The sequence below is a fragment of the Labrus bergylta genome, chromosome 6, assembly GCF_963930695.1.
Source record: "Labrus bergylta chromosome 6, fLabBer1.1, whole genome shotgun sequence".
Classification (NCBI taxonomy): domain Eukaryota; kingdom Metazoa; phylum Chordata; class Actinopteri; order Labriformes; family Labridae; genus Labrus; species Labrus bergylta.
Window position 1 is genome coordinate 30,615,269 of NC_089200.1, and position 72,089 is coordinate 30,687,357.

Below are 72,089 nucleotides of genomic sequence, written 5' to 3' on the forward strand. Positions count from 1 at the left end.
TGCTATAAAGACTTAATCCCTCATGAACACTTTAGAAAAGCGGCTTAATGATTATGTTGGTTGAGACCCACATTGAACCCAGGATGCTCCGCTTTGAGGACTATAGCCCCTGTACATGGGGCCCAACCTGACCACTAAGCTGTCTGCACCCCAGAGACCCACATATTCTTGGATTGTACACCCGTTCCCTTCTAATAAGCATCTTTGTTATGTCTGAAACAAACGGATTAGCATTCCTGTCTGCACACAAACATGGTGCCCTCAATAACCTCACGTAATGCTGCTTCTTTGGCCAAATGAAACGATTTCATAAGATAAGTAAAACACTGTATGAAATAGTTATATTAATCACTTACCTGGTTTGTTCTTCTAAAACCTGAACTAGTTACCTGTTTACCAGGGATGCAGCTATACCATGTCAATACGATAATATAACGATAACAAGTCCTCGGTTCAATATTTATCAAGATATTGCCAAAAAAAAGAAAAGAAAATGAAGACTTGGAAAAAAAATGTATTTCTTAAACAATGATTGGACACTGAAACTGAGAATGAGATTAAAAAACGTGGAAGCTTATCACTAGTGCCTACTGTTCATAAGTTGCAAAAGTTGTCCTACAACACCTGTGACCATTAAGTCTCTTTTAAAAGCTCTGTATGCTTAATATGTGCTTTTTACCTAGAAAACATAAAAACAATGAAATGGAGCCGTGTCCTGAAATAAACAAACACTATAAAAAGTCTGGGTCCATGAGGTAAACCACAGGGATATCTTTGTCGTCTGCCAATGTTGTTGTCAAAGTAGATATTGGAAGCCCCGCCCCTTGGTGATTTTGATTGGTTGGTGAGGCAGTAACTACATTGATGAATGTTCCAGTGTAACAAAAGTTGATCTATTTTCATGTGAGAGCACAGGGACAAAAAACTACCGTTCTTACCCCAACTCCCTGTTTCTATTTTTCCTCTTTGTCGCGTGCGTAGACGGACGAGGAATGAGGGCGCTCTACAAGGCACTGACACTCGCTTGTCTCACTCAACAGAGCTTGTTCGCTTGTTGTACAAAGGGGAGAAAACATTGCATAAATCTGAGAATCTGTGATTAAATAATGAGCTTTGACGTGTGTCAACAACACAATCTATCTTCAATACAACAGCACTAGATATCATATATGTTTGCAAGAGGAAACTGAAACTCACAGTGCAAAGAATTCAATATTTAACGGATGCAGTGTACACAGCCAGCGTGCGATCATGCATGGTGAGACGGGATATATAACGCGTGTGTGCTGTTAGGACACGGTGAAACACTGAGGGCGTTTTTGGGCCTACAACAGTGAGCACTGAAATCGCTGAACTACATTGGTTTCATACCAAATATAGGCGCTGCCAGCGGACTCAGTGCTGTTGTGTTTGATTGGAATTGGAGTCAGCAATGTCACTGACCAATCAGCTCACTACAAAAATCGGACTTTGACATAAATCATCATAAGTGATGAGTTAAAAATAATTAATAATATTTTTTTATAGATCAGAGGAGTCGTTTTAGGTGTCCACTCTGAAGCCTCTGACAAACAGAGGGACGGTCTCCAGCTCTATAAATAGATCATAACAGATGTATTTTAATTGTCTTTACGCTCTCGGTCCATCAGTGCTGCTCAGAATAACATGAAGTGACTTTGTGATTACATTTGGAAAACAAAGCTCACTCGATGCTTTTATTCTTCTCTCCTTTTTTCTTGGGAAACAGAAACGATCTTACATAACTCTAAATTCTTTAATGTGCATCATTTATTCATCATAGTTTATTAATCATCAAAAATGAATTATTTATATTGACTTTTTCATCATTTGTTGTTTTTTGTTATTTACATTAAACTCAGAGACTTTATATGAACATGGATGAAGCTTCAGGGACGTCACCAATGGTTACTAAAGGGTGGCTTTTGAAGCCTGTTCTTGGAAGTCCCCATACAAGTCCCCCAAATGCTGACCCTAACAAGTTATTCTGGTCAACCTAACTACAGGCTAAGAGCTGGAGCTGAGGCATTGATTCATCTCTTTTCATATTCAGTTTTACATCTGCGGCTCTGATGATGATGCTTTTAGATTACATTTCCATTTTTATAAAGAAATCCCTCATAGCCCGATATCAGTTATTCAGAATCATAAATGTTAAGATTAGTGGAGCAGGAAAGCTTAAGAGAATCAGTCTCAGTTTAACTTGCTGCTCCTGATCATTTCATTAGTCACAGTTTATAAAGCCCTGTGTTCCCTCTCCTCATATGCCAGAGTCATTTCATTGTTTGCGATCTTCAGTTTTGACTCTCACATGTTTTACTGGATTTGTGCTCATTCCTTCTTTGGGTTTTTTTGCTGTTGAAGTGACTTTGTGTTTGTGACGACCTTTCTGTCTTGTGTCCTGAGTCTCAGAGTGTGAGGTACCTTAATATATTCTCAAGTACTGCACTGATGACAAATCTGTAAATCACCTGAATGAAGTTCTCAAACAAAAAGTGCTGGGGTGGATCATGTAAAAGAAAAAACCAGGCCCAGGTTCTCAAAGTGTTCTCAGAGTGTTCCCATCAGTGTGATCTTGTCTGTAACATTTAAAGAAACAGTGTCAGTGACAAGTCCTTGTATTTAGTCTTTTCTATATTTGGAGAACATATTTAGAGGAGGACAGGTGTTTATAATACTGTGCACTACCTGTTAGACACATGGCACCATGGGATTTGTCAGAGTAAACAATGAGGTTACATTAGCAGAATCTACATATTAATTGGCTGTAATGTAATGAATGTGAGGGCTGATTCATGATCTGAAGGGTGATTATCATAGAGTGAAATATGACATGTGAACAGGTGAGGAGAGGGAAAGGGGGAGACAGAAAAAAGAAAATAGGTTGTGTAACAGGAGCTGAAAAGCTGCTGCGTCTCTGTTGTTAACTTTGGATACTTTTCTGTGCTTTAATTCTCATTGAGTTATTTCAGGAGTAAAAAGTTAATAATGCAAAACATAACTGTCCTTCAAAGAGAATCGAACACACACTGTAAGATTAAGGTAGAATATGCCTTAATATGCCTCAACATTTTAAGATTTATTACTGGGCATTGTGTGCCTTTATTGGACAGATAGAACAGTGTATAGAGTCAGAAATCAGGGAGAAAGAAAGAGAGTGGGGAATGACATGTGGGAAAGGAGCCCGGAGGGCTACAGCCTCCATACATGGGGCTCAAACCACTGTGCCACCAGCGTCCCCATATGCCTCAAAATATGTTTTTAAAAAACACATATTGTAAAATAAACATCCTACAATTTGCCTTGGGTGATTTTGTAGGCACGGTTACATTTTACATTATTGATCAAGTTTACTTTTTAACCGTTCAATAACTCCTTCACAAGATTCATTCAGGTTGCATTTTTTTGCCTGAAAAAAATCTGATTAAAATGATTTGAGAGGATTGAGACTTATGTTTACAGACATTGGACTTATTAATGAGTATGACCTTCCACTGGGCACAGTTGTGTTTCTTTTAGAGACCACTTCTTCCACCACACTGGAGCTGAAGTTACAGCATCTCTGCTCCACAAGTCATTCCACCTTGAATTGTATCCCTCCACTCACAGCAGCTATTTATCTATTTATTTCTGTGGATATTACTCTCATGTTAATTGTGTCAATCACAGACTGTGTTTCATATCCGCAGTGTGGCTGCTGGGTGTTTGAGTAAAACGACTGCAGAGAGGGACCGGACATAATTACACTGCGCTCAGGCTCATGGCATTATGAATCGTGTGACTGTGCCGCCCTGACAGGCCCCGACTATACTGATGAATAAAACCATAGACTAAAATATGAAAACAAATCCTGAGGCTGCTGTGCTATAATTTACTCTCTCTCTAACACTGTCTCCTCGGGAACTATTTGTCTGTGTTCCTGGTGTTATATGAGCTGGTTGTTTCTGTGTTGAAGCTAATGGCTCATAGCGATGAACAAATGTGGGCCCTGGGTCCTAATCCCAGCTGCTAACCGAGGAGCTGTCTCCAAATATTGAATATATTTAGCTTCTTTGTACTTGCAACATCTCTGCCCCTTAAGGCTCTCTCTCTCTGTGTGTTCTGTGGAGCGACTCAATGGTTGTAATTACTGCAGCCATGTGTGAGCTGTTTGTGGAGCAGCTCAGTATCTGCACTTTTCCTGTGAACTATTTTCTTTTTTAAGCAACAGAAACTGAACTGGGATGTATCTTAAAGGTCAGGTTGATTATTCTAAACCTGCAAATCTGCAAGATGTGCCAAGTTCAGGGGGTGTTAGAGAGAGCAAGACAGCTGAAGATTTGATGACAAACATCCTACAGCATCTGTTTTACCTGTTTTCTCTTGGGTCTTAGTTGACTCTTTTTATGTAACTGGAGATAAAGTTTTTTTTTGTGTAGTTCTGTTTATTGAGAAGTGGCAAAATGCTCAAGTTTCTCTATAAAACAAGTTCAGGAGCAAGAACCAACAATGTTGTTTTCTCTTGGAAAAGCGAGAAAAAAAATCGACATCAATTATGTAACATTATTTAGATGTTCCGGCGACAGGGGAGAGTTACTTCTATAATCCACAAGAAGCAGAAGGAGCAGAGGTGACAAGGTCGAGTTTGTTTTTACCTAACTTATGAACTAAAGCAGGGTTCACATCATATTCAGCAACTCACAAAGAAGTGAAAGTTGCTGCTGGGTTTTCAATTCAGAAATGTCTTATTTTTTCTTTTGCTGCAAATAAACAACTTGTTTCTGCCACTTGTATGCCTCTGAGCAATTTACGGTGATGTTTTATCGATGCATGCATCATCTCAAAGCCTTTAATCTTTGGATGTGGTGTATCATGTAGTAATGAGGTTTATAACAAAACTTTTTCTTGTTATCTGTCCCCAAAGCGCGTCGTCAAGTACGCTGCTCCTGCAACTTGAATTATGCTGCAGGAGGATTTGGGTCTAGGGGAGCTGGTCCCTTTAAATCTTTGTGAAAGCAGATGCTTTGACTGATGACTTTCTGCTCTGTGACTCAGTATGTGTTGATCTGTGTAATTGCTCTGAATGAAGTCCGGTGGACTCAGGTGCGATTCAGGAGTGGAGTTGTAGCATTTCTGCATTTTTCATTTGGTTTGGTTTCACACTGCACTTTGTCAAACGTTGTGCACCATAGACACCCATCACTAGTTTAGGCTGTAGCTCCGGTCAGTGGCTACTGTCATCCAGCCTAATGCTGCACTATGATTGGAAAGTAAACAACAAGACCGTGGTAATGGCCTCCTTTACCGTGGCACAGTTTGTCAAAATGGCGATAAAGTAAAATGTAAGCTGTGTCATTAGGTTAAACTGTAACCACACTTAGCACAGGCATGTGAATGTTAACATGCAAGGAGGACCAAAACCCGGTGATGTTAGCAATGCTAACGTTAGCCACGCGTTGCAAACCTATTTGACATCGTTAACAGATAGCCAAATTCGACCCACAATGCACTGCATTTTGGTTTACTTCCCTTGTTTGTTCGGAATGTGTTCTCACCATACGGCAAAACAAACTTTAGTGCACTTGGAAGTGAACTGAGATCCCTGTTTTTAAGCGGAGCAGTCTTCAGTTCTTTGGTCGGCACCAGAGTTCGTTTGAGTATTCACTCCACCCAACACCAAACACACTATCCAACAAAGCACATTAGAGTTTGGTGTGAATGCACCCTATGTCCTTCTAAAGATGCTACCACTGAAATGAGACACAGAGTGACTCATAATAGTGGGTGATTTCAGAAACAGCTAATGTTACATGCAACCAGCTTTGAAGGTCACACTCTAATAGACTACATCCTTCAAAGATGGCAGCCACTGAAATGAGTTACAGTGCATCTTATACTTTTAAACATGGACTCGTTTAAATAGAGGATTTCTTGGCACTTTCCTTTGACACCTTTAGTTAGTTGAATATAAAATTAGCTTTCTTTTGTTCCTAATATTTAATTGTTCAATGTAGTTTTGGCATGTCCACTGTCTGATAGGTAACTTTCCCTCTGTTTATCGAGGACAGCAGCTTTCTCTGTAAAGCCTTTCTGTCCTCTCAGGGTCAGTCAGTCTGAGTGGAAGGGTTTGAGATGTCCTCGAGCTTTATATCCACTGAGAAATAGTTACAATATTTTTCTCTGATAGTCGCTTTGTGCACCAGAGAAAACCTTCACCAGGTTACTTTGACAACAGGCGATCTGGAGGTGCTGTCACTTTCTTTTTCTGGTTTGGTTACTTAATATTAAATGTAGTAAATGTAGATGTGGTCTTGTGCTTTCATTCAGGGAAATGTTATTGAAACTGTACAGTCAAATGTTAGTAATATATTTTTTACCTTTAACTTTGGACTGTCCTTCAACTCAACAGTGTGCAGAAGCTTCAGTTGGAACTATATTTCTTCGTAGGTGTTTGATTCTCTGTGTGTGTGTCTGTGTGTGTGTGTCTGTGTGTGTGTCTGTGCGTGTGTGTGTGTGTGTGTGTGCGTGTGTGTGCGTGTGTGTGTGTGTGTGTGTGTGTGCGCGCGTGTGTGTGCGTGTGCGTGTGTGTGTAGAGGTGAGAGATGGTTTGAAGAGCTCTGGTCTGGATAATAGATGTCTTTAGCTGAGAGGATGCTGCAGCATGTCTGTTTGTCTTTAATGTAAAGGTCTCTCTGTGCCACTGGTGTTGGACTCTTTGTTACTCAGAGTCTGGGCCTTGAGGGGGGTCTGCAGAGGCTCAGCAGGCAAAAAGAAGGCCCCGTGGTCCCTTGAATTCTGACTTATCTCAGTCCCAGCGGAGAGAAAAGAAAAAGGCAGCAGTATCATTCCTGTGGGGGCCAATGCACACTCTGCCTCCTTCTGTATTAACTTTGAATTAAAAATTCATCCAGTTTCAAGACACACACACACAATGCATTTTGGGTATTTTTCAGCTGGATGGAGCAACAGAGACACAGGGAGGCAACAAAGCGAGGACACAAGCACCGCAGTTTAGAGAGGAACAGTGAAGGGAAAGACGACAGGGAGAGGAGGAGGCACGGAGACGAGCAGGCAGCATCATCACACAGGTCTCACTCTCACACACACACACACACGCACACACACACACACACACACACACACGCACGCACACACACACACACACACGAATAATGAAAAAGATTAAAAGACGACGACAGAGGTATCATTTCAGTGTGATCTATGTTTTAGCAGCAGCAGCAGGAGGAGCAGGAGTAGGAAGGAGGAGAAGAGAAGCCACAAACAAAAAGTCCCAAAAAAAAAAAGAAAAAAAAAAAGGAGACAGCAAGACGATCTGCGCTGACCGAGGGAGGAAATTAAAGTCTGACTGACTCTGATCCACTTAATGAGCAGTGCTGCCCTGTGGCATCTCACTGAAATGTGGCTTTATGAGAGACGATTAAAATGATTTTGATGTTTTTATTGCATCAGACATGTTTCAGCAGCTTTAATCTGTGTTTTTTAAAAACAGGAGTGCTCTCACACAAGTCTCTTTTTTTCCAATGACTTTATTGATCATTTAACCAAATGTACCATCAGGTATACTACACAGGCCGAAGCGTGACAGACAGAACCAGACCGCCCACACACAAACCAAGTCAGTTTTTTTTTCTTCTTAAAAGTAAGAAAATGAGTAAGGCCTCCACAATTCACCTAATTAAATATACTTGTTTTTTAACATCTTATGAACACACTGATCCTTTATTTTCTTTTAAATATAATTTTTATTGCCAGTGGTTTGATAATTTAGTCATAGCCTCTGAAATCAGAGAAAACAAAAACCTCAACACAGACTACTACTTGGCAATGTGTCGTCAGGTTAACGCATGAAGATGACAACCACTGTCAGTACAAACAGGATGGAAGCCTACATTTGAAGGCCGAACCACAAACAAACAGAAGAAACGTATCACAAGTGCTTGGATCAGAACTTTTTTTTTTTTTTAGACACCCAACATTTACAGTAAAGAAATGTGAGTCCAACGCATACCATAATATTTAACTACTGGTAATTGGCAACGTGTTGTGTCTCCTCTCGATCCGCCCACCCCCACCTCTGGGTGCTGTGCCAGAGAATGAAGTGTCCTCTACACATCTGAGTTTGAAGTGGCTCAGTCCTGGATCCTCCCTGTTTCTGTGTTCATTCTCGGAGGGGCGGGGTTAATCTCTGGTTAAAAAAAAAAATCCAGTCTCAAGTTTGTCCCTCTCCAAACTCAGCAAAAAGTCTGGGCTGTCCATCAGAAGGGAGAAATCCAAATCTCTAATCTTAAGCTCCTCCCACACAACAGGGCTGGGGGGGGGGCCAGCCAGTCTGAAGCTCCGCCTCCCACATTTGTTGGTCCATGCTGTGTAAAAAAAAAAAAGCAGCGCTGGAGGGTTTCGGAGCTACATCAGGCTGCCCGGCCACGACACGACGGTGAGAGTGATTCTGCCCCGCAGCTCCTTCAGAAGGCGGACCAGCGCTGTGTGGGTCATCCCCCATGTGCTCTTCCCATTCACCTCCAGTAAAATGTCCCCACACCTGCAGAGTGAAATCACAAAAGATGCTTAAAACAGGAGAATATTTGACAGCGTTACATTTTCGTAAAATTCTCAATACAAGAACTACTGGTGTGTTGGGGCGCGCTGGTGGCGCAATGGTTAGGGCGCGCGTCCCATGTATTGAGACTCTCATCTCGAGCGGCAGGCCCAGGTTCACCTCCACCCGTGGCCCCTTTCCACATGTCATTCCCCGCTCTCTCCCCCTGGTTTCCGACTCTATCCACTGTCCTCTCTCTACATTAAAGGCACGAAAAGCCCAAAATAAATCTTGAAAAAAAAAAGAACTACTGGTGTGTAAAACACAGTCTGTGAAGCTCTTTCAGTACCATCTGTTTGTAACATGTGGAATTATGGTTGTTGAGCTCTCAGCCTAAGTGATTGATACCATACAGATTGCTTTTACATTTATTTATGAAAAGTAACAAAGGTGGGTCGACCCTCCCAATGTGCAGAAACTTTAGACTTTGCTGCAGCAGCTCCGGCCATTTTCTATGTGTAGACTCCGACTCTCCAGCCGGAATCAGGACGTCTCCTGTCTCTCTTCAGCTGGCCTGATCAATCTCTCAATCCAAAATTAAGAGTGACACAAAGTGAAGGCTGAAACTAATGATCACTTAACGCAATCAATGAGTTCCACTGAGTATTTTTACAGTTATTAGATCAATCATTCAGAAAGCTGCAAAACATGTTTATCACAATTTTTGCAGTGGAGGACAAAAAAGTGGTTTCTATTTTTTTGTCAAATCATAAATTTTAAAATACATTTAATAAACAAAATGACAAAATGCACAAACCCTTTCATTTTGGAAACTTTAACCACCAAGTGTTTGTCATAATTACATAAAAAGATGAATTGTCTTTCTTAATTAAATCATTTAAAGATTATGAAAAAAAAGGCAGCCACTGAAATGGGAAACAGTTACAGTTGATCCCAACCTTTAAACACGCCCCCCTTCAGTGATCATTTTCTGTCACTTCCACATGACATCTTTGGTTAAAGTGACTTAAAGTTTACTTAAAGTTAAAGTTTAGCTTAACTTAAAGTTTTGACTTAAAGTTTTTTATCCTCATATCCGTTGTCCTTTGCATCTAACAGAAAACTTCCCGTCTGCATTTGCCAAGGACAGTATCTTTCATTTGAGGTCCCACTGTAGCTCTTCCTGTCTGCACAGGATCAGCTCAACTGTTTAAAAAGTACTGAGATGTCCTCCAGCTTTAATTCCTCTGAGAAATACTCACATTTTTTTTAGTCACTTTGCGCATCATAAAAACGCATTGTTTAAAATCACATCGTTTAAAACACATCGTTCTATACAACACAACATGATCAGCAAATCATTTGATTTCAGAAACTTTAACCAGCAAATGTTTGTCATTCATCATTGACCACAAAAATATCAAATAAGATTTTGACTCCTGTCCTTGCAGCACTGATAAATGATTTTAGGATATTAAAAAAGGATCTTTCTGCCTCACATCTCTCTCCTCTGCAGCATTCAGAGATAAACACAGTCTGTATACCTTATCCTGCCGTCGTTGTAGGCCGGCGTCCCCTCCACGATGGAGCGGATAAAGAAGGATTGATTGCAGTTGACCTCCTCTTGACCTCCCACGATGCTGAAGCCCAGGCTGCCCGAGGTGCTCCGCCGCAGGACGATGTCTTTGCAACAGTACAGATGCCTGCATGTGCCAAAAAAAGAGAGAGATTAGAAACGCTAATCTCTCCACTGCAACTCTTAAGTTATATATATACACTGTGCTGTACTGAAAGCAGCCACCGCTCTGGAGACAATGGCCGAGCTAATCTTTTGAACGAAGAGGTGACTTTCCCTCCCAGGAGGTAAAGAAACAAAGAAAGTCTGACTTCCATATCGCTCTCATAGAGATAGCCCAGAGTGAGAATTATATTCAAATCCTTTATGTTGGACTTGACTGCATTCCCATGGTGGATCAGGACTCAGTTTAGACTTTTAATCAATTCTACTTTTTTTTATTTCACTTTAAGCTTTCATTGTTTCCTGACTTCATGACAATTCATAAATATAATATATATTTTTTTTATCTGAAGGAAAGTTTCTCACTCTCAGAAGTTCCACTGATACAACAGCAGTGAATATTTAAGCAGAAAAGTAAGTTTGAAAGTATAATGAGCTCTCTCTCTCTCTCTCTCTCCAGCTGGCTCTGTCATCATTTCAATTGGCACCAGCTGGCACGGGTCAAAGGGACCAGTGTGGGGGGCATAGATTATGATAGGCTCAGAACAAGTGAAATTGAGGAGGTAGAAAGAAGGTAGAGGAGGCGTGGGGATTCACCTGGGGAGCTGCAGCCATGACACCCACAGCGGGGAGTAGTCGTCGTTGGGCACGGGGCTCTTGGTGCTGTCTGTGGGTGAGGGCGCGAGACAGGGGGGCAGCGCGCAGTCCTGCAGGTTCTCCTCTGGAGGACGCATCTCCAGGACCTTGAGCACGACAGGAGACGAGGTGTTCTTCAGGTTAGCCACGGCCTCGCCCCGCGTCACCCCCGTCAGGTCCACCCCGTTCACGTTTAGCAAGATGTCACCTGCGGAGGGGGGGGAGGAAGGGGACAGCACAGCTCAGCCTCAGCCTCAGAGCAGGGTTTCTTGCCCTCATTAAATCTTTTTTCAAAAGACCTCACAGGGCAGGGACTCATCATCTGCCTGATTAATATTCAAAAACCTCCCTGCTCCAACACAAAGGATGGAAACCAGGAGCCACCTGCGCTTTAAAAAGCCTCCTAATGATGAAAGTGGTGCAAAGAAAAACAGACAGCAACGGTCCAGCCTGCTAGAGAGCAGCTCAAAGGACACATTTGCTCCACACAGATATGCAAATGAACAGTCAATCATGATACAGAAAACGTGGTTCATAAGCACACAAACAGAGGCAGCTGCTGCTGCTGCTGTGTCCCACATGAACACAGTCATGTGCACCTTGAACTGTGCACAGGACAGACTCTGTTTATTTCTGTTTTTAAGTCTTTTTGCTGCCGTTTGCTCCAAATAGCTTTCCTCTCATAAACAGATCCTGAAAGAGGGGGGCATTGAGTTTAATAACAGGCCTTAATATGGTAATGTTAAATGATGGATATGCTGGAATCAGCGGTGAGGAAGAAAATGTCTCCCTCCCTTCAGTCAGCTGCATTACAGACTACAGAGGCAGGTTACTTGTGTGCAGCTCTGTGAGTTGCTCTATTTCAGAGCTGACTGATTCCATAGAGCAGAATAATTAAGCGTTCCACAATAAGTCCTGAGTTCTGCTCCGTTATTGTTTGTTTGCGGTTTTTGTTTAAGTCTTTTAGAGCCAATTTGTGGAGCACTGAACCGCGGCGGCACCGCTGAGTTTTTTCTGCTGCTTGAATAAACTTCATAATGAAACATGAATCTTAAGTGTTCATCAATCATTCTCTTCTTTATATACAAAGTATTCATCATCAAAGCTGAAATCCCCCGACAGTCCTCCAGCCTCACAGAACAAATACCCCATCCTATAAATGAGTAATTATCTGCAACAAAGCACTGAACATGACATTGTGATAAACTACATGAGTAATGTTCAAATAATTAAAAAGATTGGGTGTGCAGGTGAGTAATGGATGGAGACATCAGTCGTAGCTCGTTAATACCTTTACGGATGGAGCCCTCCTGTCCCACCACTCCGTCAGAGTCCACGTTTGTGACATAAATTGGGAGGTCCCACCCTCGACTGGACATCCCTCCGGCTACCGTCATACCCAGCGAGTCGTACGGCTCCTTAGTCAGAGTTACTGTCTTCTCGTAGCATGCAGGCTTCTGACAGGCGTCCTTAAGGAAACACAGAGAGAGTTGCTGCCGATAAGTTTCAGAACATGAATGGGAAATCTAAAAGCAACAGAGATGTTTTTGTCCCGACATCAAGATTTTAAGATTCTAAAATATATGTCAGGACAATGAAACATTCAAGTACTTCGGTAGCAACTGTAAACTTTAAATATTTTACTCAGTCTATCTCGACGAGGAGAAGATGGTGGTTGTCTTCTTGACAGTTAAACTCAATGAAATGATCATTTCCTCAATGGAAATTGATCTCCTGCTAAAGGTGAGCAGCTCAGCTAGCAGCCCCTTTACCAGACATCCTTTGTCTTCCTAAGAGACTAAAGATTCCTCTATGTTGTGTTTCTACTGTTTCTCAATTCCTAGTTCAACCTTGTACAAGGTTAAATACAGCAGGAGACTTTTCACAAAAATAAGCTAAGCTTATGTTAGCTGCAGAGGGATGGAAAGGCAGAGATTATTCATGTTAAATTGTATTTTCCTTTTTTTTCCCCCGTTTGATTTAATTTAGAAAGAAGGAAATAGGCTTCATCAAAAAACCCTGATAGATGAAAGTGTTTGGCTTTGTGAACCTGAAAATACTTTATTTAGAGTTTGTCCTGCCAGTCCCCCTCGTTTTTTCGGCATTAAATCCAAATGAGCTGATGTGAGAACACAGCAGGATATAATCAGGAGAATTCATCTCGAGGAGTGGGAGGGATTGGTGACGTTTATTCCCTGTGATCTGTGCACGACCATACACTGTCTACACAAGACCTGTACTATCTCCATGCACGTCATTAAACATGTTCTTCCATGCTCTTTTGTTGATGTTGTGATTCTGTTGAACTGCACATTGCATTTATACGTAGGAAAATATTCTCATAATAGCGTTGTATAGCGGTCTTTCAGAGGCAATCCTCCTGAAATTGCTAAAACTGAGTTTATGTTATGTTGGCAGCTCGGCTTGCAGCCCCCTCCTGACATCCTGTGTCTTTCAACAAGTGTCTAAAGATCCGATAACTAAGGTGCAGCTGATCTCTTTCTTTTTCCAATATTCCTAATAATATTAAACAGTTTAAATGAGTAAAAAAATTAAAGCATGTAAATCACTGTAACCTAATTTAAAGATAAGCTAATGAAACACTGGTTTCTTCAAGCAGCCACTATTATCAGGGTACTCTAAAAAGTGAAAGCACATTAAAATGACATATGACAGTTATTGATTTTGATCAATATAGACATAAAGTTATTGTGATTATATATACAGTGGATATATAAAAGGTCACATATAATCACGTTGTCTCTGATTGTGTATCCACACTTTAATAAACACAATCACTCAGGACCCAAGATGATATGAACTTAATTGTTGCACCAAGGGCACCTCATATACGCTACATAATCTAATTAGATTTGGAGGAGTACATTTGCATATTAATAAAGTCTGTTTTCTCAGGGATGTGTGATAGTTGGCTTGATAACAGGAGGATTCACATGAACACCAGCCCGGCTGAGCTGTGGGAGCAACAGTCCACCGACACAGACATAGGTGGTAATTAATAAATGACCTCATTAGCATGAGTGTGCATAGCAAGTGTGAATTATAATATACGATGGTGATTAGGACAGCGGGCAGCTCAAAGTGCCTCTTCATTGCATGTGCATGTTGGGATATTGAGAGATGATTTATTCATAGACGTCATTATGTGTGATTTGGTCGGCTGAGCGAGTCTGCGTGTGGGATAAAGCGAATCGGATTATATTTATGGCGAGTGTGTTTGTGCGTCAGATGGGGGGGCAGCGGCGCAGAGTAGAGTAGTAATGAATAACACATGGACACATTGAGGTTGATGGGATGTAGCTTTTACTGCGTCGCTAATGTGCTGCATTCACACATTTCTGCTGCGTGCACATGAGCAGATCGCCTGGCTGTCATGTGACTGACCCCGGGGGCACGGCACGGACTACAGCTGCATAAACACTGTTTACACACACACTGCCAACCTACACAACACACTGGAGGCTGAGGGAGAAGTTGACTGTATAATAATGCTGTGGGTGCAGTGTGCTGAAATAAACATATATGATATACTGTCATAAAGAGCAAAGGATATCAGAGGGGACTATGAGGAGTCTGCATTTCATCCAATACATCATGCCAGCTCTCTTTTATAACAATTAACTAGGCCAGTATAAACCACATAAAGTACAACTTTATTTAAATATATTTTATTTTAATAAACAATATGTTTTTATTTGGGTGAATTGATTTATTCCTTGCTTGTTTAGGATTGGGGAGGGGGAGGTTACCACCACTTCCATAAGTTGGGAAACACAGGGTAACTCAGGATACGATATATGATATGATATGATATACGATTTATAATAAGATATATGATACACTAGACGATATGTGGCCCACAATAACAATTATTACAAACACTATAACAATAGTGGACATCGTGTCTGACTGAATGTTTTTTAAGTAGAAAATATTTTTGTAGCTGTAGAGACATACTGATGTTCCCTGTTGTTCAAAAGTAAACGGATTGTAATGAAAACAAACTTCAATCTTTAGCAAACATGAAGACATGCCATTTGTGTGAAATAAAGTCTTATACTACAGCAGGAGCAAAACTTCTCATTGTTTTGCCACACAGCTTTAAATGAATAATAATCACTTTAATTATATAGCACCTTTGAAAACAGATGTTTACAAAGGGCTCTGACTGACAAACAAAAGGCCTAAACTCAGGACAATAACAGCATAAACATCTACAGTCCGGCCAAACAGAGAGAAGTCCATAAAGATAATACAAACACAAACACAAGGGTGAAGAAAGACACAACGGGCAGGTCTCAAAAGACAGGTCAAGTTATAAAGATACCTTGAGAAACTTAAAACTGTGTTAGTCCAGCCCAAGGTTCTGATTGGCTTAAAAATTAGATTTTGTAATCATACATTAAAAAAACCAAACATTTGTAACTTAACATAAAGTGAAAATATTATATCAAATGGATCTCTGTTAAGTAGATATGTAGCAGTGCGTGGCCTGAAATATGAGTTTGATTCAGCTTCTTAATAGTAAATGATTCTATCTGCACTTCTCTTGTTTGATGTCTTCATTACATCATCAGCACATGAACATTTGGCTCTGAATAATGCTCTGCTGTAGAGCACACATAGACCAGCTGGCCCACTTGCAGTATATTTGGAAACTATTTTAACATTTTTCTATTTATACATATGATTGACATTAGCTATCAATAAACTGCTGCATGGTCTTACTCTTTCGTTAGCCTAGCTTCTCTACACTTGCTTTTCTACAGTGGCAAGTAGGTGCAAAGGCTCCGCAACAACTGAAACAACGATCATTAAGAGATACGGGCAGCATATAGAGAAACGCTTTGCAGTCAAAAAGGAATATAAAAGCATTAAAAAAATTAGTTTCATGAGGCAATCTTTTCTCTATAGCTTGAACATTCACTAGGTTACTTACAACCTCTCAAAAATCATAAAATAGTTATATCATGAACCCATCATGGTTTCATACTGTGAGCTGAGTACACCATTACATCCCTACTTTTAAGAACAGATTCCGTAAGGAAATGAGAAAATCTTTCAGCAAAGGATGGAGGAGGATAATCTTAATCCTGTGAGGTGAGCGTCTATTTTCTGTGTGGTAAAAAATAAATAAAAAATCATGGCTGATTTGGATGCAGTGTGTCTCTGAGAGAGAGAAAACTTCCCCTCCAGCTGTACTGCCAGAATGACACGCTCAGCTTTGATGGGGGAATAATACCTCCACGGATCATTTGCACCTGAAAGGGAATATTTATCACGGGGACGGGGAGACAGAGGAATAAAGCTTGTCTGTGTGTCAGAGCTGTTTGTGTCTCATGTGTATGCATCTGTATTTGCTGCTCACCAGGAGTGTTTGCTCTATATCCACAGGGGAGTACGGCGGGGGACCGTCCATGCCCCATGGATCTTCTTGTAGGATGTCCGGGGTGGGCAGGCAGATCTGACGAGACACGATGAAGTGTACACGCTCCTCACTCGCCTGGAAAACATGACATAAAGTTAAGATACCTGCATCATGTTATTTTTTTTAATAGTTATATTAAGAAGTTGTAAACACCTGTCATGTTTGTCTGTTACATTCATGACTACAGAAAAGCTAACTGGTTAGCGTAGCTTAGCGGGACAAACTGAAAACAGGAGGAAACAGTTAGCATGGACATGATGAATGGTAACAACATTCAACTAAAGAGCACCTTCAAATAACACAGGCAATGAAAGAAAAGGGACTCAGCTGGCATGTACACTGCAAGCTACTTTTAGAATATTACATTAGTTGTTATGGAAAAGATGATAATTTAGCATCTTAGCAAGCTAGCACATGCTAACCGCCGGTTTTTAGCACCTGCCTGTCCAACAGAAAGCATGCCAAATCCTCGTGTGGGGCAGCACAAGTGGTTGCTTTGAAAAAACGTGCTGGGATAAATAGTATTGGAGACCAGGCTTTTCTAATCCTAAAACATTGATTTACTGTTGTGTTCAGTAAATAAACCTTGTGGAGTGCAGGTCTGATTCAAAAGTTTTCTCTATGAATGACAGCGAGTGACCAGAGGAGAGTCTCGCAGGGCTGTGGGTCTATACTTCATAACTTTCCCTATAGGCTGTCACTTAGCTAACGTACAGGAAGCTAGCATAATTACAAACTCCACATGCTGAAAACAGATGGTACTGAACGAACTCCACAAAGTTGAAACTGTTTTTCTTTGCTATAAAGACGAAAGGCATTATATTGTATAAATAAATAATGATCTATATCTATTGGGGGTGGGCAGGTAGCCTAGTGGTTAGTGTGTGCCCCATGTAAGGATGCTATAGTCCTCCATGTGGGCATCCCGGGTTCAGATCTGACCTGTGGCTGCTTTTCCACATGTCATTCTCCACTCTCTCTCTCTCCCTGATTTCTGACTCTATCCACTGTCCTTTCTTAAAATAAAGGCATAAAAGCCCGAAAAGTAAACCTTATGATCTATTCCTTTAAAACCGATCATAAAGTAACTCTTGCTAAAAATCTGTTCCATTCACATTCAACTTATTTCGACATATTTATTCTCAAAGCATCAAAATGTTACTATTAAGTAGGTCTCTGTTCATTCTACAAAAATCAGAGATGAGATTTCAGTCACCTCCAGAGTTTTGTTTGAAGGCAAAATATATTAATGTTTTTATTTGTACTTTTGAATTCATTAAAAAGTAATTCAGGGAGAAATTTATCAAGCATCTGATCTATTTGAGAAGGCAGTAGACCTCCAGGGTCTGGCTGCAAACCTCAACCTTGATCTATTTTGTAAGTCTACTCTTCCTCTGCCGCACACTCTCCTCCTAAACTGCCAGTCCTCTCACTCTCATTCACAGATTCATATGCAAAATAGTCCATCAGACACACAGACTGGCTGGCTGCTCCCCCCCCCCAACCCCCCACGAGAGTTCTGCAGGTCTCTGCTGCACAGAGCTGACTCCTGAATTAGCCAGTTCGGCCCATTATTGCCTTAATTGGACTAATTTAATTTCTACCCTCTGCCAGTTCTTAATCTCTGACAGAGAGTGGCCATGCTGGCTCCACGGAGCCCCTTGAGAGCCGCTCAGACAGGAACTCAGGTCCCAGAGACCCTGCACAGTCAGCCGCAAAAAACACTGCAATTAACCACAATTAACCACAAACACACCACCATAGACTGGCATCAACCAGGAACCAGAGGCCCGCCACATGCTGTCCATCAGGGAATCACCACAATTAAATACTATTAACTGCAGCGAGAGCAGACACGACAACACAACACAATTAGCCTGAATCACCACAATTATCTTTAATACTTCAGGGAGACAGAGTCAGACCAGCACACAGTCGTTTATGGTCTGCATCAACATGTTGACTCATTAGACTCCCAAAGCTCTGAAAGTTCTCCAAACAAATCAAACACGCTCTCTTAGTTTAATATATTTAAAGAAAGAACTGACCTGGATGAGCAGAGCCGCATGTTCCGGAGCTCCATAACGTAGATCGTGCCCGTTGATGGCGAGCACGCGGTCCCCGATACAAAGCTGTCCGTCCCGCGCCGCCAGGCCGCCCTCCAGCAGGTGAAAGATGAAGACGCCGTGCTCGTCCGGCCGCCTCACCAGCTTGATCCCGAGCTGCTCGTCCGGGGCGGTTTTGTTCAGGACCACGTGGATGCTGTCGTCCCTCAGGGGGAGGTGGGGCAGGCCGTGGGACAGGTGGCCCCCGGCGACGTCGTGGCTGTGCAAATGGCCGTGACCGTGCGGGTGGCTGTGCGAGTGCGAGCGGTAGCGATGGTGCTGTTCTCTGAGCACGGTCAGCCGGAGGAGTTGGCAGGGCTGCTTGAGGGTTGCCACGGCAAAGCAGTGCGGTACATTACTGATGTCGATGCCATTCACCTGAGAGAGAGCGAGAGAGGAGCAGTTTAAAATCTGTAGAAACAGGGACTGAAATATTAAATGTACATACATTGAGTCTCATTTAGCAACCAGAAAACCTGAATGGAACTAAGTTTCATAACTATAAGAAAAAATCTACTGTTAGTACGTAATTTCATGAATTCATTCATCTTGATCATTTTGTGGATATATCTTTGAATTATGTCAACCATCTCAAACCTAAAAGAAGAGTACTCTTCAAACCTAAAAGAAGAGTAATTCTTCTTCTAGGTTTGTGAAGCTGTAATACATATGTGTTAGAGACCTCATAGCAGCAGAGTTATATTTGGATTGAAGTGTCTGTTGTGAGCTGAAAAGGAAATGTGACTCTGAGACTGAAGAAATGTATATGTCTGATATTTAAGAGTCAAGGTGATGTCTTCTTTCTAGCCTTTTAGAGATGAACCGAAGCAGACAGGAATTTGTAGGATGTACCTTCTAGTAGAATATAATCAGCACTGTGAAGATGAAGACTTTGCCACTTTGCCCATGACTGTCAATGATTGTGAGATCTTGGTCAGCATGGGTCAGCGATGGTCCGCACTTTGTCAGCCATGTGTGTTGTGTTTCTGTGTTGTCTGAACATGGCTGAATAAATCTAAGATGATCCACAGTCTGATTCCCGATTTCATCATTGTTCATCTACTATAGAAACAACCCCCACCTAACACCTAACTTTTTTTCGCATTACAAGACTGTGGCAGTGTGGGCGATGGACTGATTTGCATCTGCCTGGCTCTGCACACAATGGTGCATGGGACATTTCAGTTCTGAAATGTTACCAAAGTGCAATGGACTTGACGGAGTCATTTCTATCCTACACATCTTTCTTATGAAACAGGTGTAGTTGTACTGTTAAAGGCTTTATATGTGATTTTTTGATCCAGTAGATGTCGCCCTTGAGCACCAGCATGAAACCAAAACAACTTGAGCTGCATTGTTGTGTTAACATGCTAATGCTAATGTTACCTGAAATGAGCGTGATCTAGAAACACAGTTAAGCAGTGAGTACAGTATGTTATTCTTCTTTTCTCTAGTCCCTCAATTAAACAACTTTTATACGAGAGGGGAGGAGTCAGCCGGTCGTCCCGGCGATGTAAACAAACTGAAGATAGGACTCTGAAAACTCTGAAAACATCACAGACGGTGGGACTCGGGTGTTACACCCATTGTAGACAGTCATGACTACTTTCAGAGGATATACTTGATTTCTGCGACATTTAAGTGTGAAAAATCACATATTAAGCCTTAAAGTTTCTGCTCTTGTGTACATTATTGTTCATAAAAATGTATTAAAAACACATGATATCTAAAAGTATTTCAGTATTTAGTTTTAAATAGCTTTGGTAATTTTTGGACACTATTAAACATTAGAATAACAGATTGTATTGTTTTAAAACATATGGTTTTAAAAAGTATGGAAGTATTAGAACATTTTGACAAGCATGCTCTCTATCAACAGTCAGTCATTGGTCACCACTTGTGGAGTAATGACAATCATGGATGAAAAGTTGTGTGACCACAAGTTGACTCAGATTATATGGTACAATATGATATAAGAAATATCTGCACATAATAACATCACATTCTGGGAATCTTTCAGAAACTTAAAAAGAAGTTGGGAGGCTTTCATGGATTTTTGTCTCAAGCTGTTTAGGAGACGTCCAGCTTTGATCCCGTCTCACTGATTAGTGAAACCAATGTGCTCTGTGATACCTTAAGGATCATGTCTCCAGGCAGCAGGCGACCATCCCGAGCGATGACGCCTTCCCTGTAGATATCCTGGATGAGGATGCGAACCAACGGGGTCTCATTGCCACCGACGATGCTGATGGCGAGCGGGTCTGAGGGATCGACCCGTGTGATTTTAATACTGGTGAGTTCACCATCGGGGATCAGGTGATGCAGCTGAGGGAGAGTCAGCACTGAGGGAGGAGAAAAAAAAAGGGCGTTTGAGTTTAGCTCTTAATTTACTGTAATACAGAACAACGAGAAAAATCAGACAAGGTGCCAAATAAAACAGGAGAGGAAGAGAGAGAGCGAGAGAGGTAGACGTGGTGGAGAGGGCGAGCAGTGAAACCAGCTGTCTCTACTCCCTCAGGTTACTAAAACAAACTTGTACAAGCCAAAAGGGAAAATTCACTTGGCTGATCATCCCACTCAATGTTTGTATCATTAGTCACTTACATCTGTAGCAAGTATGCTTGGGAAAACCCTCATTTTCAGATTTCCACAAGGTTATTACTCCGGTTGGGATGCAAGAACAGTTTCAATGTTTTACAAACTTAGCTTTGATGACAAAAGGGAAAACAAATATTTTTTTTCTTGTGAGAACTAAAATTTTTCGCCATCGTACCCAAGGAAATCAATGGGCGTCATAAAAGTATGATTTCTAAAAATTAATAAATGCATTTGATGCACATTGTCGATCGTTTTCACTCCTAGAAAACAACTTTTTGAAGCTTATTTACAACAATAAATACATCCAAATCATAGAAATGTTATGCACACAATAAATCCAATTTGAAACAGTTGAATGATTCAGAGATATGTCCTTATCTGCTGTTTTTATCTCATTCTATTTGTACAAACTCCCCTCCCCTTCATCGCCTGGTTGTGAATTACACTCCACAGCAGAATGACATATCCTGGATTGGACCATTTGGCGGTGGGTGGGGATCTTTTTGTGGCCATTTTGGCCAACAGCCCTGGCCAATAAATGACAGAGAAGATGTATTCCTCCTCGTTTTTTTTTTCTTCTTCTTCTTTTCTCTCTTTCCCTCAGCCGGCTGTCTCGGCTCCGTTGGTTCTACTCACGCTGCACTTTCTCCTTTCCAAAGTCAATATTTTGTCGTTATCGCAGCAGATTGCTTCCAGGGTGGAGACCACATTAACACAGGGACCTGCAGCCGTTATGTAACCCTTATTTCTCTCCAATCACACTCTCTTTCAACCTGCCTGTCATTGGTCTCTCTTTTTCATCCTCTCCCTCACTCCATGGGGGACTTCACTACTCATTTATTTGTTTCCTTATCTCTGTTGTCTTTCTCTGTATCCACTCCTCCCTGCGTTTGTTCTTCATCCTCTCCCTCCATCTTTGTCTCTCCAGTGGCAGCCAATGAATATTTAATCTATTCTGTCAGTCAGTGTCTAATCTAGTCCCTGATCATTCGTCATCCTTCATTCTTACCCAATAACAGCATTCCTTCTCTTCTCCCATCACTCACAATTCTGCAACAGCAACAAGAGTCTGGCTGTAGATTTTTTACATTAAACACCTCTTTCCTTACTTCAGAACGTCTTAAAGGTCTAGCACTTCTGCTCTCCCTGGGGGACTTCTCCATCAAGTTGGTGCAAACCTCGATGTTGGAGGACGACAAGAGGAAGGGATAAAGACATGGAGGAGGAGGAGGAGGAGAACTGGAGGTGGAAGGGAGATGAAGGACGTCATCAACCACATCTCCAGTGACCTCCCATCCCTGCCTCTCTCTCTCTCCTCGATCCATCCTGCCAGTGGTGCACCGGTGGACTTATGCAATCAGCAGCTGAATTATTAAAAGCAACATATGCTTCTGTTACACCGTGTGCTCCCAGTTGTGTCACCCCTCTTCACACAGCTGAGGGAACATCACACATGCTCACATTGTTGGTCACACGCACACACGTTGAGCCCTCTCTCTGGACCCTCCTCAGGGGAGCAGGAAGTGCAAAGGCAAGCAGTGGCATCACGCCACAGAATGCACAAAATATATACATCCACTTTAGGAAACAAAGACAAGTCATGCATGCTCTGATGCATACCTTCCGGTGGAACACTTGAATTCCTTGCATTGTCCCTCTCCTCAGACGTCTCGTTGCTGACCGCGTTGCCGCTCTTGGTCCGCCGTAGCACGCTGAACGCCCGGTTCAACCTCCTGAAGGATCGGCTCCTCACTGAAGATCTGTCAAAGTTCCTGACTGTAAAAAAGAAAAGGGGAAAAGGAGAGGTCCTTTTATAGTATACTTTCACCCTCAACATGCCTGGACATGTCTGAATCTGCCCTCATCACAGCCAATCAGAGGCCTCTGCCTCCTCGTGGCCTCCTCAGTGACTGTTTGAGATCTGTGTTAATGTTTTGATGTGTTGCTATAGGTGCTGGTGAGAAGATGACACCCTTGTTTGGTCCAGCAGATTTATTTTGAATAATACACACGAGTTTCAAGGTTTACCAGATGTCACAACAAAGCAAAAAAAAACGCTTCAGTGGAGTATTGAGCAGTGCCAAAGAGCTTTTGTTTTTAGAAGTGGGTCCTTTTTGTGTTTGTATAATGCCCAAGGTCATGCATTTGCTTCAAAATGAAGGACATTTTGCTGATTTTTTTTACCTTATCTCTGTCTGTCACAGCTGGGTATTTTGTTTGAAAATGCCCTTGGTTTTTCTGTGCAGCCCATTTTGACAGGGTGTTAAAAGCTGGACTGTTGCACTGTCATTCAGTTTCCTCATTCTGTATACAAGGTAAGAAGATAGAAAGGGGGACAATATCGCTCCTCCAATATCAGGAAAAGAATGGCAGAATCCATTCCTGGGTAAATTGTTGTGCCAGGCAGGAACAACATTGAGACAAAATGTGGAAGCTTCTGTAAAGTGATATTATAGGATCTCTGTATAAAATGTGCTTTAAATCCCTTGGGTGCAGCTTTGTGCAAAAGCTGAACTTGTTCTCCGTCATTTTAAATCGTGGAAGAACAACAACACGCCCCTTTCAGCTTTGATTGCTCGTCTCCACCTTACCTTGGATTTGCTATACCACTACCACAAATGTGAGTGCAGAATATTTTGTTATGGAAGAGGAAACATTTTGGGTTGTGTTTACATGAAAATGCTCCACTGAAAACTGAATCATTTCTTAGTTTTCAAAAAAGTTCAGCGTTCAGATGACATTTTGACAACAACCACCTTCCACACTGATGCACAGATACGACTTTGAACGCTGTAGTATACATGCCAAGCCAGTAGTTTGGGGTATGTATGAAACAATGTGTGAATGCGCACATATTTTTTTTTCAACAGAGCCGCGAGGTGTGAACATACAAAAATGGAGAACTCACAAACGCTTGTTTGGACGCACCATAAGGTGAGGTGGCTAAGAGACCTTAAACTAACAAGAGAGTACTTTTCAAGACTCCCAGGCGACATTTTTCACAAACAGAACTCTGCGTTGTTGTTGTTGTAAAGTAGTCCAGCTGCTCGCTCATGGATAATGACTGGAAGCATAATGTGAGTGAAAAGTTTCAGTTTGTCAGAGGAACTGCATTTTGCCACAACGACAGAGATGGTGCTGCTTTTCAAAAGTTTGCACTCTGGAGCCCGTTTAAAAAACTTTGATTTTTACATGAACCAGAAATGCCATCGTCAAATTAACGAACAGCCATAACACAACAAACTGTTGCCGTTTTTAACTCTTGTCGTTGTAGTGTAATCATGGCCTTATAGCTCTGATGCTGACATGACATTTAGATGTTTTTATTCAAGTAGAAATTTTGAGTGAGGTTGGAGCTGTGGCTTCTTTCTCAGGATGCATCATGGTACAAACATTTAGGGACAGGATCTTTCCATTTTCACCAATTGACTACATTCATCATCAACAGTCTTTACTCCACATAAAAAGTGTAATAACTCTCTTCAAACATCATGTCTTAAGTTTCATGTAATTTGGCCTACCAATGTCTACATTTTAGGGAATCTGTAGAGCAACTGAACCTTTACCGATTTTCCTTTTTTTTCCAAGGTAATAGCTGTTGTTTTGAGCACATTGGAAAAACTTCATGTAATGGTACATGAGCCAACAGCCTTCTGTGGCTTAATACATGTAACTGAAATTGATTGTGGAAACACTGGACTTCACTTTGACATTAAAAAAGATGAGGCACTTAATGTGGTTTGGTCATGTTATGGCTGCAGTATGGACAGCATGGATCCAGTGTCCTGGATTAGATCCTTGGAAACATTAGTGTAAACATTGTGCTGTTAACAAAACAACCGAGCAAAAGTTTTATGTGGACAGTATTTCTTTTGTTAGAACTTAATGCACGCTGCTTTCTTGTGTGAAATACCTGATGTAAACAACTTTCTTTTCAAGGAAACAATGTTGAACCATGTTTTTAGTGTTTTTGCTTGACAACTTTGTTCAGTCATTTTCTGCAGCGCTCTGCACTGTATCACAACTCTCTTTATGTGAACACAGTGGGAAGGAAGGAGGAGACTGTTTTTCCTTCTACGCCCGTACGTCCTATTTTTGCAAGGTTTATTTGTAGAGTAACTTAAAACAAGCTCAAATGAAGCTTTTATTTTCATTAATAATTCCCGTCCTTGCTGAGTAAAGTTACACGGTTGCATAACGACAGCAGTGATGTAACACACCATGGAGTCTAAAAGAGAGAGAGACCCTCCCCAGAGCGACGGTTTCTGCTACTTTACTGAGAAGACGGACAGGTTTCAGGAGGCTGCAGAGGAGAAGCATCAGCCTTAAAGCCCGGCTGCACGGTGCAGGGCACAACGATGCCTCTGCAGCACACCTCCCTCCCCCCCCTCCCTCTCTTCCTCCCTCCCTCCCTCCCTCTGTGGGCTGGGGGAGATGCAAGGCCTCCTGACAGCCACATTATTCTTTAAAAGCGCCAGCCGCTTCTGGAGCTGACAGCTTGTTCAGCAGTAGTGGTGCTTGTGGTGGTGGGCGCTTAGGCGGCTGGGCCCAAAGTGCTGGTGCAGTGTCATTTGGTGTCCCCACTGCCTGCATGCTCACGCTATGGGGGGGGGGTAAAGAGAGGGAGGGGACACTCGTGACTACTTCCTGGTTACACAGGTGGGAGAAAAGGATGGAGAAGGAGGGGCATCAACACACACCAGCATGGGCTATATTTAACCTCCCTCTCCTTCCATTTCTCCTTGACTGTATAATGTCCCCCGCTCTCTCACTGACTTTCTCACTCTGTTTTTTTCTGCTGTTTCCACACACAGGGTTTATGGATTTGTGTAAAAACAAGGTAATACAGTTGATTTGCTAAGAGGATTTCTATCAGAGACCATTAGGGATAACAAAGACTGCATTAAAGGTTGAATTAGCTCCTGGTTATTTGTTGCTAGTCAGCAGGTGTAACGTATGTTTAGACAGAGATCACTGATAGTCAGAGGTGGGAAGTAATGAAAAAATACTCAGATAGAGTTTTCAGACATCTGTTTGCTGAGAACTTTTAACTTTTACCCCTTCATGTTATCATGTATCTGTTCTTCCTCCACACAAAGAGGTTTGTTGCTTTAGCTTTATTTTACTTTTGTTGTCATTTTTGCACACCACCTTCCAAACATAAAGACCAATTTCAACTTTAATGGACCTATGGAAGCCCAAAAACAAGGTTTACATCCATTTTATTCTACACCCTTTGCTAATGCAAACAACTAAACATGTTAGTTAATAAAACAACCAAAACGTTATCAAAGAGAAAACCGAGCCAAATAAAATGTAAGCTCTTAGAGCTTTCATAATAAACAACAATAGAAAAGAAAATGATTTTGCATATTCATTATCTATATATATTATATTCATGCTTATCACACAGGAAAGACGTAACAAGGAAGAAAACAACATGAAGATGTGAGGAAAGTAAAGCGGCCAACACCGCAGATAACGAGGAGCAGATTCAGAGCAGAGAGACATCGCCCATCCAAGTGATCGACACTTTGGAGTAAAGTAAGTGTTCATGTCCAGTTTACTGTCGTTCATGTTTAATAACTTTATCAAATATGCCATGATATTCAGTAAGCTTTGCACAGAAACAGCCGAGTAGAGATGACTTTCAGAGGGACACTTTTATACCATGAGGACATTTCTGTGACCCAACTTTAAGTTTTTGCTTCAGTAAAAATAAAAACAGCACTTCTAACATATTTCTCTCACTAGAGATTTTGTGTACACAAATTTGAACTTGTACTTGAGCAGATAAGTAAAGAACGTGTGTGTATGTGTCTCTCTCTTTCTCTGGAGGGGCAGAGAGAGACACACATGACCACAGGACTGAACACACAACCACAAACAATCAGTTTCACACTCACTCTTTTTGGAGCTGCTGCGGGCGGCCAGGCTGGTCGTGCTGCCCGACTGGCTGTTGTCCTCCATGCTGGGGTCGAAGGCGGGGTTGACCAGGCCGGGCTCGTCCGACAGGAGGGCCACGGCGGCGGATGTGGGGCCATCGTTGGGCAGCGTGGCGATGGTGAGTTCTGATGTGCTATCGGTGCACTCGCCCTCCTGCGAGCGTCGCTTCCTGTCTGCTGAGAGTCCATAGTGAGACGCTCCTTTACACCTGCACACACACAGAGGGGGATACACTCAGATACAATGCTGCGGTTTGTTCTGGAAATGTAGACGAAATGATGACATTGATGATGTGATGAATTTGTAATAAACGACACAATCGAGCAGGAATTATGAGGAGAATAAATGTCAACAAGTTCATGTTGATGCTGAATGAAAAGGTCACATTTTAAAGACTGATGCGAGCAGATTTCAGCCTGAGGCTCTCTGCTCACCGACCTTGATATCCTGCCTCTCACAAAGGCTGCTTATCTGACCTTAACACTCACACAGGTCCCACACAGCCGCTGCCGCTGCTACAATAACAACAAAAGCAGTGGCAGAATCTATTTTCCCCGAGCGCTTACTTTGAATTCATGCAGCACCTCTCTCTGAGGCAGCACAAGAAATGTCATATTTACTCTCATAATGAAAAAAAGGAAATACAATTTCGGAGGCTTGCACACCTCCTTTGTGTGCGTGTCTTTAATCACATGTAGGGAGAGTTCGTGTGTGAGCAGCCTGACAGATGATTGAACACAAATGTAAGAAAACATTCATTAGAGGCGAGAGGGAGGGGAGCTGACACCACTTTTGAATATAAAACAGAGATGTTCTTTTCCCTAAAAACAAATCTAATTCCTAAGTTCCAGATGTCGTCTTCCTGTCAACAACACCAAACAAAAACAGTGTCTCTCTCACACACACAAACACACACACAAACCCAGGTACACACTCATCCTCATAATATTATTTTGCATGCAATAAAAAGGCTTTCCACTCTGACATTATTAAATTGGGAATGTTTGTGTGTGTGAATTAAAGATATCCCTACAGAGTGGGCCGTTGTGTTGTTGGAGAATTTTTCCTCTTTATCTGTGAGCCAGGAAGGCTTTTGAGCTGACGTTCCATCAGAGGCAGAATAACACGGCCGTGTCTGTCGGGCTGTCTCTGTGGAGCCATCAGCACAAACATTAACTGGGTTTTAATGAGCTGGATCGAGACCAGGCTCCACTTCAGCATCAGCTCAGGAAAACAAAGGAAGCAGCATCTATTCTCCTCCGCTGTGAGATATGCTGCTACCATCTTACATGGAGGATGTTAGGGACAAGAAGGAAGGGTTGAAAGGTGAAAGTGTTCATTTAAAATCATGGGCTCTACATTTAAATATATCTTATTTATTAAGTGGTACAAAATGTTTTGGAAGTGCTCCTGCAGATTGCGTCAACCAGCAGCTGTGAAACAGGCTGTCTGCAAAAAAAAAAGTATGTCCACTAAAAGTTCTTGGGGGGTTTTCAAAGATTGTAATTCTAAATGTCTGATAACATACAGGTTCCCTAAAGACGAAGACCTTTAATAAATAATTTAGACCAGAACCAGATGCAACAGCTCTCTCTCTCTAAAGCCTCCAGACTCCATTGACAAAAATGGTAATTTTACCTCCTCAGAGAGCTTTAGATACCGTATTTTCCGCACTATAAGGCGCACTTAAAAGCCTTTAATTTTCTCAAAAAACGACAGTGCGCCTTATAATCCGGAGCGCCTTATATATGGATCAATTGGTTAATTGGTTGATCCATACTGGTTGTACACGGCGCTCAGCGACACTGACTCGGATAATGACGAGAGGGAGCCGGGCATGTTGGATGCCGTACTCGCCCAACTGTTCAATTCGGACACTGAAGAAGAAGAATTCGAGGGATTCGTGGACGGGGAATGAACTGAAAAAGTGAGCTTTACGTGTTATACGTAACTGAACAATGTTGAGTTATGCACTAACGTTTGAATTAGCGGTATCAGACTGTGTTTCTTTTACGTGTTTACAACTGAACAAGGCTGGGAGATATTGTGAATATGCACATTAACATTTGAACAACGTTGAGTTATTGTGAATGCACTACGTATAAAACTACGTTTTGAGAGTTAAGAGAAACGTCAAAGAAATAATTTATTATTTGGGGAAATCGTCTTATGTACTTTTGTTTTTGTAGTTTTATACGTTACGTTTTATACGTATTTATATTTATATATTCACAATATCTCCCAGCCTTGTTCAGTTGTAAACACGTTCTATTCTATGCGCCTTATAATCCGGTGCGCCCTATATATGAAAACAGTTCTAAAATAGGCCATTCATTGAAGGTGCGCCTTATAATCCGGTGCGCCTTATAGTGCGGAAAATACGGTATGTTTGTCTTCTGCTGCCACAATGAAGAAGCTTTTGTAGTATTGTGTGACTTTGGTATTTTTAATGTGAAATATGAATCCAAAACAATACTTTTGGGAACAGATTTTGGCAGTGGCAGACCAGCAACTCCCATGTTGTACGAGGTAAAAAGTGTTGATGTGTCGGGGGAGAATGAACCAGCTCTATACAATGGCTCTTTATTATATATATATTTATATATTTAGTACACAACAGAGAAAAGGGACAATATTTCTCCATACTCCTTTGCCACAGACACACCCAGTGCTCTGTGGTATAACATTGTTGTTTCATACCAAACATCATGTAAATAGTGATATTCTGGGAATTATACGGTTGGTAAATGACATGCACACATAATCAATCATAGGTCATTAAAAATATTGCTAAATTTAGCTGATTTAAAGAAGCCTAAATGGAACCAAATGAAGAGCTGTTTGAGTCTCTTACTGAGCGGAGCCAAATGATCCAGGTCTCTAAAAGGAGCTGGAGATCCCATCACTCGTAAAATGGCCATTTTGATCTGCTAGTCTGCTAGCTTTGCAACATATAACAGCTTATTCTTTTAGAGAAAATTATCTTTCTCTCCAGAAAAGTCTGTCTCTTGTTGCAGTGTTTCTTAGAGAATTCAAATCTGATTCTGCTCTTGGCAAAGACAGGACAAAGGTAAAGGTACAATGTGAAACATTTTACACTTTTCTTTTTACTCAAATCTATCCGAACATCTAATATATCATTGAATAGGTGAAATGGTGGCCATCACTGTCCAGTTACAATAGAAACCCAGATTACATGCTGTTGAGTGGTTGAGGCCCAGGGAGGCTGCTGGCCCCACCTCAGGGCACCACATCACTAGAAGGAGCATTTTGTCTCAATAAGTGAGCTGTCAGAGTGGGTCAGGCACTCTGTCTACATTTCATAGGGAAAATCATTTCACCCTGAAGTGGGCTCTATATCTCACTTGTATCCACGAGACTCACAGTTAGAAACAACATCACAGAGAAGTGAGGCACCTATTGATCTCACTCTGACATAACGCAGAGAAACAGTATGTGTCTCTGCATGTGTGCATGTGTGTGTGTGTGTACCTGTGTGTGGGCAGTGCCATGGTGAGTTATTCCTGTTCATTCAGTTAGCAAATTGAATGCTATCAAGCATGTCTGTGCAGGAACACAGCACTTAACTGAGTGAAGTGGTTGAACAGAGCAATATTTCAATCAGCTGCAGAGGAGGAGAGGGCAGCGCTGCAGTCTTCAGAGGGCAGACACTCTCCTCGTGTCACTCACCATCAATTAGAAGAATTAAAGCTGGACGCAGCTAAAAAAAACAAACTACTGGTACTTACATAACCGTCTGCAAGGACGGAAGGTGTGATAAAAATAGTAGCTCCCCTGACATGTACTTTTATTCATACAGTAAGCCTATAAGATAAATATGAAGAATGTGCAGCTCAAACAGATCTGTTGCAGTGAGCAGTTTTTCTGATTCATCTGCAGAAAACATAAAGACTTGAAAAAGGGGAAATCTTTATTTTTCCTTGGCAAATTCCTTTGCGCCTTTAAAGAGCGTCTCTTTGTACACACTAAGCTGCTTCTCCCTTTATTATTTTAAAACAAAATAAAACTTCAAACCTGAACCTGAAATAAAGCACATTGTAATCATTTCTCTATTATTATTATTTTTGGTATTTTAGAAAGCTAGACCATTAGACCATTGTCATGACTATTTTAGAAGAGCAGATCAATGATACAAACGCATTTTTTGGCTTTTTTTTTCAACAGACAAACAAACCACCTGCCTTCAGAGATGGAAATGAAGGACAGGGGAGGTGAGCAGAAGGGGGGCTTATTGCCTTAACCAATTGGCTAGCTCGGTCTGCATGACTCTTGAATAACCATCCATGAAATTTGATACTGCAGTTTCCAGATGATGAATCTAAATGACTTCAGTGATTCATCTAAAGCTGTTTTCACATATGCACTCCATTTTTTAGGGGGGTTAGGGGGGTCCATTAGGCAGGACATGGTGTAACAACAGAGGCAGGGCAGCTGTGACCAAAAAGATTTTTTCTAAACTTCACCCAGGAGCATGATGGGGTAAATAAACCGAACAGGCATGTGGTTGCAGTCTTGTTAATCGGTGGCCTGCAGGACCCATGTCTTGCAAAATCTCTGAATACCATGTCTTTTTCATGTAAGCGGGGGTTTTTATCTTAACAGCCTTTTCAAAGACTTCTTGTATCAGGTATGCATTACAGATGGATATACTCAGAGTCTACCTTCACAGATTCCAACTTTAACTGTGTGTATTGGTACACAACTCAGAGCTGCTGTGACCATCTCTCTGTAACATTGTCCTTGTTAACTTTAATCTCTCCCAGCTGGTGTTAATGTCTTCATCTATAAATAGATCCGCTCCTCGACCAAAGTGTTCTGCTGCAGCTCTGACTATAGACCATTAACTGAATAGTCTCTCCCTACATGCATACTGTATAAGACTTGGTCCAAGCTGACTAAATGGAACTGAAGTCTTCAAAACTGTTCCTCTGTTCAGCAGCGCGAGTGGAAAAAAAAGTAAAACCACAGTCCGTCAGTGGAGACGGCTGAAACACGGCTGAATACAGGTTCATTCAGTTACATAAATCTCACAGACCACCCAAAAACTTAGAGAGAAATGTCTGTCCAAGTTTTAATGAATACACACTGCAGACAAGTTTGGAGAAAAGAGATCTTAAGGAGTTCATTTCCAGTGCATGAGCTGATATCTGAGAGCTCCGAGACAGAGGATAAAAAAACAACAAAGAATAAATATATTTAGAGCTGTCGCCGAGAACAGCAGATAGCAGGACTTGATGTTTTTTGATCAGCCTGAGAAACAGAAGAGTCCGTCACAACACAGAGCATCTGCACAGACAGCAGCCATTGTTTACTGTGCCACTGGTTTATTAAAGGCTTTGTGTCCCGTTAATTAAAATCTCCTTTCCTTCAGGGGATAAGAGTTAGCCGTAAAAAACCTGCAGCTACATCTCAGCTGCTCGGAGTTTAACATGAAGGCCACAGTAAGTGCTTTCTGAGGTTAAAAGCAAAGGAAGCATGACAGAAACCCCCTTGTCTCTCTCTCAGCGGGGTGGTCCTGGAGTTTCAGAGCCAAAATGAGCAAGCCAATTAAAGTGTGAGAGAGAGAGAGGTGCAGAGCATCGAGGGAGGTACGCCTGCAGACATTCACACTTTCCCCGTCTCTTGTTAACAAACATCCTTTTGTGTTTAATGATGGGAGCCTGGGTGCTCATGCAAAACCATCCCTTTTCTAATAATGCATTGTTTTTCAGGGGGATGATGATCACTGAGCTTAGAGGTTTTGCTCGTTATGGCAGCGGCATCGTGTCTCGGTCAGCACAGCCTCAGTTATCACAGCATCTCTCTAAACCCCTGGATCTGTGCAGAGATAAGGAAGCGAGGACGCCGAAAAAACATCCTTCGCACTCATCCTCCCCCTACTCCTTTATCCTTTTTCTTCCTCTACTCCCTTTTTTTTCCCTCCACTTTTCCTAAGCGCTGTAGCAATTGCCCATGATGCCCCTGTGATGCGATGCTCGTGCTGAAGCGCCCTGGCTCTGACACAAACAACCCCGTTCTTGTGAGGTGAAATAAACACCAGCTCACAACTCATCAAAGCCTGTGAGATTCGGCAATCCTCTTTAGGGGTGAGTGGATTATCCCTCCTAACCCAAATACTCTCTCTCTCCGCTCCCTGACTGACTGCCACGGCGGACAATCGTGTTGGGCCTGACTCCACAGACAGCGCAAATTACCTCCGCCGAGGTGACGAGTCCGGGGTCGGGCAGTCGGAAAGCAGACACTGAGCCGTGAGGATTTCTCACGCCTGTTATCAATGAAATGGTTTTCACTCCAAAAGCAAAAATGTATTCTCAAACTTATCAGCCGAATAGCCTCTGCATGACCCACCAGTTTGACTAACTTTTCTCAGTTTAGCTCCGTTTTCTCTTCTTCCAAATTACATAATTTTTCTGGAAGTGGCAGCAGGCATTTTTTGTTTGTGATTAGTTCTGACTCCAGCAGCAAACTTTCTGACGAAGAGGAGAGACACTCTAGTTGCACCAGGAGGTAGCCTGCAGGTTTTTTCTCACTGAGAATTGAGTTGAATACAAAAAGTGAGCGTATGTGTGATATATGACGGGGCTGTCTTTGTGTGACAGAAAAATGTGCGAGAAGTGACATCGTTAGTGTGGGGTTTATTCTTGGAGCGCTAATGAATATGGGGATGCACTTTTGCTTCTTGGAAACAAACTGAAATGTTATCGTCTCTGCCGCATGCGCAAGCTAAAAAACAGACACTTTAAATTTGATTTAACCGCCTGCAGACAAATTATAAGCACAATTTACAAAAAAATATTCACAGCTAACAAGGCTTCCTTCCCTTTTACTACCAAACAAATGTGAGGAATGCAAACAAAACAATATTTAAACAGGAAATGTTGAATTCCTTTTTTTATCTAATGAGGTTTTATGGCTTCATTAAAGGGGATTTCCATATTTAACCAGGACTCTTATTCTACTGCATGTTTTTGTGTGAATATAAGTTATAAGGTAGTGAAATGTTTTATTATTTGATACTTGTAAATACCACTTGTTTCAAACAATACAAACTTCAATTTTAATGATTGTTGTACTGAAAAGTATTCAAGCTCAATTTCACGAGAAGGCTTCATTGGAGATAAATTAGTTCATCAAAAAATTCAGGAAAATTCCTAAAAACTGTGTAAACAAAACATTGCCAAAGTATTAGTGGAATTAAAACAGTGTGCAGGAATTTTTCTGCTTGTTTAGTTTATAAAAAAACAAGAAATGACCCATTATTAGGTGCCTATAGTACCTCTATTTTTGTTGCCACGGTATCCAAACAGGTATCGATATGGTTTGATTTTTTGGTTTGATTAGAATCATATTGAAGTTCATTTTTTTTACTAGCATGACAACCCTAGTAGGTTCAATACATTTTAAAAACAGTCGATGCATCACTCTCTTCAAAGCCACCTTCTTGAACATGGTAGATGCTCATTTAAGTGGTAACCTCTGGTGTTGAAAAATGAAGCCAACAAGGAAGTGCAAAAAACTGCAGTTGCTCGAGTCTCCACATGAAGCTGCCTCTGAGAGAGCCTGAATTCACATAAACACTCAGTCAAAAATTATTTTTTTTAAAAGCAGAAATCAACATGTTTACAGCCTGGCGTAAAAAACTATTTTGGTCTGGTTAGTTATCGTCTTCATCGGCACACACTGCATGGAGGTTGAATTTTTTCTGGTTGAAACTCTTCTGTTTTGATTTTATGACAGATACTTATTATGCATAGTTGATGGGCGGGCACGGTGTAACTGTTTGTTAAGGGGCTTAAAACCGGCCTCAGCTCCAGCTCTTAGACTGTCGTTATAGGTTGACTGACCGTCCATTAATATTTACAGTCCATTGTCTACGTCCTCCTGGATCTGTTTGTTTTTAGTGATATTGTTAGTTGCAGAAAGACTGTGTATAATCTTGAATAACCAATATTAAACATGCAAGCAAAAAACAAACCAACAAGTCAAGCTAGCTGAAGCATTTACTTGAACAACGTCAAGACTCTTACACATGTTAGAATAGGGCCCTGGTAAAAAGAAAATGAAATTCCCCTGAAGCGTAGAGAACTTGTGCAATAAAAATGTGGCTGTCCAGAACAGCTTTGGCTTCCATACATACAGCATACTGTATACGGCCACAGATGCACATACACAAACAAGCAAAATGGTGGTCATTAATTAAATTTAAGGTTTAAATTGAGCCTTTTTCTTTGATTGGATTAGAATCAATCAATTACTCCTTTATCTCTCTCATCACATACAGTACTGAGGCCATATGCCAAACACATAAAGTCTGGGTTTGATTGTAGAGGAATGGACAGAATGATAGATAGATTCATAGACAGAGAGAGAGGAAAGAGCAGCGTAAAGATGGACAGAGTAATCCAGTTAATGATGAACTAGAGGAGTGTTAATCAGAGGACGCGCTGGTGTGTTGATTGGATCCGCCTGCTGCTAGGGGTAATCCTATCTGCTGCAGGGGAGGGGGGGTGAGGCTGCAGCCAGAGGGGGTGAGTGAGGGGGGGGGGCGGTCTCAGCTGAGGGAGGATATTTGGGCTAAGCTTGCTTCTGAACACAAATAAAGCAGGAGGCGAGGTTTCATATGGGTGTGACTCCTTACAGGATATCAAGACGAATGCAAACAAAAACTAAAAAGTGAATGTGTGCACTCCGGCCCACGCCGCACATTAATCCCTGGTTTGAGTTTCGACTTTTTTCCATTGAGCTCCTGTGAAGCAGCCAGTGGCTCGGCAGGTTTGGCGGGCTTCATGCATCTGTGTGTGTTTTAACGAGTGCGAGGTGCCTGCCAGGCGAGTCAGCCGGTTAGCTGCAGCCCAAAACTCTGAGTCATGCATTTTCAGCCAATCAATACACACGATCATCAGTCCAGGGCCTGACCCCATGATCAGGGCTGGAAGGACATTTATGCAGCTTTTTATTGTGTCTGTATCCGGTTTCAACTGGGAGAGCATCTCACTGTGTTTGTCCACAGAGGAGAAGAGAGCAGGAATAATGGAATTGATTTATGCTCTGCTCTCCTACTGAGCTGGATCTCAGCGCACTAATACTCCTCACATATGTCCACCTCTACACAGAGCACTCTGCAAGCCATTCAGTGAAATACTATGTGTACCTTTCTCTCACTGGAGCGAGTCTAACTGTAATTCTCTCCACACGGCAGTACGTGATCACAGAGAATCCCCACCAGGCCGATGTCCCATATTGCTCTTGGCACCCTTTAGCCCATATTTCTCTCTCTCCGTGCCACACTAGCCCTTGGCAGAGTGTTGTTTTCTCTACCTCCACTTGCCGGGGTACAACCGGCTGACACACAGCCAGCACTGATCAGACCCTTCCCCAAACCCCAGCGCTCAGCAGGACGCCGCTCACGTGAGAGATTAACTCCTACGCTGCTCTCCTCTCCAAATCAAAACCCCTCCTACAGATTAGCTGCTGCAGACAGGACACAGGCGAAAATGTTCCATGTTAAACACGTCAGGCCTCAAAGACCATAAACACACAAGACTGTGAGCCAGCCAGAGGTAAAGGTTTAACAGACCACATTGCACACGGCCTCAGTGATATAGCCGAGGAAGTAGGACACATAGAGAGTGATTCAGCACAGATATGAAAGTGCTCTGCACTGCGGACACAAAATAAATCATACTTGTAAAACTATCTTGATTGGAGATCACTTAATATCTAAATGGGATGGCTTTTTAAAACTTTTGGAAATTTTTATTCGATTTGGAAAGCATATGGAAAAAAATCATGAAAAGTTTCTGCAAAGTCTGCAATCTTTTGTAGGAATATATCAAGCGGCAACCTCTGGGGTTTGAAGAAAAAAGCCAAAGCAGAAGTGTTAGCTTGAGGCTAGCTCCAGGAGCCCCGGAAGTCACATACACACTACACTTCAAAATGCCTGTTTTACAGCAGAAATTGACATTTTTACACCCTGGTAGAAAGAAAACAAGATTGGTCTGATTAGTTTCTGTCATCATGGGCACACACTGTACTTTTTTTTTTAAATGCATCAGTTTTGATTTTAGTGAACAATACGTGTTGTGCATAGTTATGTGCGAGGCTGACCTGACTGACAGGTGGGTGCGATGTATTATTTCAGCTACAGCTCTTAGCCTGTCGTTAGGTTGACTGAAAGTTTGGCTGAGACGATGCTGCCAATGAGTCTCCTGAGTCCCCTATAGTAACAGATGGATGATGTCACTCCTTCTTTGTCCATTAATATTTACAGTATATGGAGTATATCCATGCTTCCTCCTGCAAAGTATTATGTGAACTGCCATTGGAAAAAGAATGAAACTGAGGGGTGTGGAAGGGAACTTCCATTATCCTCCAAGGATGAAGAAATTGTAAAAAAAACTAAACTTAACTAAATCGACCTCAATAAGGACACAATTGGCAGCTTGGCTAGAAGCTTTTTCTTACTGAACTCGACTTTGTCTGTTTAAAAGCGAGGGGAAAGACACTGCTTTTGAACTTTAAACTGCATTTTAAAGCACTTTTTATTTGTTTTAATTATTGAGTCCATTTGTTTTAAAGAGGAGGAGACCCCCAGCAGATAAGCTGGCTCTCATTAAAAAACCTCATGAATGATAAAAAACTGAAGGAATCCTGACCTAAAAACAAACTGAACTTTTGTTCTGAGCAGACAAGCCCCCCCCCCCCCCCCGACATCCTGTGTTGGCAGAAGAACATCAGAGAGACGCTGACTTTTAATGTGAAACTGCTTCATTCAGTGTTTTTTTTAAACTGATTTTAATTACTTGGTCCATTTATTTTGAAGAGGAGGAGATCTCAGCAGATAATTTGGCTTCCATTTAAAGCATCATGAAAGATGAACACTAAAGGAATCCTAAACTAGAAATAAGATTGGCTGAAGTTTGCAGCTCTGCTCACAAACCCTCCTGATGTCCCAAGAAACAGCTGGAAGGACACTGATTTTAATGTGAAGGTGATTTTATTACTTTTTCATTATGTTTGCCAAAAGAAAGAAAACAGTCTTAAGAAGATAAACTAAATAGATCAGTATAGAGAAGGGCATCTTTATCAGATTTGTTTGCCTTATAACCCACACCAACATTTTATTATGAATGCTTTACTTGATGCTAAACCCTCTCTGCCTGCTGACACTAATACCTGCTCACCTGGCTGCGGTTTCTCCTTCACCAGAGACACACGTGACAGAAAGTCTCTGCTGAAGTAAACATGCTGACCTGCTTCTCACTCTGTCATGAATAAATGAACACACACATATTGCATCTGCTCTTTTGTGAACGTGTTTTCATACATGCATCATGCAAACTTCCATTATACATACTCTGACGTGTGTTTATTTTCATGCGTATGTGTTTCATGTGAAGTGTTTTGTGTGATATGAGAGTAATGCATCCCTCTGTTTGTTTGTGAACAACTTTTTAGTGTGTCCTCTACATGTGTCCTTGCAGCACATGTGTGATTTTTCAGGCAAGCTTTCTCCGCTGTGCACTTTGTCTACCCATGCATATAAAAGCATCCCACAGATGACTCACTGAATCTGCTCCATACACTCAATCCCCATGCAAAGTAAAAATAATTAAGCTGATTTAGTGTTATCTCTTTTTGAGTTTGTTGAGGGTAAGAAGCAAGCCTGATTTGTATCTCCCCTCGGCCCTTTGGTGTATTTCTGGCCTGTTAGATACAGTGGGACAGGGGAGAGCTGCCTCGCTATACAGATCACGGATTAATATTTAATCCAAACAAAAGTCTAATTAGTGAAGCGTGCCCCGCACTTGAAGCAAGCAACGTGGCCAACAGAGAGCACAGCGTTTCACTCAAGATAGCCTTGGCTTTAAAAAAACCCCCCAAAAAACCTGACTTGTTTTGTTCAAGTCCAGCGAGTGCATGGCAGTGGAGTGGCTTTTAATCCTGTTAGAAAGCGTCCATGCTGAAGACGTTCCGGAGCGCCGCCGCCGCGAGTGTGTTGATCAAACACACTCGCAGATGAGGCCTTGAAAAGGACGGAAGCTAAGCTAATCATAGTGTTTAAGACATCCACGCACAAGGCCCAAGAAATGAACACAGATTAATCATTAAAGGTCTACAGCACTGCTCTGTGATTATCAGGGGAGGCCATGTGGGCAGGGGGGAGGGAAGAAGCAAGGTTTAATTTGTGTGTGTGGAGTAAGGAGTGAAGAAATCACAATCGCAACGCTTTCCTGTGTGTGTGTGTATATGTGTGTGTGTGTGTGTGTGTGTGTGTGTGTGTGTGCTGTTTTATTGGCTGCTGCTGACAGAGTAAAACAGCAGTAACTGGATTGCATTTCATCACAGAGAAACATTTACTCTCCCTGCGCATTGTTAGCCAATATATTCTGTATACAAGCCTTTGCATGTTTATGAGAAGTAAGACAGATCGCAGATCACTCTCACTTTCCCCCACACATTATAAACTCACCGTGGTAATCATTTCAATTGAGACAAATCAGGATAGAAAGTATGGAGGGAAGAAGATGAGTGGGGAGAGAGGAAGCAGGATAAATATGTGGTGGTCACACGGGGGGGAGCTGGAGGCTGCTCCTGTCATCGGTATGGATAAAGACAAATGGTGTGCCATTGCTCTCCAGCCAGGCAGAAAAACACCACGTCCGCCATGTCTGCTCCTGCTTTCTCTCCCTGTGTCATGTCATAATCAGCAGAAAGCTCACTGTCACAGGAGCAGGAAAACACTCAAACACGCACTCGAACTGTCTCCACTGACTGACTGTGGAGACGTCTCGCTGTGAGGGAAATATGATCATCTGACTTCAAGCGATACCCCTCAAACTGGGCGTGCTGGTTGTCATCAAGATGGCAGCCATACCTTTGGTCCAAGTAACTAAAATTTAGATGAAAAAAACGAAGCAGACAGAGAAGTAACAAAAACTGCAGTTCCTGGAGTGTCCCAAAGTGAGTCACTCCCCCATAGAGCCCCGTGTTAAAAAGTCCAGTGTGGTACCAAAACAGTTTTGGTCTCTGTAGCTATTTAAGACTTTTTGTACACAGGTTTACATTTCATATGGGACACTTCATATAACTCATCAGTTTAAATTGTGTTATGGCTAAAAAATGTTGAAGAAATAGGGGTGTGGCCTCTTTGAGTGACAGGTGAGAGCTGCTAGCTGTCTGCTAGGTATCATCTCCGGGGCCGTGTTTGTTCTGTTGGAGCCCTTTGGGTATTTTTTTTTTTTTACTAATAATCCATCTTGCTGTGCACTTTATTGTACTCACAGACAAAACAAGTAATATGTGCTCCACGTTTTCCAGCACATGAAAAGAAAGTATTATGTTTGTATATGTTAGTAATATTAAGCAGGTATAGATGGCTATGCTAACAACATGTTGGAGATTTTGGTGCGAGAGCCAGGAGCTCATCTGTTCCACGAAGCTCTCTTAGCCACTTTTTAATTTTTTTAAAGATTTATTTTTGGGGCTTTTTCTGCCTTCAATGTAGAGATAGGACAGTGGATAGAGTGGGAAATCAGAGAGAGAGAGAGAGTGGGGAATGACATGCGGGAAAGGAGCCACAGGCTGGATTTGAACCTGGGCCGCCCACTTGGAGGACTACAGCCTCCATACATGGGGCGCGCGCACTAACCACTGCACCACCAGCGCCCCTCTTAGCCACTTTTAAGGTTGTTAACGTTTCCGATACTTTAAAAAAAACAAATAGATACTTAATAAACAATAGTATTTCAAAGTACCTAAACTTTAAAAAATAAACTATCTATCTAGATAATAGTAAATCCTACTTTAACCTAAAGCAGCTGGGAGCAAGCGAGAGAGGGAGCAGCAGTGATACATCACTATTTACAGGTTGTCTAAAGACGTTTGGTGTCTCATTAAGACACGACAGATACGTCTATACAAATGGACAGAGAGCAGATGAGGAGGTCTCAGTACCCAAAGGTTGCCGATGTATTTGTGCACTTCAGACAGTGCACAGGACTTTGCTTGCTATTTTTTTGTTTTACCTGATGTTGTATGCCAACTTCTATTTCTGTTAATTGAACAATTCTATAACTTTACAATTCATTTAGCAGACGCTTAGTCAAAGTGACATTCATCAGAGAGTAAGAGATGACAAGTAGACTTGATGGTTAACTCACTCAAGGCAACTGATTAGGATTTGATAATGTTAATGTTTCTAAGGCTAGCCAGTATTCAGAACCTTTAAAAAGACAAACAACTTGGGGCGCTGGTGGTGCAGTGGTTAGTGCGCGCGCCCCATGTATGGAGGCTGTAGTCCTCCAAGCGGGTGGCCCACGTTCAAATCTGACCTGTGGTTCCTTTCCCACATGTCATTCCCTACACTCTCTCTCTCTCCCTGATTTCTGACTCTATCCACTGTCCTATCTCTCCATTAAAGGCACAAAAATAAATCTTTAAAAAAAAAAAGACAAGCAACATACCAGGGGGTGATGTCACAGTATATATATCCATAATTTATACAGTCTATGGTATGGCCAGATGGAAGGCAGGCACAGGAAGTGACCTTATACCCTCCTGTCTCCTCTCCTCTCTCTGTGCTCCTTGTCCACTTTATTCCCATCCTTCTCCTTCTCCTCTTCTGTCTGTATATAGGATTTCATCTCCTCACTCTCTCTTCTTCCATCCAATTTGTCTACTTTGCCCGCTCTTCCCCGCTCTCTGCTCTCTCGTCTTTGGCATCCGCCACCGTGCAATATGGGCTGTTGGTGTCTGCAGGAGCCAAAGCCTCGCTCAGTTAGAGAGCATACAATGAAATGAGGGATTTGCGAGGCGCTCCATTGTTCCATGCATTCACACAGTATAATGAGACATTTCCGGCAGGCTGGAGAGAGAAGCGTATAGCCCAGCTCGGGGATCAGAGAGCTCTGGCTTCACACGGAGAGCTGCTGAATACAGTCGACATTAACGTCCCACACAAAGAGAGTCTGAGGGGCCAATACAGAGCCGAGAACAACATCCAGATGTAGAGGAGCCAAGAACGACAGAGTGTGACGTACACTGGAGAGAGGGCTGAACAGTCAATACTTCAACATCCTAACACAAAATTGGTCATTATTTATTGAATCAAGTCATACGTTTTAAAGAAAAATGCCAAAGATTTGATGGATTGAGCTTTGAAAATGTTAAGATTTGCTGCTTTTTTTCCATCTTCAATCATTGGAAACTGGATATATTTGAGCTTTTGAGGAAAAAAGCTAATAGAGATTAAATTCTGCAAAATGAGGCGGGAGTTTGCATCACTATTTTCACCATTTTTTAAACGAAAATCAACTAGTCAGAAAATCGGTTAGTAATGACGTTAATCTTATTGACAAACCAGTAAGGAGTCGATTTCCAGGCTGTCAAAATTCAACAATAACACCTGACATGTATTCCATCTATTAGAATTCATTGTAATCTGAATATGTTTGAATCATGGAAAGAGTTAGTAATAAGACAATGTTTCTTTGAGCTAATTAAAACCTAAACATGTATTTCTACTATTTTCAACATCTTTTCCTCAAACAATTAAGTACTAAATAGCATAATAGTCAACAGATCGGGAAGAACAGCTGATTGTTGCGGCCCTGTTGTTGATGCATATGATGAGAGGGTTTGTTTACATGGTGTCAAAAAATCAACAACAACATGCTGTCCATCCATCTGTTTATGCCGACACAACCACTGATTTAATATTGATGAAACGGTGATGAAACACAAGAAAGAGTTGTGAAAATGTACACGGACTAACTGATTTTTATGTACTGATTGGTTTTATGTGCACATAAAGGATTGTACACTCTGCCATGTGAAAGCAGCCAGCCATGAATTTTTAATGCTGAGGTGAAAGTCCACAACAAACACAGTGTAGCTACAACCATCCATATGCTTAGCGGGAACCTTCACACACACACACACATACACACGTACGCACGCACGCACGGTGTAAAAAGCCTACAACTGTGAGCAAAAAGCATGCTGACATTTCACTCAAATCAATATAGACACTTACACATGCTCCTGAAGAGAGAGAGAGAGTTAGAGAGAGAGAGAGAGAGAGAGAGAGAGAGAGAGAGGTGCCATGCTGCAGTGCTGGAGCATTTAAACTGTCCTGGACAGCACAAAGCTCAACCTGCTGCCTGCTGCCTGAAGCCATCGAGCAGGGCATCAGGAAGCAATTATATGATCACTTTAACACAAGAGGGAAACACTCTGAAAGTGATGCTAAAATGTAAACAGTAGAAGTTACACATGGATCTGCTGCTCACACACACAAATCAACGGCTGGTAAAGTGACAGACGTGCACAATGACACTCTGAGATGGACTGATGGTGGGGGGGAGGTGATGATGATGATGGGGGGGGGGGGGGGGGGGGATGTTGGTGGAAGGATGCTGACTGTTGTGGTACTCACAGCTCAGAGTAGAGGATGTGCAGGTTGCCCAGATTATCAGTGTAGTTGGCCGGGCTGAGCCAGGGCAGCACCAGCAGCAACAGAGCCTTCATGGTCAACACTCAGCTCTTTTTCTTCTCTCTGTGCTGAAGCTTTCTCCTCTTCTATTCCCCCCTCCTCCTCCCCCTCCTCCTCCTCCAAACCTGGCCGTACTGACCCCCCCTCCTCCTTTCTTTCTTCTCCAAAGGCGCTCTCAGAGAGAAATAATCCTTCACTTCCTACCTCTTTTTTCTTTCTTTCCTCCCTCTCTCTACCTCTGTGCCTGTGAGCCGAGCAGGTTTCTCCACTGCCTCAGGCTGGCTGCCTGGTCATCTCAGCTGCAGAGGCAAACGGGCTGGTTGCCAGAGGTTGAAGACGGAGCGCAGGAGGAGGAGGAGGAGGAGGAAGCAGCAGCAGCAGAAGCAGGTGCAGAGGAGAAGTCCGGTTGTGGAACAGGAGGAAGAGGAGAAAGTGCAAAAAGAAGAGGAAGGAGACCCGTGCAAAGGTGGCACATTTGGAATACAATTTGAGATGTGCAGCCCCTTAATCTGCTCTGGGCACAGTCGAGTTGTAAGAGGATTTGCGCTCGTATGCGTGTGTGCGTTTGTCTGTCTCCGTTGGTTGGTGCGTGTGTGTGTGTGTGTATGTCAGAGCGAACAGCGCAGGCTGTGACTTATACTGCAGCAGAAACCACTGAGGGGGGGAGACGGAGCAGACCAAACAAAGGCAGGAGGGGGGGGAGGTACCTGGTGCTGCTCTGATTGGCTGAAGCCGCTTCACACGCGTACATACGTATGCTCAGAGATCCACACACACACACATGTACAACCTCTGCATTCACCTCCCCCCTCTCCTGCCCATATGTTGGTCCGCGAAGGGAAGGATGGAGGGGGGGGGGGGGGGGGGGGGGGGGGGGCATGATTGCCTCCCAACCCTCACCCCCTCCCTCTCCAGCGATGGACTGCTCCCTGTGCAGCAGATTGGTTTGATCGCTCCAAAGAATCTGTGGAAAGATGTGATGTGTGGAAAGCAGAAAAAAAAAGAGACAGAGCACCAAAACACACCGGCAAATCAGCTTTTTTATCCTGAGTGACAGCAGTGAGAGACAATAAGAAGATTTACAATAAATCTTTAAAGAAATCCACTTTTCATTCATGCAGTCAGTCATTCATACAATGATTTAATTTAACCCTTTGCATTTCTTGGAATCCCACCTCCCCACTTGTTGAAAAAAAGAAGCTGAGGAGTCAACTCCATGGCCCACACTAACTGCCTTATAATAATATAATATACATAGTTTTATTGATTTCACTATAATCTGAATTACAAATGTGCCTGACTAATAGCCTGATATTTTTTTTAGTGAGGATATGTGTTGTTGTTTTTTTACTCAGTTTTATCCACAGACCTTTAAATAAACTATTCAGAAGGCGTTATCATTATTTCAGCCGATTTGTGCAAAATGTCCGACTGAACCTGTGCCTTAGACTTTATGCTTAAAACAGCTTTAATGGATACATTAACCTGTGGGGTCTTTTTGTCTTTTAAAGCTCCCTGTTGTGAGTGACAGCTGTCTATTGTTTGTTTATTAAAAGCATGAATCAGCTCAGCACCTGATTGAGGCTTATTGTCTTAACAGTGTCAGAAGCTTTAATCCTTGACGTGTGTTTTCTTCACGTGTCTTCTTCAATTATCTTGTTTTTTTTTGTCTTTTGACCTATTGTGCTTTAATCCTGCTGTTTTTCTCCACTCTCCTTTTATTGCCACAGTAAACATGCTGACATTATAACTTCTCTCTTTTCTGCTGATTGATGTGATAAGATGTCGTTCTGTGATCATGTTGGATAAGAACTGAGTCTGTACAGACAAGTTTTCCACAAGGCAGTGGTCTGTTACACAGAAATCACACACTGAAGGATGCCATAACTCTTGGCCAATCAGAATCAAGTCTTTTTTTTACTCAGCTGTGTAATGATAAAGTTTTAGCTCTTCTGTCATCACCATCTGCTCTGATAGGCCGTGCAGTGCTCATGGGAAGCACTTAGGGCTGACAGAGGAGAGGTGTGAGATGACGGACGGCTCTGTGATCATTTGAAGGTGCTGAACATGGAGGACAGGAACATTCAGAGGCACTTTGAGCTGTGCTCGTCTTTCTGTTTGTGCCCCTGTTTACTTCATTGTACCAAAGACAAAGCTCGAGGGAAAGAGATGGTGATTTAAAATCCTTGAATGCGAAATGTTTATCATTTTAAATGTCAAATATCCTCCTTAAGGCATTCATTATTTGGCATTTTTATTCTAAGTAAAGTCACGTTTAGTTGTAATTTTACTAAGCACTATGCAGCATTCTCCTTTCCCCTCTTGCTTTCCATATTTTTCCTCTCTTGCCTTTTTTTCCACTCTTATCCTATTTCCACAGCGCTGAGCTGTCTACCCTGGAGAAAGACACTTAACTGGTGTAAATACCCTGTCTGAATGAATATTTCATGGGTGGAGGTGGTGTGGTTACAGGCAGGGTTTGGTGTGTGTGTGTGTGTGTGTGTGTGTGTGTGTGTGTGTGTGTGTGTGTGTGTGTGTGTGTGTGTGTGTGTGTGTGTGTGTGTGTGTGTGTGTGTGTTAATGCATGCATGTGTGCATACTGAGCTCTCCTGTGGTATTTGAACAGTAGGCACAGAAACAAGACCACGGGGCACACAGGAAATGGAAATGTAATTGGATTGTGACAGGATGCCGTTTTGTGAACAGAACCCGGTCTGCCCCACAGGAGTCGTTACAAACTGCAGCGCATTAACGAACACTCACAAAAAACACCATCAGAACAAACACACACACACACACATCCCATTACTCTAGTTCAGTTCCCACTTGCAACCAATTTCTCAAACTGATGTGAAGTCAAAAAGGTAATTTGATGAAACACAATAAAAGGTTTGGTCCTGAAATTTGGTCTTTAAAGAAAACCCAAAATGAAAGACACTAAAAAAAACAAGAGACATTCATGGCATATGGAAACAGGAGGTCATGTGTGCTTTGGAAATTAGAGAAATGATGAAGATACAACACTACAACACCTTGCAGGAATAACAGGAAACACTTCCAGTTATTCCTTCAGGCCTACTCAACTAGCATCTGTGAGGGTTAGCGATATCTTGCGATGCTACAGGTGTTTCTTACTCTCTTCTTTGAACCATTTGAGCTAGTGAATCACAGATGAGTGATATCATACATGTTGGTTCTCTACTAAAGATGGTGGAGAGGATAACTGTAAAAGGAGCCATGTACGTGAGTAACTTAGTTTCCAGGGTTAGCAAAATTGTTATACATTTGAGGGAAACAAGGAGAAGTGTGCACTGACTGTGCATCTTTGGCAGAGCTGGGAACATGTCTGATAATCCATTAATCGTTTATTATAGATGATAAAGAACATTTACATTCATTATTAATGTGGGTGATCATTTGAAAAAACGTAAACATTCGATAAAGTCAGTTTCCATCAATGTCCAAATCCTGCCCTTAATCAGGTCAGAGAGATTGCAGACAACCTGAGTGAGCGCTATAGCACCTTCTCTAACTTATTGAATAAGGAGCCAAAATGTCCGCCTCTGCCATTGTTGCTTTTATTGTGAAATGCTGCTTGAACTACAATGAAGGTACTTTTGGAGTGCTGCTCGAGTGAACCTACGATTTGGTGGTTATGAAAATATGAAAAATGAAGTTTGACGGTTGATATCAATGTCTCAAGACAAAAAGCAGAGTGTACTGTTTGTTATTAGATAATGCTGGGATATATTAACCCTATAAAATATATATTGAGGAGAATAAATTGCTGAGAACATTAAATCCTTGACAGGTCTCCTTGATGCCTCATTGACCTCGAGAGCATGGAACCATGGGAACGTAGCCTCTCCCAGTGTTCCCACATTACTGGACTCTAGAAAGGCTAAATGAGGATGGAAGAAATCTACGCGTACAGGTGACTCCAACAAATGGAAAAGAAAAAAACTACCCGTCCTACCCATCATGTGCAGCTGATATCATCTGGCTCAGTTCATAATTTGTAAAGCAAAACAGGAGAGCTTTACAACATGTCACTCCGACTGGCTCTGGTTGAAAAGTGACCTTTTCCCAGCCCTCTCTTTCTCTCTTAACTGACATGAATTTTAATTTATTTTTCAAATATTCACACAAGCTTTGAAGAATTCTTCTGTGACTTGAAAGGATAAGAACAAGAAGATTTTCACTAAAAGGAGAAAGGGAGGAGGGGGGGAGAAACACCATCATGCTTAAGGCGGATCATCAGTAAAACACACACATGGAACTCTGGGTAAATTAGCTTGAGTAATACAAAAATTATGAGCACGAGAGTGAGGCTGGTGGAGCAGAGAGAACCTGTTTTATGCATTACAGGCAGCACGTGCAGCTACACGCTACCTGGAGAAAAAGGAGAGAAAATACCTGAGCTGGGGGGGGGGGGGGGGGGGGGGGAGAGATCTTTCTAAATGGATTCTGATGAAGTCCTCCCAGAACAAAGTTATAAAGCCAACAAAATAAACTGCAGAAACTGTTTGTCTTGGTCGCTCCAGTTCTGTCCAGAATGATAATTTCTCCAAGCAAAGGTCTATAAAGGTCATGAGTGATTGGATGAGTATGTAATTAGCTGACCAGATGGCGTGGCGGCCTCAGTTATTACCACTCCTGACCCGCTGCCAGATCCAGTCATATGACTACAGACTATGAACTCATGGACGACCAAAATACCCTCAGAGAGAGAGATGGTCAAAGAATGATCTCATATACATAAAGAAACACATTGGAAGCATATATCTGCTTACCATTATTTATTCTTTAACCAACAACAGGGAAGCTAAATTACTAAACAACAGAGGCCCTGAGCAGGCTGACTTCCATACATTTTACCATTTTTATTTTACTGCTTCCTATAATAATGCACACTTTCTGATTGTTTTTGACATCTCGACTTATTTATTGCGAAATGGTTTTCCTGTAAAAACTCTTTAATGTCTCGAGATCTTGAGAAAAATACAGAAATTAACTTGTTATCACTGGACAACTCTTTCTTATAAAAAGTAGATATTGTATTTTGTGGCTTATTCCCCTGATGTAGCTGAGAACTTTAAACATATTTCAAATGGAATTCAACCAGCAAGCTCAGATTTGAGTTGTTCAGGTACAACATCGTCTAACTTGTAGCATCAGGCATTTAGTATCGATCAGTAAGAGTAAATAACCCAAGTCAACGGATAACACAATACAACAACCATGGAACTCCATGGCCGTCATATTCTCCCAGAAAGTCTTTGATTAAATAAAGAAAAACATTATTTTTGATATCCCCTCCAGACTGACATTTACAACAGTTTTTTAGAATAACGATCATGTCTGTGGAATCTTAAGTTGTTCAGGCTGTTTGTACTGTTGGTACTTCTTCTAACTACAGAAATGCACAATGAATTTAATGCCATCCCCAATGATGGAGAGCCATCCAGCATGTAGGAAGTCAGCTGATTGAGTGGAAAGACCAATAAAGTCCACTTGGGAAGTCAGGGGTAATGGATGAGTCAAACAACGAAGGAGTTTCATTCAGGACATCGAGGATAGAATCCCACATGAAACCTACGGCCAACTCTGAGTTATCTTTTTAAACTACTAATAAGTATGGTTTTTTTTGTATAAATCTGATCCAACCATCATAAGCTATCACAAATCACCAAATGAGGGACTATTCTGAGAATCAGGTTTTCTTCCTTCCAAAATTTATTGCAAGGAGCAACAATGCTATTTTTAGAGCTCAATATGGCCAAACCAACAAAAAAACAAGACGCTTCATTTTTTTCAATTTGTTTTTCTGCAGTTTCTCTGCCATTTCAAAATGTTAAGTCTCATCAGATAAAGGACAACTATCCAACCTCCATTTTTAAACAAAAACATCTCATAGCAAAAACACATTTTCCTGCTGAGTGACAGAAGCCACAATCACTGGACCATAGAAAACGCAGTGAATAGAAATGTAGAAATTGGTTTCTCACTGAAACTTTCTCACATCCTTGCCTGCTCCGTGTGGATCCCTCCCTCCAGACATGGCCTTTCACCTCCACAGATAACACCTTCTAACTACAGGAGAGCAGCTGAGCCCTTCTGGGAGTCCGTCTCAGAGCTCCAAACCTCATTATGGCTCTCACACTACACGAAGGAGGAGAGTGGGAATCAACGGAGCAATGGTGGGAGAGATATGGAGCGATGGATGGAGTAGGAAGATGTAAAAGAGAGAAAAAAAACAGAGGAAATGGTTCTATGTGCAGGCGGAGGAGAGTGGGAAATAAAATGAGGAGAAGGGGCAGAGAAATTGGATAAAAGTTTTTCAGGTTTGTTTTGTGAAGGTTTTTTTTAAAGTGCAAATGAAAAAGGAAACACCCTGCTGCTTGTTGTGATGTCTGGTGAGATGCACTAATTATCCCAGAGGTCTTTGGGCAAGTGTTAATGAGTATTAATGAAAATACACCCAGACCGAGAGAACCGAGAGCACCGCGTTTTAATGATAAACAGAGGAGCTGCTGCGAGTTCAGATGAAAGCCCGTTCAGAAGAAGAACTCTGCGGGTTAACGACAGCAGGCCGAGGAGGGTGGGAAACTTGAGTGTGTGTTTACTGCAGGTCATTGACATTTCTTTTTTTAATGTAGCAAGAGTAAATACTCTAGCAGAGATTAAAATAAGGAGCTCAGGTACATTACTACTTCTGTGATAAGACCACTGATTAGAAACAGCAGCTGGAGGGAGGAGCTAACTCCTGAGAATTAAAGAAATGATGGAATGTTGATGTTATATATTTATCCAGGCAGAAGACAAAAGTGCTTATAAATATAAATAAAAACCTAAATATGATCCTGTTTGATTTACATAATCTCATAACAAATCTCATAAGGGTGAGTCATGATGGCCGTTAAGTTTTATTGATTTAATTGTTTGGACGGTCATTGTAAGCATGATTTCATGTGATGGATGGGACCCTTTTTTTTTTTTTTTTTTTTTTTTTACTTTTTTCACTCAGGATTTTGATTTGAGTTCTTTTACACAATTTACATGCACTTCCTTTGTTTAAATTGTGAACCTTCACTTTTTACAATACATTGTCTTTTATCATGTCTCCAGAAGTCGAGTCAAGCAGTAACTTTATGATAACTTTCCCGCTCCCTCTTCTTGGAATCAGTTGCAAGGTACTTTAAATCTTTGGGAGCTGGTCTCCTTGAATGTTTTTAAAGGTCGTCTTAGTGATCTGGAGGCAGAAATATCTGACTGTAGATGTTTTAGCTAACTCGTATTGCCCTTTTTGATCGCTTTGTTGCTGATGACTTATGACAGATTCTGATGAATGGTTCTGTTTGTGGTTCCTGTATTTATGTTCATTGTTGTTAAGTGTTTTTTATGTCTGAAACCCTATAATTGTGCTGCTGCCTGTCTTGGCCAGGACGCTCCTGTAAAAGAGATTTTTAATCTCAATGAGACTTTTTCCTGGTTAAATAAAGGTAAGTGTTTATAAATAAAAAAATAAGAACCTAAATATGATCCTATTTGATCTACATAATGGCATCTCATAAGGGCGAGTCATGTTAAGTTTTATTGATTTAATTGTTTGGATGGTCATTGTTAGCATGATTTCATGTGATGGATACAGTATATATCATGCGTCCTGAAGTCGAGTCAAGCACTAACTTTATGATAACTTTAGTGTTTTCCATCCTACCTGCACTTGATGTGGTCCTCGAGTTCACCTCTTGCCAGTGTTTCAGAGCAGTGTTCAGTGAAGGGACACGTCACCGTCAGCTTGTCCAGCAGCTTGTGCACCAGCAAGCTGGGCTTCCTGCAGCTCTGCAGCATGAGGGGGGTGCGGCACACAGGGCAGAAGTCGCTCTCCAGCAGGAAGCTGGTGAGGCACTCTTGGCAGTAGGTGTGTCCGCAGGGCGTGTCCAGCGGTCGGATGAGCGGCTGCAGACAGATGTGGCACACCAGGTCGTCGTCCACCTCGTCCTGGTACAGGTACTCGTGGTTCTCCTCCAGCTGGTGACTGTGACCACATGATGCGCACAGGTCAGGGGGCGGAGACAACACTCCATAGTCTGAGGGAGAAAGGGGTGGAGCCGATGCTGCGGCCATTGCCATGGCAACTTCAGCTTGCGTATCCTCCTGGACACTCATCTGGGGGACACAGGGTGTTTAATCCTGTGAGGTGAGGAAACCATCAGCAGGAGAAATCTGTGAGAAACAAAGAGGGGAAAAGAAGTTTAAGAAAGAAGCACTCTGATCCAAAATAAAACTAATCATATCGAACATAAGTCAACCATACAACCAACCATAAAAGTACTGTGTTTCTTTAACATGTTTGCTTTGGCTTATATGGCAGAATAAATTACATTACAATCCATTCTTTTATGACTTTTCTACACAACACATATTTGCTCTTTTTTCACTCCCGGTTTTCAGAGGAATAATACATGTAATACTTAGCAGTGCAACAGAGAGTGCTGTGGGATGGGGCCCCCGTAGGGAGGCTTCCTACTGTCAATGCAAATTTGCAAACATATTTTTGAGACACTAATGTGGTTTAAAACTTGAGATTTCAAGCACGTAATTCTAGATATTTAAAATCGTCTTCAATTTTACTCTTGTTGAATAATTGAAAAAAAATCTCCTCTTTTATCTTTTAACAATTATTGAACAAACAACTTCAAAACCTGAAACTTAAAGAGACCTAATCAAATGGGAAAATGTTTCATTTTTTTATTTTTTAATAATCACAGTGCAGAAAAACAAAAAAAGTTGAATATGTTCCTCTTACCCACCCTTACATATTCGGTCAACAGGATTACAGGAGAGTGATGCCCAATGTTCATAAATAAGAAGCTTTCATGTTCATGAAGTTATTTATTTTTTACAAACGTATTTGTTTATTAAATATTTTCAATTTAGAAGTAGATAAAAACAGAGAGCTGTGCTTTTGATGTATAGTCACACACATACAGTAATAGGTGGTGAAATATATCAAGACATGTGCCGTGTTTGTGAATCAGATTTGCATATAAAAGGAGACTTGACTATAACCCTGGGGAGACTTCCTTTCTAGCGACAGTGGTGTGTCTTTTGTGTGCAAAAATGATATACATATTTAAAATTATTAGGGCAAATGGAGGTGGAAAAACGGCAGTTCCTCGAGTGTCCACTTGAAAAAAGCCAAATTATCCCAATAAGGTCACATGTGAAAATGAAAAAAGGGTGTAAAAATGAAAAAAAGTCATGTAGTGGCCTCTGATGTCTGAGATTAAATAGCAAGATGCAATTGAAGAACATGTTTCGGAAAAGGGACACTGGATGCAGTGGTTCAATAAATGTCCCCCCGTTGTAGACCTAGTTTTTGTGATCAGTAAAGGTTTGTTTTGTTGCAGAGGAGAGATACCAGATTGTGATGTTCTCTCACACACATGAACAGCAGCAGCACATGATGTACAGTGTGTGTGGCTGCAGTCTTACAGCACAAACTGTCTTTTCTCAGTTTGTTTGATTTCCTCTGCGGGCACAGAGAAGTGATATCGAGCCACTGAGAATTCTGCTCTGGATGCAGAAACATCAATACGACTCATCTCAGCAGCAGCAAGTTTGAGGACAGATAGACACAGATAAGTGTGCAGCTCTCACTCGTGTACTGCATGACAAACACTGGCCACTCGTTAATCCACTGAGCCTTTCACATGATTCTGACAGTTTTTTTTTATTTTCCTCTAAACTCTTCACAGGTTTACATTGTGAATGTGCCAGTTTCCACGTCATCTCCAAAGCAGGCGGGCTCCTCGAGCACATGGACACTAACAGATGGGCTCAGTCAGACACACGTCACCTTGGCAAAAAGCCTTCTTGTTGGCACTTCATCCGCGGTGTTACTGGACCCACTGTGGGCTCCTTGGCTGCTTAACCAGACACTAGATCTGGTATAAAAAAAACAACAACAACAAAGACTTGTGTGTGGATTCTAAAAATACAAGTAAATGCTATTTCTATTATAATTGGAGGCATTTCTGTGTTTTTTGTGTTTAACAGCAACAACAAGAGTATAACAACAGACTCTGATGTTCATCCAAATAATTCACACAACTTTAACAGGACATAGTACAAATGTGTAGCGACTAATCTCCAAGCTGTCAATACAAAGATGCAGGCCGTTTTCTTTTATTACATAATCAGTATGAAGATAACGCACGAAAGTTGTAACAGCAATCAAAGCCCAGTGGCTGCATTCCAAATCCTTTTCCTCCATCCTATTAAGTATGCAACAAAAAGATGAAGAACATGAATATTTAAAGAATGCAGAATGCCAAAAGTAGCAATTTTTTTCTTATTACATAAAGCCTCACCACTCTGTGAGTAAGCCAGCATGCTTTTCTTTTCAGTCTCTTCTGACTCACAACCCTCTGCACAGTGTGACGTACATCTCATCAACCGAGGCACAACACACAGAATTTTCTTTTAAGTTTGAACTGAAGAAGAAAATAAGGATATTCAAACACAAATAATTGGAGTGTGCTACATGAATGAAGTAGATATTGAAGTCTCTTCTAGGGAAAACCATCAGGGGTCTGCTACACAAATGAAGTGCTACTTTATTTATTTTGAGTTTAAATATTAATAAATATGAAATAAGAGCGTAGACATATTTTGTTTAGCATGATCTAAATAAAATTATTATACAAAGAATGACTTGATCTGTTCAAACTATATGTAGAAAATGTAAAGAGGATATTTTAAACAGAAAACAAAAAGAAAACATTTTGGGGTCTCCCTCACAAATCAATCCAAATTTGAAATGTTTAAATTTGAAATAGTCATAAAGTAGAAGGCACAGACAGAGTTTGAAAGGATGAATGAGCAAGAAGATCAAAGTTAAAGTTTTAAACACTTTAAAGACTTGTGTAAATCAGTGTAGTGATACAACAGAAAACTCAAAGTACTTGGTCTTTTTCGATTCTCTGTTTTTTTGCAGGCGGTGTGAATGTGAGGAACATGATGTCCATTGTCTTGTTTGTGTAGGTCATTCCAGATGTGTTTGTTCACCACCTTATTTTCCTCTATGAAGGTTTATTCTCTGATGGGCCCACTGCCCAACAGACCTGTAGTATTGCTTAATATGTAAATTATGTAACCTGTAACTTGTTTTTTTAAGTCTTAAACATCAACTTAAATCAAGATAACACACTGACTGGATTGTTTATTGAAAGTCTTTTGGTAAGTGTGTTTAGGCATATTCTGTTTGGATTTTGTTCATGAAAATAACTAAAATCAACATGAATCTGGCAGCAATGTATCACTTTTTTACAGAAAAGTATTCTGTTAATGGAAAAAAAATACTGCATTTTCTGTGTGTCCGACCTTTGTGCACGTAGCTGCGTACCTGCAGAAGTTAAACCCACAGGTGTGTCAGTGTGCATATATGTTTAGCCAACTCAACTAGCGAGATAACAGAGAGGAGAGTGTTTACTTTGTGGAAATATCTCCATCATGTTGAATTTTTTGAGCGAAAAGGAAAAAAAAAAAAAAAATCAGGATAAGATGTGAGTTCAAGAACTGCTGTTGTGTGATTTTCTTTGAACCAGCTGTGCCTCATACTGTATGCCTCTGCCCAGTTCATTGTGACTTTGTTAGTATAATAAAAACGCTGTAAAGGTTATCAAATCAGCTAGTTTTGTTTGAAGGCTGCAGAGTTACAGCCGTAAACCTGTGTGAAAGTATTTGTATTTTATTTTTATAGGATAAGTCCCTTGAGATGTACCATCTCATTTTTAAGGAGGTTCTAACAGAAGACAAATTATAGTAGAGTCAGGTTGACGGGTAGCCTAGTAGTTGTGTTGTGCGCCCCATGTGCAGAGGATAGTCTAGCCGTGATGACCATGGGTTCGAGTCCATCCTCTGCATTTGCTGCATGTCATCCCCCTCTCTCTCCTCCCAACGAGGCCCCAAAAATATCTTTAAGAAAAAAAGAAAAGATGGTATCCATTGCCGCTCCCACCGCTCCCACCCTCTGGAACTCTCTCCCTAAAAACATCAGAGACGCCCCCACATTCACTTCCTTCAAGAAATCCCTAAAAACTCACCTTTTCATCACCGCCTACAACCACTGACTCTCATCCTCTTCCCTCGACACTACTTCTATGTTGTATTGTTCTCTTAGTTTTTGCTTTGTTTTTTGTTGTTTCCTGTCAAAGCGTCTTTGAGTATTTAGAGAAGCGCTATATAAATCTAATTTATTATTATTATTATTATTATTATTATTATTATTATAGAGAGTCAATACATTCAAAGGCAGACATACTCTATAACCAACACAACAAAGGGTTTTAATTTATGGTAACGCAAAAGGATGATGCATGACTTTTCTTAATGCAATATGTGTAATGAGGTACTTTCAAAAGTCAGTCACAAGTTCAGGCACTTTGGAAATGAATGTTACCCAACACTGACGAACAGAAACATCTCCTTTCACTTTTGTTCTCTATTCTGAGCTGAAAAAAACTTTTTTATTCAAAAGACCAAAGATAACTAAAGTACAACCGCGGAAGCAGAAAATGTTTTATGAAAGAAATGTATGAGAAATGTACATCCTGATTGTAAACCATTTGCAATAATTATTGTTTGAATGAAGTCACACAATAACGATACTTCACTGCACACAAATACATGCAAAGACATGCACTTGGACTCTCACACTCATGCATGCCTCTACACACTCGCTCATAGTAAAGAGAGGACACACCTGCGCCTGAGGAGCATCGACTCTCTGCGGATCGTTTCTGATCCCAGATGTGACTCGAACACAACCGTCACAACCGCCCTGCTCTTTGCTCCAGAGAGGCAGAAACAGAGAGCACACAGAGTGAACTACATATGACTGATGTTTTATTAACAACTTGTCCTGCAATGTAATGTTCAGATACACTGAAGAAAGGTGACCATTTGAGCTGCATTTCATTCACTTTGTCTCTCCTTTTAAATTACAAAAGCAATACAACAAGCAAGTGTTTATTTTGTGAATTCAGTACTGCGGTACAAGTGTTTCGTTTATCGAGCTTTGGCTCAAAAGGCCGTGGCTCCTCAAACACTGCAAGCTGGGAGAGTTGTTTGTTTAAGATGGCCCGTATCCTTCTACATCACTCTTTGCACCTTTCATGCAGATAGAGCAGTGTATTCTCTCTCTCGGGTCACTCTGCTGTGATCTGCAACGACTTGACTAGTTAATAATGACACAGGACAACGCCAAGTCAGCTCCTTTTTCTAACGATTTGAATGTGAAAAACAACCCAGTGACAAGCTCATTGTGTCTGTGTCAGCACTCTCACCATCCTCGCTGAACTAGCATGACCCTGTGTGCACATCCACTCTTCATATTCAGCTGTAATGAAATGATACCTGTTGCGAATCAAACACACCCTCAGATCATATCAGACAAACTATAGACTGCTTCTTTTGAAGAACTCCTTTGATAGTCATTGTAGATTTGATTGTATGTGCTGAAACAGACTGATATGTTAGTCGTATAGGCCTACAGAAACTGACTCACCTGGTGATAGCTGTTGCAGCAGGTGTGGTCTCACAAACTGCTCTGTGGGTGTGTTTGTATGTGCACAAGTATCCTGTTTTTTTTCTGGTTATGTGTTTTGCCGGTAAACATTGCTTGCCAGTTTGTGAAACCTGGAAAAGCCCCTTATCGTGGGTTTGAGGGTCTGTAGTCTAGCTGGGTGAAAGAAAAAAACTCAATTGGAATATGGAAAAAAAAAAATTATAGTGATTGATAATGATTACAATTATTTAGATGTATTACTTGATATGGATCAAACAGCCTATCACAGAATAGAAAATGGGCTTGCACATGAAGTACACTTTATTATAGTACATTTGAAAACTAAAGAACAGTCTCGAAAACGTGTTTTAGGACACTAAAGTGCATGTTACCACGCTATTCTGAAGATTGTGTAATGACCAGTCAGGTTTCTAGGCATCCATCATGTAAAGGATCCTCTTTAATCATATAATTTTAGATCTAATAATAATCAAAATGGAAAATAATCCATCATTATGTGTTTCTGTACGGCCCAGCCCTAACCTGAATTACTGCGATAGAAACCAAGATATTGAAGAAGGTAAACACGTTATCCAGGTTTCTGATCAGTCTTACAAACTATGACTAAGATTGTGAGGAAATAAAAACAATTGACAGACACTTTCATGATAATGTATGCAGAGATATAGAGAAAAAGGTTCCCAATCTTTTGTGTGAGCATCTTATCCTGAATAACATTATGATTATGTTAACACACTGTTCATGTGGAATCGAAATTCAATCGTGTCAAACCAACAAGAGAGAAGAGAGAGAGAGAGAGAGAGAGAGAGAGAGAGAGAGAGAGAGAGACAGAGAGACAGAGAGACAGAGAGAAAGAGAGAGAGAGAGAGAGAGCGAGAGAGCAAGTTCAGAACAAGATGTCGCTCATGAACATTTCAGTTCATCATCTGATCCTGAAACATCAGAAATCACTGTGATTCCATCAGATCTGCTCGTAATAAGCACAAATCAACATGAAGCAGTCTGCAGAGACCGGCACAACGAGTGTGTGTTTGTGTGTGTGAGCGAGATCAATTAACCAACACATACTCTGCTGTGTTCAGACATGTCCCTGAAACACTGAGGATTCCTGTAAGCCTTTTTATTTTTCACTTTCTGCAGACGTCTGTTACACAACACAACCTCACATCAAATCACAAACTGTGGAATAACCTAAAAAACATTGAGCTTAGCTTCAGAATATAATAAGTAAATACATACATCTTCTTTGAAAGAACAAGGATGGATACATACTCATTCAATTCATTAACCAAACATCTACATGTGCTGTTAAATTATCTTTACTTCATTAAGGTGATGCTGTTCATGTTGCATCAGAATAACAAAAATATAGGCTATCACTTTTTGTTTTATTAATTTATTTTAATGTAGAATCAAGGTCCAAAAGATAATCTGACATTTAATAACATACATAAATAGGAGCACTTTTCAAAGAAGTGGGCATCTCATTCCATCAAAAATGAACATCCTAATGTAATTCCTGCCCTTTCAATAACCTCCACATAAGGCTGTGTGTGTGTGCGTGTGTGTGTGTGCGTGCGTGCGTGCGTGCGTGCGTGCGTGCGTGCGTGCGTGCGTGTGTGTTATTATATGCTGGTCCCTCTCTGAGCTCGTTTCAGTCTCCACAGTGAGTCTGAGCCAGACCTGACACCTCAGTCTGGGAGAACAGCTGCAGACAGATGTGAAGCTCTGTGAAGTGTCTCTAATAGGAGGACGGCTGAGTGGACGGGCACAGACTGTACCCGACACCCGCTGAGACACTCGCACGCACAGAGGTAATAATGAAACTACAAATACAACATGAGTTACAGGCTCCTTGTAGCTCGAACACGCATGGAGAGTGAAGGTGGAACAACGCTCACACAGGGATTCAATGCAATTCAAAGTTCAGTTTAAGACTATTAAGAAACCAAACTTTAAATACATAATTCAACTTCCTGCGGGGAATGTGTACTTACATGACTTCAAGACGACGCTGAGTTTCAACAGTGCAGCTCACCTGGGCAGGTAAAGCTTTGCAGAGGGTGTAACAATAAACCTTTCACAGAGTAGGTGGAGGGAGCACAGGAGGGTTAAATGACTCAGGAAAAAAAGGACTTTGTCCCGTTTGCACACTCTGCCGATTGGCTGTCGGTCCTCAAGTTGGGAAATTGTATCCGTCTGCTGGTCTCCAGGGAATTCTTCCACTCAAAGCGAAAAGAAAGAACTGCCACAGTGTGAACTTAGGACCTGCTCACCTCCAACAGGCCAAGGTGATCAGGAAGTGAGACAGGCAGAAGGGGTGGAGTCAGAGGGAAGGTAAACAAGAACTGCCCAAACCTGCTCTGGAATTTTCTTTTGAAGAGGAGTGGACCCAGGACACAAGAGATTGGTGTTTAACAGAAGACTATTTTGGACTCATACATTGGAATGTTTTAGAAAAGAGAGCCGACTGCTTGATCTCCAAGTTCTGACAGGACCTCAGCTATGAAACAATAACTTTTGTTTACACACAATTTGAAAATTTCCCGACATGAGTAACGTCCTGTAGACGGGACATATTCAAACTCTTCACTGCAATAAACTCCAATCTCAGCCAGTGTCTTTTTCTTATAGTCAAAATATCTCATCCCTATTATTATTATAGGCGACATTGACATGACCAGACAGATGAACATTTTAATTCAAGGTTTAAAAAGCTAAAATAAGGCTTGAATTGCTTGAAATGAGAAAATAGCACATCTGCAGCAAGCAAATTATGCTTGTGAAGTGTCATGAAATGAGATGTGCTAACCAGATAAAGACACTTAATTTCAAGTTTATTTAAGTAAAATGATCGTGCTTCCATTGGTGGATATTGTTCAGACCATTTTTTGTATCTTGAAATAAAACATTAATCACGACTTGTCAGGCATAAAGTAAGTGTAGTGAGATATTTTTGACAATAAATAAATACACCTTCTGAGATTTGATTTCTGCAGTGTTTATATATATATATATCTCTGTGTATTTTTCATAGGTCTGAACTGTAAAGCTGGTTGAAGATAAGTTAAAAACTAAAACAGCATCCTATTCTTTTCAGGAAAATATTGTAAATAGACGGATTGTTGTTTATGAAGTGTGTTAACATTAAAGCTTAAAAAAAAAAGATGTCTCATAGGTCTATTTCTTTTCGTTCAATATCACACTAATTTATCACCTCTGCTTTACTTAGCCTTAGTTAAAGCATTTAAAACACTTTTTTGTGCCAAGCTGTGAACTGTGAATGTGATTATAAGTCAATGAATTAAAACTATATATAGCCTACATACAGTAGCATATATACAGTATATAGGCCTACAGTATAAAGCCTTCATCCATAAAAGCATGCAGCCAGAAGTGCAGCACAAAGGAACAGATAGGAAACAAGAACAGAAATAGATACATTTAAAAAAAAAAAAACTTAATCAAGAAAAAAGAAGGCAATACCATAATAATTTGAGAAGACAAATTCTATATGATAATATTTTTTTTGAGAAGACAAATTCTATATGATAATATTTTTTGCCAAGAAATGAAATCACTCTAAATCGACAGATTATGTTGTAATTATTATAAAGGTCTTTAATTTCCTTTAATTATACCCTGAGCTGTCAATAAGCAAAAATCAGAGGGGAACTGTTGATGTCTTCTAGAGGGCCTAAGTTAAAAGTGAAAAATAAACCCTGAATCCCTTTTTTTAAAACAAGGCAAAATTGCCAACCTATCACAATTTTCTGTCTTTACTTTTGCTAGGCAGAAAATGCTTTACTTCCAGCTATGATTGGTGATCCCACTTTAAAATCACAGAGAGTGACAGTAAAATTGACTTTCTCCCACGATAGAAGCCGTTAAGTCATATTACTGCTACTGAGGAGGACAAAGCAACGCATGTATATCAACACTGTTTTCTGGACTAACTTTGAATGAGAAGTAGGAGTTAACAAATGAAGACCTTCACTGAGCTCACTAAAACAAAGACTTATGAGAGGCGTTTGGACTCCAGCAGTTAGCCTACAAATGCCTACCTGAGGTGGACTTCGTTTTCAAGTAGGCTAATGCTGTCATCAAAGAGAAAGTTATTTAAAATCTATCAGGCTGTCGTGCCTTCTTATTTTATTCTACTGCTGTTTAGTTCAGGTTTATTTGAGAAAAAACGCGACTATGCAGGCCGCACCCTCCCTGAACAGGTGTTACGGTTCAAAGAGCGTCCATGTTAACTGGAGACTTTCAGCTAACGCTTCTGTGGTCGTCATAGTTACAGCAGATGTAAGAGAATTAAAGTTTCCTAATGAATGCCTCTTTTTATTAAAGATATAGTCCTATCTGAATAGTGTTTTTGAACTGAAATAAAAACGCTGAATGAAGTAACACTAACTAACATTATGCTATGTAATTCTGCATTATGGCTGTTTCTATCAATACATCTTAACACCTATTGTCCTAATAAATGGCCGCTCTGCCAGGCTTATCATGAACAAATAGGCTATATCCTTTGCTTGTTTGTGGTGGTTGGATACAAAAATGCCATGGTCTCAGTTGCTTCCTCAGCTGTGTGTTATGATTATTTAATTGGCTTATGAAATTTTGTTGTCTTGTGTGGTAGGTATGAGGGGAGGAGCTGTCATGCTGTTGCACCCCAGCCTGCTGTCAGCATATTGTTGAGAAGTGCTCACACAGTTTGTGTGATGATGCGATTGTTTTTAAAGGAGATTTTGCTGAATGCATTTACATGGACTTGAGTATCCCAGATATGAGCCTTATCCCAGTTTTGATCATATTTGGGACATGCACACAGAGAAACCTGGTTATTTATACCCCTGTATAAATGGTAAATAGGCTAGTTGTAATGCTTTCTTTCACAGTTTTACAAGTGTTAAAGAAGAGCTGCATTTTAGCCACGTGTTGATTATTAAAAAGGTCTACTGTAGACAGATTGTGTAAACATCAGAACTGTGCTGTGCTCTTTAAACAGGAATCCCATAATCTGAGTAAATGACAACATGTCTCATGACTTCCTAAACGCTGCCATGCATGCACTGTAACTATTTTAAACCTGTTTACAATACAAACAGTGTAAAACCTGTTGCTTGTTCAGGAACATCTCTTTTTGTTGTGGTTTGTTTTTTCAGACAATAGCTGCTTGTGTGTTACTCTGACTTTTACAGAAACAGTCGTTATCCTGGTGTTCAGATGTGGTTTTCCTTTCTTTAAAGCCCTGATACTGAGAGCCACAGGTGCTCCAGACTAACAGCCTGCCGACTCTAAGTGACGGTTGTTGTTGATGAGTCAGTGTGTGACGCAGGCTGAGTTGAATCATTAGTTATCCAATATGCCGAGAATATTCTCACAGCACTTAGAGTTTCGCCCACTCTGCCACTCTTCATTCTTGCTTTTTTGTCATCATGTGAAATTGAGTGTGGGCTGAATATACGTAGACTGTGAATGGGAGAGACATTACTCAAGTACAGTGTGGAAAAATAAGACAAAACAACAAAAGCTGTGGGAGCCATCCTGTATCAGAAATCCTGCATTAAAAATCTGGAAGATGATATCGATGTTAAGTCCATGGCCTGTAATGCAGATGTCATTGATACTCAATATGAGAACATAAGCACTTGTGAGAGTTAAAGGGTAAAAAAGGAAGCAATGAGTAATATTATTAATAAAAAAATCAGTATTTAAAGAGCAATAAAATAAAAGTAGACTTCAAGAAGGTCAAAAGGGGGTCAGGCCTAAGAAGATTAAAGGTCCCATATTATGCTTTGTCTGGTTTTATATGCTCTTTAGTGTGTTTTCCAAGTGTCCTGTGCATGTTTAGGCACATCTAGGTGCAAAAATTCAAAATCCATGGAAACGTGGCTTCTCCTACCTCCTCCTGTTAGCTGTAGCATTAGCTGCATGTAACGCTCGGTTCTAGCCCCCCTCGATAAAAATGTGTCAGTGTGAGATCACTGATCTAAGCCCATTGGCTCGTTGTGGCAAGTCCTGCAGCTCATGTTGAAATTTCCGAGAAGCGTGCTGAGCAACTGACCAATAACGACAGAGCGGATCGGCAGACCAATCAGAGCAGACTTGGCCCATGTGGGGTCTAACAGTGTGGGCTCAGCAGAGTGTAGCTGACGGACTCAGAGCGTAGAGGGAGCAAGGAGGAGCAGTACATGAAAACAGACACTTTTTTCAGACTTTAGCTATTGTGAACGTACAAAAGTAGGTACATAGATTAAATATATGAACCCCAAAAAGGGCAGAATATGGGCTCTTTAAAACTTCAGGTGAGGTTAAAAAAAGAAGCTCAGGCTCTAAAGCAGTCGTCAAAACACAGAAAAATGAAATACAATCTGGTAAAGAACTGGGTATAGAAAAATTAATCTAATGGGGAGGAAATGGTAAACTGGTGAGTAGTGTGTGAACATGTGAGGTGATACTACCTGTAAGAAGAGCAGACAGAAGTGTGCGCGACGGGTTCTGATTCAGGACGTGTTTAGAAAAAAACTAAAGTGTAATCAATGAATAATGAATTTCTAAACCATGACAGCACACTGTGTCTGAATTCATCACTCATCTCTCTCTAAGTGTGTCAGTCGGACAGAGGATCACTGACATGGCTGTAGCTGCTCTATGAATCACTGCAGTGTGTCATCGCAGAACTTGACACAACATGCAAGTATGCTAACAGTTAGCCTTCATTTGTTGCTTTGTCTATCTCCGCGAGGTCACGGTGTCTAACAATAAATGCTGAGGTTAACCATAGTGGTGTTGAACTAGCGCTCAGAAGATGTGCTAAGACACAATCGTCTCTGATTCAGATGAAAACATATGACATTAAAACTCTTCTCAATTAGGTGCCAGATTAGAGTTTATGCAAATACCTTCAATCGTAAAGGTTCAGCTGCTTGTGTTTCCTGAAACTAAGTATTTCTTAGCATGAATGGAAAAGTAAATGTGACAATGCTGACATAAATTTAAAGTTAACAGAGCGTCTATAACAAGGTTGTAAACTAGGTTAAATTTCAAAAGGACACTGCAGGATGGCTAAATGTCCATGTTTCGTTGGCATGCTAACAACTGGTTTTCCAAACGATGATACAGAAGGAAGTGCTGTTGTTGAGTTAGTAGGGATGTAACGATTCACTCAACTCAACACGATTTGCGATACTGGTTTCACGATACAATTCTCTCACAATTTATTTTACAATTGAGATTGAAGAGAAATTATGAGATGACTGAAAAAGACTCCTTTAATTTTTTCATGAAAACACCAATGCACCTTGTGATCTCTTTGGCTCTTGCACTCTTTTGGGCGAGCTGGGCTGCAAACCCGCTTGTTCGTATGGTTTGGCCTCTGCAGCTACCATGACAACGCCGGCTTGTTGCAACCAACCACCTCAGCTCTACAGACGGTCACGCTATTATTGCAATTAGTTTTTCAGAGTACCGATGTGAACCTTGACACCTTTGAGTCGACATTATTGCATGGTACAGTAATCTGACTCTAGCTAACAAAAACAGACTTGGTAGCCTCGTTAGTATAGCAAGATCATGGGAGGAGTCAAGTCCAGCTCATTGACCTCTACAACAGGCAGGTGGTCAGAAAAGGGGCTTCTCTCCTGCAGTGCCCACATCCTCACCCTCTCTATACAGAGTTGAGTACCCTCAGGCTGACCCTCTGTTGTAGCACAGTTACAAGCATCAGGTGTTGCAGAGATTACTGTCCAAGCAATGGTAGGGTTAAATGAAGAGCTTGCAAGTGATATACAGAGGCAAGCGAGAGAAGTTGTTCTCAGCTGTACTGCAGAGATTCAAGGCACAGATTTGGAAAAGAAGGTGAAAATTGTTTTGATCAACTAGAAAACCCTTTCTTAGTCTTAAAGACAGGAGCCAAATGACAAAGATTCTTTGAGGAAATGTGGGAAATTGTCGAACCAGTAGAGTATGTTCTTGGGGTGAGATTCGATGTACGTAGAGATCGAGAAGAGTTTACAGTCAGATCCCTGTAACAGATAAATGTGTATGTACCTATCTTGGGAACAGGCTGACAGAAGGGTGTGAAGACTAAAATAAATAGCAGTTCATTTTAATTTCTTGCTGACCATTACATGCTGCAATTTTCGCTGGATGATCTTTGAAGGGCTTTTATTGTGTAGTAAATGTTTGTAGATTGTCTATTAGTCTATTGCCTGTGACCAGGCAGGCCTGTAGATGATCTGAATATATATGTTTCATTGCTTTGTGTTAAAATCCCAGACACTTAAAGACTCAGATGCAGAGAGCTGCACACAGGCAGAAGTAAAAAAAAAAAAAAAAAAATCTTAGTCTTTACTGACAAATTGGAGGTCAGACACAGGAAGGCAGTCAAAAAAAAGCAAACAATCCCAACAGGCAAAAATCCAAAAACCAAAACTGTAAATACACGTCTAGAAAACGCTGGACCTCAAGGTTCAAGCTTCAATGCTGTCTTTATAATCTCTGTGAGAGGACGATGTGTCTTTGCAGTCAGCAGTAAAACATCCCTCCATCAGGCTAACAAAAATGAAAGAGACTGGGATAAGTAAAAGTCCAATGGACAATAACAAAATAAGTAACACAAGCACACAACGAGTAATTTAAAGCTGAGGAGTAAAGTAGCTCTTTGTGACCATTCCAGCTGACATATCAGTCCCACTCCGTTTTTGCTTGACCACTTCTCTGTCCTCTTTTTTCGTCTTTTAATAACTCTCGTCTTGACTCTGATGAACAGGATGCAGCAGGATGTGCTTACTCATGAGAAATGTCCATGAAATAGCTCTTTTGCCGAATAGCATGGTGGGTTTTGTGACAGCGATTCAAAGATTTTGAGTTTTTTTGACCTCTTAAGTTCTCTTTGAAGTGCCGGTATGAACCTGTATCCTGTTTGGTTTGTGCTCCTCGTCCTCAGCTCCCTGCTGCTCGAGTTTATCTAAACACTGTGGAGCAGGTGAAACTAAATTCCCCCCCTCCCTATCTCTCCGGGACACTTTTCCTTCTTTCTCTTATTTCTCCTACACACACATACACTTACGCCTAACACACTCTCCCTGCTCTGTCACTCTCTCCCCCGGCTTAGCTGTGCTTCACATTCCTCTGACACACTTTCCTATAAGTCCCCGGCTCTGATCTGAATTCAGATGGCAGATGAGGATGTAAAAGAACCGGCTGATACAAAGATGGGGAATATTTTCCTTTTAACTCACTTTCTGAAACACCCTTCATCACTTTCTAACCATTCTGATGCGCCAGTTAAAGGTCGGACGTGTCTTTCTATTCCAGACCACATCTACATGACATGCTAGTAATGCAAATTCTATTCATTGCATTAATAAAAAGGAGGGAAACAGCAGAAGGAAGGTCGGCAAATAGAAGCAACTGAGCCGCCTCCTTGTTCTTGTTAATGTGTTGTTGAAAACAGACTGTGTGTAGGTGCAGGTGTGAGTCTGTGGGGATACATGTGACGGTTGTTTTTAGAGATAATTTCGGTGGAAATCCTGAAAAAAATCAGCTTTTCTCCTGTTTGATAAAAAGGGAAATAATTTCACTTCAACCAGCCCTAACAATGACTCGAGATCTTTCTGCATCAATACTCAAATTAAAGTATGAAAAATGTAAAGCTACTACATGAATAATGTATTTATCCTCCTTAAGCCAGATGCATCAAATCCAGATCTGTAGATTGTTTAGTGTGTTAAACAAAGATTTGGAACTCTGAGTCATTCTGCATTTACATCAAACAGAAAAAAAGGCTGCAGACAAACTAAAACTGCAGAATGAGCAACAGTGATTGAGGCAACGAAAGGTGAGCCTTTATAATAAAAGAATCTCAAGATACAAATTTGTTTTTAAAAGGTAGGATTCTAATCCAATTTGCCACAGTCAGCAAATATTTCCTCTTGGTCCAGCAGTTGTCCCTTCGGTGAGCGCTGAAATAAACAGTGTGCTAACACACTCCTGCTTCGGTCCAAACACATTCAGCTTACCTTCTAGTTTGCAACGACAACTGTTGTGATTTATTTCATCCGGTAAGTCCCTTTAGATTAGATTAAACAGAAATATTATGGGAAAGCCAGCAAAGACACCACATAATTAGGCAACAGAGGTACTGTATAAAACTTTTCTTCAAAAACAGGCAGGTATAGTTAAAAACAAATAAAGGTAACATGTACAAAAACAGGCACAGAAAAACAAACAAAAATTACAATTTCTGTTTAGTGATGTACTGAGATACAGTTGATCACTTCTTTTAACTCTACCATGCAAAAGAAGCTTGACAGAGATAAATAAATCTTATCTGTTTGGTTTTGTAAATAAATTCATGTGGTGAAGAAAAAGCAGATAACAAAGTACACTGTGATATAGAACATCTGATGATCGCTGTATAGCAGGAAAGGTGCTGCTGTTTGGAGATAGCACCCTGCTTCTTGGAAGCTGTCTGGTCCTGCAACAGTTTGCTAACCTACAAGCTAGCTGCATAAGGCTGATATACCCTGTTCAAATTGAGGCCGTTTCTGACCACACTACTGATTTTGCAGTTGTGACCAATTTCAGCTTGCCATGCAGCACGAGGGGTAATCAAAGCCTGATCAGCTGCTCCGGACTTATCCGATGAATTTCTGGCATGTTTGAGATTTTGGTTGTACTTCATAGTCTCACAGTGAGAGCAGAGCCACGAGCTGATTCCAAAACTTTTTTCCCTGATTGCACCTGTGTAAAAATGACAGACAGTGTCTGAAATGACCATGGCAACTCAACATGCCTCTTTGATGTGTCTTCCCCCTCCTATCACAAAATATATGAACATCGGAAATATCTGCAGACCTGCAGCTGACGGAAAATAAATGTTATGATTTAGCTGTTTGTTAGCTTTTGTTTGTTGGTGATACTGAGTGTGAGAGTGCCGAGTGTGTGTGTGTGTGTGTGTGTGTGTGTGTGTGTGTGTGTGTGTGTGTGTGTGTGTGTGTGTGTGTGTGTGTGTGTGTGTTGAGAGAGTGAGAATGTTTTTGGTGATGTTTGTGTTTGAGCTATGCATATGAAAAAACTGAAATAGACAAAGATCTGACGTCAGATTCTGTCTATGGAGGTTTACAAATGAAACTTTATTGACAAATGCCATTGCTCATGATTTCACTCGTACAGTGTGAGCTCTCAGGTTGTTTTTGACTATCAGATCAAACAGTGTGACCACGGAAATCGTGAGCTTTGGTCGTGCGTTGTAAACGATTTACTCATACAGTGTGAGCTAATATTCCACCCAACATTTTACAGTCAAAGTGTATGCCGGGCCTTTGTCCTGCCTTCTTTGTTGTTGTTTTCACTGTTGTTATATCATGTTTTTGGTCCATACGATGTTTGCAAAGGATTTTACAGCTATTATCTTATCAACAATATCAACAATCATTCTTTAAAATCTGCTTCTAATGAAAGCATGAATTCACAAAAATCCTTTAAGCCATTGTAGAGAGTTGGGTGAGTAATCCTAACCACATTAATCATCCCTTTACAGTTCCCGTATAGAGCAACTAACAGGACAGAAATGTTAACAATCCAATGCTGCAATTTATGGCACTCCTCTGACGCATATGAGCCAACATGCAAAAAACTGAAAGTTAAAACAGTCAACATGGAGTCAAACTTTTGTTTGGCTGCCATGTTCTTTCTTCAGTGAAATGGAAGAAAAGGTCCTTCATGCCAGGTTCTTATGCTTCCCCATGACAGGGCTTCAAGCATTGCAATTGTTCCTTATATCGAATGTTTTTTTCTAAATCTTGTTATCCCTTCATAACCCAGAAAAACCCTTCATGCACTTTTGAAATTCTGTGTCCTTAAAGGCCAGATGCACTCTGTCTTCTAAAATCTCATCAATCCTAAAAGATCAAATCAGCAAAAATAGATTCCCCGAGAGAATATGGATTTGAATTGTAGGTCATGCAGCAGTTAAAGATTCAGGGATTTTTTTCTACAATAAACTCAACAAAAGAAACAGTTTAGGTCAGACCAGTATATTTAATATTCTCTACTGTTAGTATGCACGCATTTTAGTTCCTATTTTAGCCACAGAATAAAGTTAATGCTCCACTGTCCCTAAAAACGGCCTCATAAAGCCGCTGTCATCGCTGAAGAGTTTTATTCAAACCGAGATAAAACGTCAACGAACATACATCTGATTTTACAAACTCAGTGTAATTCTCTTTTTTCCAGGGTTCATAGTTTTAGTTATTCCATGCTTTCATGGTAGCCATGAGTTTAAGCAAACTGGGTAAAATATTCCAGATGTTTTCTTCACACTATACAGTCCAGACTTCTGCAAAGGTTCTGACTGTTCAGGTAAAACCTGATTCATTTTTTAATCATCTTCACTTCAGACTTTCTTTTTCTTTGTGACATGACATCGTTATTTTTAGGTTGAATTGGTCTGGGAGGTTTTATCCTAACTGGGTTGATACAGTAGGTAAAACAAGGGTAATGCTTTTAGACTTGTTCCCTGTGTAATTATTCAACAACCTGAACAAAAAAAAAAACATTCAGCGTTTTTGCACTGCAGGGAAAAATGACGCAAATACATGCCTGACTGACAAAAGAAACTGCCCTCGTTGTTGCACTCCCTCTTTGCCATCTATCTGGTGGCTTACCCCCAGAACACTCCTGTTTCTTTTTCATCTAACTTCTTTTAGTGTACCTCATCTCTTTTTATTCAGCCTGAAGAAAACCGTATGCCTTTTTACCCTTGCTGTAGTGCTCCCCCCCATGAATACATTTTCTGAGCCAAACATTTTCAATTTCTCCAGGTAATCTTATGCTACGTAATTCAAGGAGGCATCTGACAAACACTCGGCTCCTGTCTCATATTGTTCCCTGTTGCACTTTCACTCACTGCAGTAATAAAATGTGACTCTCCATCACTCTCAGAGCCACACATGAGGTACACAAGTGTACGCACTTCACTTTAACATGTGAACGCACACCAAACGTCAGACAAGCTCATCCATTAGTGTTGGCCTCGACACCGCTGGCCCACTGCCATCTACAAAAACCCTGTCCTACTCTGGCACACGTCACTCTGGAGCATAGACTGCATATGAGCCAGTGTCCACATACAGCAGCTTCTGAGCTTGCGGCGCCATTTTTCAATACAAAACCAATGTAGTTCAGCGCTCAGTTTGTCAGTTGTTGTTTTGCTCAAATTTGAAAATAGTTCAAGTTTTGGAATAATCAATGTCACTTCTCCCTTACCAACCAATCAAAAGCAAGAAGGGGCGGGACTTCTGATATTAGATTTGGCAACAACAATGGTGGTGGAGACATTACTCATACTCGTCTTTTCGAGGGAGCAGTATTTAGGCCTATAGAGCCACCTGCTGATGCCTTGACATTCAACATTGTTTTCATGGTATTTTTTCTGTTATATTTCCTTTAATTAATGCAAATGTTAAGCACACAGAGCTATCTAAAACACACCCGAACGGACATTACAGAGGGACACTGTTTGTGGACACAGGCCCTAAAACAGGTGGATGACGTCACCTATTGGTTTGTCGACTGCTGTTTTAAATCCTTGAATCTTGCATTATGGGTCACATCACCTTTTAGAAGCATAAGAGATAACAATTGTACAAGAGGGTGTATAAACATTCTTACTGGCACAGGATCTGTCCACAACCCACATTCTGATCTGATCCCCCACTCTAGTCAATGCTCATGTTTCCACAATTTTCCAAATTAAAAGCAAATCAACCCCTGGTCTCTATTCACGCATTGTCTTGTAGTTCTCCTGTGATCTTGCAGTGTAGATGTAGCCAACATCACATATTGGATTTGAAGTCTGCAGTTTTGCATTTTGCTAATCTTCTCATGTTTTTTTAAACCCAGGAGTAACCATATTTAGACAAGGGAGAGTAGTGAGGGGTTAGCAAACACCAGTGACAATGCCAAACTCTGAACATCACATTTTTTCATGTTGTCTTTGTAGCAACCAAGCAGCAACCTCCGGTGTTGAAAAATGAGGCCAATGCTGAGGTGCAAAATCCTGCAGTTCGTTGGGAGATGATCTTGAGGCTGACTCCAAAGAGCCCCAGCAGTCACATACAGACCACAATCAAAAGTGGTCGTTTTCACTGCAGAAATAAACATGTTTACAGCCTAATACAAAAACGCATCCATTTTGATTTTATGAATGATAAATGTTTTCCATAGGTAAGCGCGAGGCTGACCTGATTGACAGGTGGGTGGGATGTAATGGTATGTCAGGAGCCTCAAAACCAGCCTCAGCTTTAGCTCTGAGCATGCCGGCTGCAAATGGGTGGTGTCACTCACTAATATTTACAGTCTGTGATAGCAACTTGTCAGTCATTATGTAGAGACATCCTAAAGCATTCTATTTCATATGAAATGTAGAATCATTTTCTCATAGACTTCTGTACAATCAGACTTCTTTATGCACTCAGTGGAGTTGGCCCCTACTAGCAATTCAAAGTGAGCAGGTTTAAGGCATAAGGGTCATTCTAAGAGACCTAGAGGCTCCCTCTGCTTCATATAATATATTGTTGGAGCCACACTGTGAAAAATCAGTAAGAGTACATTTTGGAACATTTTTTATCAAACTCTTCCCTTCTCCTTTATCACTGCTCGTCTCATTTGCACAAAAAGGAAGTCGTGGTGATAAAGTAGGGCAGTCGATTTTAATTTTCCCAGCTTTGACAAAATAATATGGGCAAATAAGGACATATTCAATAAGCCATTAGTCATGTGTCAAAAGGGCCTGTGCTCCTGACACATAGATAAAGCTCTAACATGCATGCCTGTGTGCTGCTGCAGACCTGACAGCTGCTCCATAAGCAGTAATCACCAGTGTGAACATCATCATTCAAAGGGTACACGACGGATGTGTTATTTGGTACGCTATTTG

General features: G+C 41.1%; 1 protein-coding gene across 2 annotated transcripts; it reads right to left on the reverse strand.

Moving 5' to 3' along the window:
• Window positions 1–7,526: 7,526 nt before the first annotated feature.
• Window positions 7,527–59,418, reverse strand: lnx1 (ligand of numb-protein X 1). 2 transcript variants are annotated; one of them, XM_020643782.3, is made up of 11 exons: window positions 59,137–59,418; window positions 51,263–51,771; window positions 26,987–27,234; window positions 22,701–22,856; window positions 20,616–20,824; window positions 18,426–18,860; window positions 16,318–16,452; window positions 12,220–12,397; window positions 10,890–11,136; window positions 10,099–10,257; window positions 7,527–8,557 (listed from the first exon to the last, which is right to left on the reverse strand). In XM_020643782.3, exons 2-11 carry the CDS (start codon window positions 51,712–51,714, stop codon window positions 8,422–8,424), a joined length of 2,355 nt encoding a protein of 784 aa, XP_020499438.1. In that variant the 5' UTR covers window positions 51,715–51,771; window positions 59,137–59,418; the 3' UTR covers window positions 7,527–8,421. The 2 variants fall into 2 exon arrangements, with proteins under 2 accessions (XP_020499438.1, XP_020499439.1); XM_020643783.3 differs by lacking the exons at window positions 51,263–51,771; window positions 59,137–59,418 and adding an exon at window positions 43,486–44,169.
• Between the last annotated feature and the right edge of the window lie 12,671 nt (window positions 59,419–72,089).

Bases quoted from the DNA above. Each gene is read 5' to 3' on its own strand.
- lnx1 (XM_020643782.3), bottom strand. From the start codon at position 51,714: ATGAGTGTCCAGGAGGATACGCAAGCTGAAGTTGCCATGGCAATGGCC. The intron at 16,453-18,425 runs GTCAGTTCTTTC...CATGTTTTCCAG, and splicing joins ATGCGGCTCTGCTCATCCAG to GCGAGTGAGGAGCGTGTACA. The intron at 10,258-10,889 runs GTGAATCCCCAC...TGGCACATGCAG, and splicing joins TCATGGCTGCAGCTCCCCAG to GCATCTGTACTGTTGCAAAG.